The sequence below is a fragment of the Mixophyes fleayi genome, chromosome 3 (assembly GCF_038048845.1).
Source record: "Mixophyes fleayi isolate aMixFle1 chromosome 3, aMixFle1.hap1, whole genome shotgun sequence".
NCBI classification, from domain to species: Eukaryota; Metazoa; Chordata; class Amphibia; order Anura; family Limnodynastidae; genus Mixophyes; species Mixophyes fleayi.
Genome location: NC_134404.1, coordinates 343,150,624 through 343,211,064, shown reverse-complemented (window position 1 = coordinate 343,211,064; position 60,441 = coordinate 343,150,624). Strand labels below are relative to the sequence as shown.

Here is a 60,441-nt window from a genome sequence, read left to right as displayed (position 1 = left end):
AGAGACACTGAAGGAGGGGGACAGAGACGCTGAAGGAGGGGGACAGAGACACTGAAGGAGGAGGGCAGAGAGACGCTAAAGAAGGGGGACAGAGAGACACGGAATGGACAGAGAGAGGCTGAAGGGGGACAGAGAGAGGCTGAAGGGGGACAGAGACACTGAAGGGGACAGAGACGCTGAAGGGGGACACAGAGAGGCTGAAGGGGACAGAGAGACACTGAAGGGATACAGAGAGAGGCTGAAGGAGGAGGGCAGAGAGACACTGAAGGAGGGGGACAGAGAGACACTGAAGGAGGGGGACAGAGAGACACTGAAGGAGGGGGACAGAGAGACACTGAAGGAGGAGGGCAGAGAGAGACACTGAAGGAGGAGGGCAGAGAGAGACACTGAAGGAGGGGGACAGAGAGACGCTGAAGGAGGGGGACAGAGAGACGCTGAAGGAGGAGGGCAGAGAGACGCTAAAGAAGGGGGACAGAGAGACGCTGAAGGAGGGGGACAGAGAGACACTGAAGGAGGAGGGCAGAGAGAGACACTAAAGGAGGAGGGCAGAGAGACACTGAAGGAGGGGGACAGAGAGAGACTGAAGGAGTGGGACAGAGAGAGATGCTGATGAAGAGGGACACAGAGTGTGAGATGGCGAAGAGGGGGACACAGGGTGTGAGATGGCGAAGATGGGGACACAGGGTGTGAGATGGCGAAGAGGGGGACACAGGGTGTGAGATGGCGAAGAGGGGGACACAGGGTGTGAGATGGCGAAGAGGGGGACACAGGGTGTGAGATGGCGAAGAGGGGGACACAGGGTGTGAGATGGCAAAGAGGGGGACACAGGGTGTGAGACAGGGCCGGATTTACCGCTAGGCAACCTAGGCACCTGCCTAGGGCCTAGCGGCTCTCGGGGGGCACAGCTGGGGGGGGCAGGAGTAATTTTTAAAAAAATGAAGAAAAAAAATCGGCCCCTCCCCCGAGTCGCGGGGGGGGGGGGGGATGCCGCGAGTCGGGGGAAGGGGGGGTGCCGCGAATCGGGGGAGGGGGGGTCAGGTGCCGCGAATCGGGTCCCGGCAGCCTCTTCTCCTCTCAGTGTCTCAGTGATAGAGAGAGGAGCGATCACGTGACTCTTTCTTTTTTTTTCTTTTTTTTTTACATCTGGACTGACGGAGGAGGAGCAGCGCGCAATAGAAAGGTAAGTAAAACAAGGGACATAAGTGGTGATGGTGAAGGGGCACAGAAGTGGTGATGGTGAAGGGGCACAGAAGTGGTGATGGTGAAGGGGCACAGAAGTGGTGATGGTGATGGGCACAGAGGTGGTGAAGGGGCACAGAAGTGGTGATGGTGAAGGGGCACAGAAGTGGTGATGGTGAAGGGGCACAGAAGTGGTGATGGTGAAGGGGCACAGAAGTGGTGATGGTGAAGGGGCACAGAGGTGGTGAAGGGCACAGAGATGGTGATTGGCACAGAAGTGGTGATGGTGATTGGCACAGAAGTGGTGATGGTGAAGGGCACAGAGGTGGTGATGGTGAAGGGCACAGAGGTGGTGATGGTGAAGGGCACAGAGATGGTGATTGGCACAGAAGTGGTGATGGTGATTGGCACAGAAGTGGTGATGGTGATTGGCACAGAAGTGGTGATGAGCACAGAGGTGGTGATGGTGAAGGGCACAGAGGTGGTGATTGTGAAGAGGCACAGAGGTGGTGATGGGCACAGAGGTGGTGATGGTGATGGGCACAGAGGTGGTGATGGTGAAGGGCACAGAGGTGGTGATGGTGAAGAGGCACAGAGGTGGGGATGGTGATTGGCACAGAAGTGGTGATGGTGAAGGGCACAGAGGTGGTGATGGTGAAGAGGCACAGAGGTGGTGATGGTGATTGGCACAGAAGTGGTGATGGTGAAGGGCACAGAGGTGGTAATGGGCACAGAGATGGTGATTGGCACATTGGTGGTGATGGTGATTGGCACAGAGGTGGGGATGGTGATGGGCACAGAGGTGATGGGGAAAGGGCACATGTGATATTGTGAAGGGGCAAAAGTGACAATGAAGGGGCACAGTGTGATGATAGAGGGACAAAAGTGACAAGAGCACATACTTGGATTTATGCGTATTATTTTTGCAAACAACTTAAGTAAGTATTTCTGCCCTGACTTCAATATTTATTATGTTGTTTTGACCCAACTACTTAAAAAAACGGGACTGCTTGGTAATTATTTAGGAGTGCCTTTTTCTGCAGCAGGGTGGCCTTGCTCTTTTCACATGTTAGGTACGCCCCCAAAGATGCAAGCCACGCCCTCACCTCCTTTGGCGGCGGCACATGCTTTCATATCTACTTAACTATAGGGGTATATGGTAGGCATGCGGCGGCACATGCTTTCACTTCTACGTAACTATAGGGGTATATGGTAGGCTGCAAAAATATAGTGCTATGGATTGTTTCAGGGAGGGGGCCCAAAAACAGTATCCTGCCTAGGGCCCTATGAGGTCTAAATCCGGCTCTGGTGTGAGATGGCAAAGAGGGGGACACAGGATGTGAGATGGCGAAGAGGGGGACACGGTGTGAGATGGCGAAGGGGATACAGAGTGATATGATAAAGGGGCACAATGTGATGGTGAAGGGGTCTAAATACATCTTACGTCATTTTGACCCAAGTACTTAAAAAACGGGACTACCCAGTAATAATTTTTGCTTTGGGGTGCCTTGGAAAAATTATGGTGACCTAACGGTGCCTCGAGCTGAGAAAGTTTGGGAACCACTGGTCTAGTTAATCTAGAGACATGAACATTTTCTACTGGCTCCAAGAATTTTCTTACGGACCATATCCCCCTTATTTCACCAGATACTGTAATCTATTCCTCTGGATTCTAGAGTCCAGGATCTCTTCAACAATAAGTTCTTGTCCCCCCACAATGACTGATTGTGGTGGGGCCAAAATCCGACCAGGAAAGGGGTTGTGATGAAATGGTTTAAACAAGGAAACATGGAATACCGGATGTATTTTCATAGAGGCTGGAAGTTCTAAACAGAAAGCAACTTGGTTAATTTGGGATAGAATCTTAAATGGTCCAAAACATATCTTACCTAATTTCGGAGAACGTATCTGTTGTTGAGGTTTTTAATGGATAGCCAGACTTTGTCTCCAATCTTAAAATTGGCTACAGCACTATGGTGCCTGTCTGTGTCTGCAGCTTGTTTATAAAGTTATTGAGCTTCTCTCAAAGTCTTAGTAAGCCTCTTATGAGCTTCTTGTAGAATTGTGATTCTATCAGTCACAGTTGGAATTCGCGTGGAAACTGGGATATTCGAAATAAACGTTGGATGGAACCCACAATTCGCAAAGAAAGAACTTTGGGAAATTGAACTGTGTTCAGAGTTATTGTAAGAAAATTCAGCAGTGAGTAGAAAATCCATCCAATCATCTTGAAGATAACTAATAAAACATTTTAAATATTGTTCAACAGTCTGATTAGTCCTTTCAGTTTGTCCATTAGATTGTAGGAGGAAAAAAGAGGACAGATTAAAATTTTTACAAACTTAGAATCAAACTGAACACCTCAATCAGAAACTATATCATCGGGGAGGCTGTGAAGCCTGAATATTTCCTAAGTTTATAAGTTCTGCAGTTTGTTCAGCAGTGAGAAACCCTGTAGCAGGGATAAAATGAGCCATCTTAGTAAGACAATCCACTACCACTAGGATTGTTGTCATCCTTTTTGAAGGAGGTAGATCAATTATGAAATCTAGAGATAGATCTCCAAGGGAGGAGATTGAATAAGAAGAGGTTGGAGTAAATCCGGTAAGTTGTGTGGATGTTACACACTTACCTGTCCCCGTTCCAGCACCTTCGATCCTCTGCCTCTGGGTCTCTGCAGCGCTGACACATGACCCTGCAGGGCGGGGAATTCAAAGCTGCAACTACTAAAACTCTGTTCTGACGCCTGGGCAGCGTCAGAGCAACTTCTTCCTGTTCCTGACTTAGCGATTCTCTGTGATTTCCAGTGTACCAGACCCAGGCTTGTTGACCACGTTAATCTCTCTGCTCCCATGTACCAGACCCAGGCTTGCTGACCACGTATATATCTCCGCTCCAGTGTACCAGACCCAGGCTTGTTGTACCACGCATTTATCTGTATCCAGTGTACCAGACCTCAGCTATCCTGACCACGGAGTGGTTCGTATTTACCTTCCAGTTCCAGTGTGATCGTGAGCTATCTCCCGCATCCTTACCTCTAGAGGCAGTGGACCGCGACCTGCGTTCCTCCGCAGCGAAGCTCATCCCGCCTTGCGGAAGTTCTTGGTGAACACCAGGGGGTTCGTTAGACTCCGCACCACTGGCCGGCCAGCGCTGATCTAGAGTATGGCAAGTACTCCATATTTTATTACCTACATTACTGCACATTACACAACTGTTACAGTGGAGTCTTGTTGCGGGCATATGTCAGGCATGATGATCGCTTTAAAAATTTGGCCACCAGAAAGAACGTGCAACACTTCTTGAGTATATACTCCAAGATGTCCAGCAGGTTTGGAATCATGGACTAATTTTTATACTTGTACTCGTACTGACTCAGACACATAAAGGCGCTGAAGCTGGGTCCAGTAGCGATTATGGAATGTTAAATTAACATCTGTAGAAGGATTTCTCAGAAAAGGATCAGCATCATAACCATACTTCAAAAGAGAGAGTAAATCTCTATAAATCGTAGCATCTAAGAAGTTGTGTTTAGGTAGAATCATTTTCCAGTGTTTTCTTCTAGATGGGGCTCCGAAAACATTCTAGAGAGTTTATCTGCTTTGCCTATTCTGGATCCAGGTCGGTAAGAAATTATTATGAAGTTAAAAGGAGATAAGAATAAAGGTAACCTGGCCTGTCTAGGGGACAATTGTTTAGCAGTGCGTAACAATTACAGATTTCTGTGATCTGTGAGAACGGTCACAAGATGAACAGAACCCCCAAGAAGGTATCTCCATTCTGATAAAGAACACTTAATTGCGAGTAATTGCCTCTTTCCAATATCCTAATTCTGTCATTATGTCATCTGGTGAGAAAAATAGGAACAAAGAAGCTACAACATCTTCTCACCGATACGTTGAGAAAGAATTGCTCCCACTGTAATAAACTTCGACAACAAAGGGTAGTTCAGGATTTGGATGTATCAAAATTGGTGCTGAAGCGAAAATAGTCCTAAGTTGAGTAAAAGCTTCTTGTGCTTCAGGTTACCATTTAAAAGGAACACCTTTTTTGTAAGTTGTGTAATATCTATCAGTCCTCCTCCTAACTTCCTTGTCCTGGCTCTCTTCCCCAATTAGTACCACCCTATCAGTGTCTCCCCCTTCCTTTTAGGATGTAAGCTCTCATGAGCAGGGCCCTCTTTCCTTGTGTGCTCCTCCTACTGTTCCTTCACCCTCTGTACCTCTTGGCCTTTCCTTGTGTGCTCCTTCTACTGTTCCTTCACCCTCTGTACCTCTTGGCCTTTCCTTGTGTGCTCCTTCTACTGTTCCTTCACCCTCTGTACCTCTTGGCCTTTCCTTGTGTGCTCCTTCTACTGTTCCTTCACCCTCTGTACCTCTTGGCTGCTTCCCTAGCCCTGTTTTTCCTGTCTTCTTAAGCTTTGGCCTTCTTCTCGCTGATTTCTACCATCCCTTTCACTATCTGTCCCAGATATAATCTGATTTGCTTTACCCTGTCACCTGTGTTTGTATACATTTTTGTAACATGTTGTGTCTTGGTTATGTTTTCTGTATATGTAATGTACGGCACTGCGGACACTGTGGTGCCTTATAAGTCAAAGATAATAATAATAATAATAATATGAGAAAAATTCCAGAAAAGTTTCTTTTCTGTAGAAATTCTTAGTTACAGGCCAATTAACGACAGCATCGATCTTACTGGGATCCATGCTCAGACCATCAGGGGACATTATATATCCTAAGAATTGGATTTGAGCTTGTTCAAATTCACACTTTTCCAATTTAATATACAGTCGGTTCTTCCGAAGTCTTCCAAGTACAGTACAGACATGTTTGCAATGTTCCTCCAGATTAACAAAGAATATAAGAATGTCGTAGGCAAAAACAAAGTGATCTATTAGATCTCTTAAGATGTCATTGATGAAATGCTGGAAAGTTGTAGGGGCATTACATGGACCAAAAGGCATGGCCAGATACTCAAAATGTCCATATTTTGTTCTGAAAGCTGTTTTCCATTTATCTCCAGGTTGAATACGAATGAGATTGTAAGCCCCACGGAAATCAAGCTTTGTAAAGACCTTTGCCTACTGTAGCATCTCAAACAATTCATAAATTAAGGGGAGTGGATAACGGTTTTTGATCGTAATCTTATTCAGTGCCCTATAGTGAATACAGAGGAGTAGGGTGAAGTCTTTCTTTACAACAAAGAATAAAGCTGCAAGTAGAATGCCAAATGAAGCTTTTCTTTAAGTTTTCATCCAGAAATTCCCATAGGACTTTTAACTCTGGGTCGTACAGAGAATAAAGCCGCCCAAAAGGTATTCTTGATCCCAGTACCAGCTCAATGGGACAGTCATAAGGGCGATGGTAAGGTAATATATCTGCATTATTTTTTGTCACAGACATCCAAAACTCTGTATTACAGTGGCAATTTTTTCAAATCTTTAGAAGAAAGTTCAGTGACCTGCTGGACTTCAGATACCACAGAGAAGGATAAAATGTGAGTATCGTAGTTGATTGAAGGATTATGAGTAGACAGACAAGGGTTTCCCAAAATTATGGGAAATTTAGGCAAAGTAATCAGATGAAAGCTTATAGTTTCATGATGTCCTGATTCTATAGCCATTTAGAGCAGGATGGTTTCATGAGTTACTGGCCCAGAAGACAAAGGCCCATCTGCAGTCTCCAAGCTCACAGGCACTTGATTACTCCAGACTCAATATGGCTTTCCTGTGCAAAGGTGATATCCATGAGTGTTACCAGCACCAGAGTCAAGCATGGCCAGACTGGCAATTAGGAGAGAACTAGAAGAAAGCGTTATTGGGAGAACAAAATGGGATTATTGAGGCGGAAGGTTGTCTTTTCCGTGAGTCAGGGGATTTAGTATGTGTAAGATGGAATTTAATTCACTAGACGCCTTGGAATCCATTTGTTTAAAGTATGTCAAAGCAACTGTTTGACAAATCTTATTTGGGCAACTGAAGGCATAATGTCCTTGACCACCACAATATAAATAAAGATACTCATGGCAACGTCTCTGTTTATCATTAAAGTTGAGTGGTTCCCTAATGAAATCAATTTGCATTGGTTCAGCTGTGCAGGGACTGGTTGAGGATTTGGGGAGAGGGACATGCTGTCAGTTCAACCAGGTGTGTCCACCACCCATCTCAGATTTAATTTTTTTTTTTAGATAAGAGCATGTTCAATTAAGCAGACTGCAGAAGAATACATGGTAAAACAAACAATAAAACTTAAGGCACCCCATGGCATACCGGCAGAATCTGAAGTTTTTTCAGCAGTTTTACGAAGATGATGAACATTCTTGGATGTACCCTGGAAAGAAAGAGTTTGTTTCTGTAAAAGTTCCAGGAGGAAAAAGAATTCACAAACAGAAAAGAGGTACTGGTGAGTAGAGGATTCCTTCCACTGGGACAGGCTGAGGAACTTAGAGTGAGTAGTTTGGAAGAAATTTTTGGTGTGGTCCAGGGGTCGATGGATCACAGCAATACACATAGAAAATGGGTTACAAATCCAAAGAGCTTGTATTTTAAAAGATGTGAAGTGTTCCAACCTGGGTGTGGGTGAGATGGAGGACACCATGTGAAAGGGCTGCAGGTGAGGCAGTGTCTGATTGTGTGAGCCATGTTTCTGTTATTGCCAGAAGGTTGAGGTTGTTTGAGAGGAAGCGGTCGTGTATGAAGGTTTGTTACAGACAGACCGTGCATTCCATAGAGCACATTTAAAGGACTTTGGAAGAGACTGGAGACAAGTGATGTGTTTGAGGTTTGCTGGATTTCAGTAGTGTAAGGGGGATGGGGGGGGGGCACCTGGATTTGGTGATATATCACCAATATCTAGCTACATCTGTGCTAATTGGTCAGCTGATCAGAGGGTAAAACAACATCTATTGGTTATTAGCTTCTTGGGCTATATGAGGCCAGGCCACTGTCATAATTTATGCTTTACTGATCACCAGCCCAACACAGGTTAAAGCAATAAATACCAAATTCTTGTTACATACTTTTTAAAGAACACAGCTACACAGATGAGTAGTACAAATTAATGGCATGAGATTCTGAAAGATGGTTATTTTATTGTTAGACATATACAGTATGTATATCTGTTGCCTGTACAATTGACAAGAGTCTCTAGTGTAATCTTCCTGCAGCGATCATGTTGTAGGGAAGCTGGCAAGTAGCTATAAGACGACCCTCTGTCCGGACGCGGCGTCCCTGCTGGAGAGAGAATTACACAGACGCTATAGCAGCTGTAAACCTTGTTTGCATCGAGTGATTTAATCAAATACATGTTTCTAATTTGATGTTAATATTAAGCAATGCAGCAACTAAAGTGGGGAGGACGAGAAGCCACAACTTACACAATCAGATCAAGTACAAAAAGGTGAACTAGGGTCATTTCATGTCAAGAAATCCAATGCAAATTACCATGTTCTTTTCATTTATTCTCTGCACACATTAATTACCATAAGAAAGAGTCTCAAACATATATTTTACATTTTTATCTCGTGTAGTTTTTGATTTCTAAGGCTTTCAAAAAGTCAAAACTCTGCAAATTGTGGCACTTGTCAGTAAAAAACCCTTAATTTTCTCAGGCCATTATTCAGTTATTTGATTAAAACAAAACCATATCGTTCAGAAATTAATAGGCTTTAATTTGATATAACCCATGACTAAGTTTGAGGAAGTGAATAGACTCAAAAATTTGAAAATCGACTTCCAAAAAAAACCATGACTTATAGTGTTCACAAAAGCCATTTATTCCTTAATGTTTTAAGATTTCCAATGCCAAATCCCAAGTTGGGCTCTAAATGGGATCTTATATTTATAGTAAATTTTGTTTGTTTATTGCAATATTAGAAAATGTTCATATCTTTGTCTACAATGTACTGTGTTTTAGCGGATAGCAATGCTGATAATTACAGTATATAATACAACAATAATCAAGTTAATGTTGGTGACTGCCGTGTATTTACTGCGACTGCTTAGAGCGCGTCCTTACACAGTCCTCTTTATACAAAATAGGATAAATATTGATTTACCAAGTTGTAGGTGGAACAGGATAATGTTTTGCAGGCGTTTACATAGGTCCATACAATCTGCATAGAACAAGCAATATTCTACAAAGAAGGAACTATGAGGTTATAGATTCTACAAGTTTGTTGGCCAAAATGACCAATAATTTCCCCTCGGCTGCACAGAAAATGTAATTACGCATCGTAAGGTCTGTCAAGGTTTGGCAAATTTTACATATATATCTGTGAATGTATATAGCAGCTTATTTATATATGAGGACTTATATTTAAAGTTTAATTGCCCATCAATATGTCAACTTATTTAAATGTTTAGAAGCTTTTGTGGAATTTATTGGGATCCCCCCAGTACTTCAAACTCATGTGAGATCTCACTCACCTCACACTTCGTGTATGATCACAGCTGTTACAATGTTTCCCTGACCTAGCGAGGGCCACACGTACCTGCTCTATCTTTCAGTATTGAGGTCACTCAGTGGATTCCGAGGGGGTCCCCCTTTCATCTTTTTTCCTGGACGGGGTTCAGGGTCATCAATGTTCTCACTCCCTCTTTTAGGTGTTTTCCAGGAATGTTTGGATGCTGCTCTTATAGTGTTATCCCTAATGTTGAAAAGCACATCTGGAAATGTACAAATTTATTTTAAACTGACAGCAGAATTCATAAATGCAACATTCTTAATGACAATATATTAATAGTAGTATTAGATATTCAATGGAGATGGTCATAATAAAAAAAGCTTTCTAAGACTGTAGCAGATATTCAGGTTTTCTGCAAACTGCTTTATTCCATTGTCCACAGCTGGGAGAACTCAACATAACAATAATTAGTAAATAATTCCATTTGCATTAAAGGACCACTAACCCCCAAAACTGGAATGCCAAATATGAACCATGAAGGTAATACACAGTTCAGCGTTACCCTGGAGTTCTGTTATATGCATTATAGACAGTGTCCAGTGGGATCTGATAGAGGTCACAAAGCTGAGACCAAGGTGCCAGGACATCAAGTCTGTGATAATTCCTTGTGACACAATGAAGGAATGTATATTTCTTTGTCCGTACAAATCTGTGACCATGTGTCTGTATCAAATGTGGCCACAAGCTTGGTTTTGTTATGTGCCTATCACTGAAAGCTTAAGGGCTGACAGAATTCTCTGCTGCCTCCTGTATCATGAACCTACATCTCTTTGGCCACAGCTACTAGGATTATTGATTACATTTTCCTGAGCTGTGGTGATATCTAAATAACCCTGCACTGTATACAGTAGGTGATGACAGCAACTTCCCTTCTATTGGGGTACTTTTGTGGCCTGTTAACCCTTGAATCAGAGGGATCCAGAGACTTTGCTTGCGAGAGGTAGTGTCACAATCCACCAATCCACAATTTACATTTCTGAAAAGCAAGTCTACCAAGCTGTCAGTCAGACTGTGTCTACTCTTTTAGAGAAGCCCCTCCCTCTTAACACAGCAACTTGCTAGAGAGAAGTGAAAGGACCGATGACACTGGAGGTCAATCATGGCTCCCAGGGGACTGTAAGTAAAAAAAAACCACTGAAACAGCCACTACTGCGGGCCCAAATTTGTTAACTACCCCCAGCTCCCACAGTGAAGAGGGGGTCAGGAAGAGCCTTTAATATATATATAATGATGCAGGCCTGGAGAAATGTCTCAGAAAGCGAGACATCAGGGTAGAAGATCAGTCAATCTAAGTAAAATTTGTGGTCAACAATAAATAAGATTATGGGTATAATGTACAATATACAGACAAACAACAAAATAACTACCACGTTAGTCAAATAGAATAATGACTCCTCAGTATACCAGTGCCCCCACAATTTCTACCAGTACTCCAACAGTTTGCAAGCACCAGTAATTACCAAGCCGTGCCCATGCAGTACACTACCACCTACCATATCCATGACAGTGTCCTCCACCAGCAGCCATTAAGGTGCCAATCGGCATGGACTATAACTGCCCCCACCCCCAGCAATTCTAAGCACATGATAACCGCAATGTCTTATATATTATACCAGCAGCTATCCACATATCATTGGTCACAATAACCAGTAGGTTTCCCAGTAATGGCTCATACATTGTACAATCACAGATTATTTACCCAACGGAACCAATATAGTGTTGCCCATAATATTGTATACCCAGCAATGCCCAATTTATTACTGTATTTATCAAATAAGTAGTAAGCGTCATGTAGGCTAAAACGTACATTTTAAGAGCAATGCAGTGTAAAGTGAAGGTATGACTTACATAAACGTTCAGCTTTGGGGTTAGTCCCCTTTTACAAATATATATATATATTACCATGGCGTTATATATTACCTTGCGATCCATCGTTTTCGCCTATTGACTGCTCCTGGCTCCCATCACTGCTCTCTCTCCGCAACTTCACAGAGTAGGAACTTTGCACAATGATTTCTTAATCAATTGTCAGCAGTTGGGGAAAGAAAAAAACAATTGAGCGATATCGGCGTCTCCACGTTGTCATACCTATCAGCCAAACTAACCTTTCCCTGGTACAGAGCATCATTCTATGTATTACCAAATGTGTTTACAATGTATCAACAACATATTATGTAACCCTGCAAATTGGGGATCATGATACCGACAAACGATGCACAATGACATGAAATTAAAGCGATAGATGCCCCTGCCTATACTTGCTCGAGGATCTGTGGGATGTGCTGTGAAAACAACTCCCAGCCATGGAGGCCGCACCTCACAACTTACAGGACTTAAAGGATCTGCTGCTAATGTCTTGGTGTCAGATACCACAGGACACCTTCACAGGTCTTGTGCAGTATATGCATCAACGGGTCAGAGCGGTTTTAGCGACACGAGGGGGACCTACACAATATTAGGCAGATGGTTTTAATGCTCTAGCACACCAGTTATTTCCTGTATGTTACTCCATAATACACAACCTTAGATAAATTAATACCCAATAGTTGCTCTATTTGCTCTTTAAATAATGCATAATATTCACTAGATAACAACTCTACTTTTATAAATGGATCAAAGACTAAAGTTATTCAGCTTTGATATATAATAGCTCATGTTATTGTAGATCAAAGCTAAATAATTTACCTGAAATAAGTAAAGTGTTTATATTTAGAGAAATATCCCTCATGCATTCTTCACTCCTTTAAAGCAAGTTACCATGTACTTCTCTATCTTATAAACTAGCTGAGTGTGAGTGACAGGCTTCCAGATTTGTTCTGTAGACATGCACTGTGTGTATAGATGGATTCATTCACAGGGGCAGGTCCTGTGATGTCACAGCAGCTTAACTGACTGAAACTTCAGCTTTGTGATCTACACTGGACAAAATTAGTTTAATACTCTAAAGATTTGTGATGTAGCGTTAGCTTTCTGTAATGTAGAGTGGAAGTAACACATTGGTATGGACACAACGTCTTTGTGATCCCGTTATACATTACCTTGAGATCCATTGTTATTGTCTATGATCTGACTCCCATCACCGCGCTCTCTCCGCACCTCCATAGAACTTTGCACAATGATTTCTTCATCAGTTGTCAGTGGGAATTGAAAAGAACAAAACATTAATTTTCTGTATTATAACATGTCCGTTATTCCATAACTTGACACCAGCACTAATGACTGTTTACATACCATTGTGAAATAATATATACAGACTGAGCGATATCAGTACGTTGTCATACAGTGCCACCTATCAGCCAAACTAACCTTTACCAAATGTCTTTACAATGTATCAGCTGTAGACTTATTGTTATTCTTTATTTATAAAGTTACAACACCTTACACTGTGCTATAGCTTGAGGGCATCATGGTACCAATGAATGATGCACATTGACATGAGCCTAAAACTATTGATGTCCCTGCTCACACTTGGTACATAAGGTGGTAGAATAACATTGTAGCTGGTGGAAAGGACAGTGTAAAGCTCAGTTGGTGTAAGAACAGGGATTATAGAGAAGAGGGAGAGGGAAATACCTCTTTCAACCTCCCAAAAATACTCCTACCTCTCCTCACATTAAGGTGCACTTCTAGTGAGAGGTCGTGTACCCTGATGGGCGCTGGTCAGAGGCCTATCGGTGGCTGTGCGGTTCACATTGGGTGCGCTTTGTAAATGACCCCCACTGTATTTAGTATAAACCCCCAGTTATTTCCTGTATATTACACACATCCATAATGCACAACCTTAGATATATCAGTGTCTAATAGTGGCTCTATTTCCTCTTTAAATAATGTATAATATTCACAAAAAACAGCTGTATTTTATCAATGGATCCTAGATTAAGGTGAAGGTAAAACCTCTTTCTCACATCACCATCTATCAAAGCTGAATTATGTACCTAATATAAATGAAGTGTTTAAGTTTAATAAGGTAATAAGTTAATAAGTGGTGAATTAGGAATAACTGGGGCCCCACACTGTAGGACAACATGGGCCCCCAACACTCACACAATTCTCAACTACATGTCAAGTGTATATTATGTGTGTACAACATAATGTTTGACGTGTTGTGTAGACTTGCGAGCGCTGTTGTACCCCACTTTCTCCTTGTCCTGGACCACATGATATCTCGCACCACCTCAATCTATCACATTATACCCCCAATCCTCCCCCTTTTGTCACTTATACCCTCCCTCTATCACATAAGACCCCCACCTCCCCATGTTCCTCATATGTGATACTGGGAGGATGAGGGAGCATAAGGAGAAAGTGACATATGACCCCTCCCCCCCCCCACACACACACTCCCCTTGTCACATTTACCCCAAACCCCTCATCCTCCCCCACATCATAGGTTCCCACCTGCTGCAGTGTCCAGTAGAAGGGGGGGGCTCTCGTCTTGTTTACAGAACTCCCACCTCTGCTGCTCCACGTGGGAAGGAACTGTGCAGAGCGCTGGACACAAGCACGGAGGACATCAGCGGCACTCTGCAAGGACCACCGGCATCAAGTGCTGAACTCTGACCTCTCCTCTACTGAACAATGCGCAGAGTAAGAGGAATCAACTGGTGAGATGGGACCCGAGCGTGAGACTCCCTATTTCCATGAACCCACGTTCCCATCTGCCCCTAATAAAATCCTTCATTGCATATGCTTCAGATGTGCACTATATGGATAGATTCACACACAGGGCCAGGGCCTGTGATATCCCAGCAGCTTAACTGACTGACATCTAACCTGATCCCATTAGGATACTGCCCCAAAGATCTGGGATGTAGCTTCATCTTTCTATTAAATTATTGTAATAAAAAAGTATAATATAATGTATAAGTAAAAAATAATAAAAGTGGTCTCTGTGATCCCAACCTCCGATGCTGGAGTACGTCTGCGTTCACCTCGCAATGTATCGGCTTGAACTCATTTAACCATTAGTTTCATTCATGTCTCTGGTAAACGCAGTGTGTGTGCTGGCTGACACTTCGTAACACTGAGTGCACCATTCATATTTCATATTCTAGTTTAGGTGTAGCCAGAACTTGTAGCTGTATCAGGCTGTACTCACACTGTTTACTATAGAGGTCAATAATGCTTGATGGTTACATCCATCAAAGCAGCATTTACTGCATTACATTGAGACAAAAAGCAACCGGAGTGTAAGTGTCGTGTTTCCTAAAACATACATTTTTTTGTAATAGAGTAATCAGGCTAACACTGAGCAGTATATATTTTACCATCATGTTTCATATATAAATGTTTCAGTTTTGGGATTAGTCGCCCTTTAATATTCATTATACAGTTCAATGACACATTACCTTGAGATCCATTGTCATTGTCTATTGTCTGCTCTTGACCTCCATGTCTGGTCTTTGTCAGCACCTTCACAGAGCAGGAACTTATGGTTTCTTCATCAATTAACAGCGGAAAGTGAAAAGAAGAATATTTTGTATATTATGACATTATTCATCTTGCCAGCAGCATATTGTTATTTGTTTACATACCAACTATATATCAGCACCTCTATATCTTCATATAGCGCCACATTTAAACAAAATGTCTACTTCCCACTGGGCACCCTGAATCTCTGCGATACTGGCGACATAAGTTATATGCCCCTTTTTACCAATGTTATTAGATTGATTGATGCCGGTGTCATCTGTGCTGTTTTGGTTCTCGTTGCTTTCTTCCAATTGCTCAGAAAGATCCATGTCTGTAAAACATGATAAAACACACATCCATGATACGTTTACACGCATGATCACTCAGATACAATACAAAAACAATCGTAACATACTTGACTCCAGGCTGCTGGAGGCACTCTGCATCTCTTGAGTGTTGGACAAGGTCTGCTCTTCTGGAGAAAGAAAACAATGGACATTTGATGTTGTAGTTGGGTTGCAATGTATAGATTTTGCTCATTTTGGGCCTAGATGCAAGTATATGGCTGGAGCACAAAAATACGTATTTTAATATGGCATATGCGTATGAAAATGCTGTTGGACTTCTGGCCCCTTACCCACAGAGAAGTTAGTGGGTAGGCAAATGTAAGTTGAGTACAGCAAGTGCTTTTTCACGAATGTGTAGCACACCCCCTGTAGATGCGGTTTATTTTGACTTGCCCAGGAGGAGTATCTTGTGCAGATGCTAGGTGATACATGATACACCAGAAGCACAATCTAGTCGCTGCTTGCTCGTGTTTTTCCCTCCAGCCGATAGTACTTCAGCCATTAGCATCTCGGGTATATTATGGCAAGTTACTGCCATCTATTAGTATTTCCATTTTGTTATTTCCAGTTGGAAAACCGCAGGAAAGAAGATTCCCATTGGATATATAAAGTGGTAAATGCAGAGTATAGGGAATGTTTTTATTTACTTACATTTTATATTAAAAAAATATTTTCATATTTCTAAAATGATAAATACACTACTCTATTGTGTATCTCACACTTGATAGCATTACATTATATTGTGACTGATCTTTGTCATGTGACATTACACAAGTTATACATAATGTTAATGTAATGAAGTGTCAGGCACACAAGAAAGAACTCGGGGACAAACGCAGGATTTGTCGAGGGGGATTTCTACACCACGCCTCCAGTGGGCGTGACCAGCATGCATGGGGGCGTGGCTATAATATTAGACAGTGCTTGGCTGCTCTCCAACTCTTCCTATCCCCATAATATACATGGGCAATGCTGCGTGCACTACTGTTAGGTGCATGCAGCTCTCTCATGCAGAGCCGTGTGAAGCAGGGGCAGGGTCCAGTCACCTCAATTATACAGTGCCCCAGGCTTGGATGGGGGGTTTCCAGGCACTAGGAAACACCCCCCCCCCCCCCCCCGCTTCCTCAGTTTGCCTATAGAACTGTGTATTTACAGTGAGCGGTTCTAGTGTGAAACCTATACCTATACTCTATACACATCTGTCCACCTGACGTAACAATGATGCTGTATTTGTGTTGGACACATCTTGAGAAGTGAGAGCAATTTTGCAAATTTTTCTATGCATGTTTAAGTTACAGAAATACATTCAACTGTAAATCAGGACCATTGTTTTCACTAAGTTGCCTCTTCGTTCTAGTGATACAATATCACGTTGCAAAGTGTTAAAGTGATCTGTAGGATGGCAACTGGCTTCTAATACTGAATGAGTTCTGTATATTTTGAATTTAGTTTCATAAAGAGGTGAGTTAGACACATCGGTGTGACAGGAACCTCACATCACAACTCCGTGACGTTGTTACCCGTTAGATCCCAGGATGTGTTACATGTGGCCTAGCCTCTCCTACTGGAATCTTGCTTATACATGGCCATTCAATGCACCCCCTGCATGTCTGTGTGTAGCCAGTTAGGGGTGAATGAAATAGATGTTCTGACCAAAATCAAACTCACCTTAAATCAGGAAAGAAAATGCTTGTCTGTAATGAATACTGTCCTTCTTCATGGGGTGTGATACATATGTTCGACAGTTACATGATCAACATTTATATGATGAGCACCCTAATATAGACAGGGCTGGAAAGTTGATAACAGTGGGCCTGATTCATTAAGGATCTTAACTTGAGAAACTTCTTATTTCAGTCTCCTGGACAAAACCATGTTACCATGCAAGGGGTGCAAATTAGTATTCTGTTTTGCACATAAGTTAAATACTGACTGTTTTTTCATGTAGCACACAAGTACTTGATAGCTTATTTGTACACTGACATTTAAAGTTGATATTTGTGTGTTACATGAAAAAACAGTCAGTATTTAACTTATGTGCAAAACAGAAAACTAATTTGCACCCCTTGCATTGTAACATGGTTTTGTCCAGGAGACTGAAATAAGAAGTTTCTCAAGTTAACATCCTTAATGAATCAGGCCCTATAACATTGACAGTATTATTAGGTTGACAATAATATCCCTAAGCCTCTCCATATTTATAACCATATAATACTGTCTACATTTGAATTGTCAAACTAAAGTTGTCGACTTTCTCAATGTCGACCAAATGAATGTCTAGCTGTCGATCGCACACTCCTTCATTCGTCTAGCCACTTCCATGGCTCACCTACCTGAAGCTGCAATGAGTTATAAACCAGTTATTTATTTTGTATATTTACCTTCTGCTTCTGTATGATCCTTGTATGTTTCTGAGCAATCCATGCTCTCACCTGTGTAATACAGGGGATAGAAATCAGACACTGAGTGGTTGGTTTTTTTGCTTTGATAAAATACTATATATAAGATGTTTACATACAGGACTCCAGGCTGCTCATTTCTGGGAAGTTGTGTCTTCTGGGAGGTCTCTAGATAAAGATGGAACACAGACACGATGTCAGTGCGGAGACGGTGAAGGTATAATGTGACAACTACAGGGGTATTCTAACACAGTATGTGCTATATGTTATAGTGTAAGTATACCCAGGATGTCGGTCATCACAACAATCACCGGCTCTGAACACAGCGCCCTGAGACTCAGCGGGGGGCCGCCAGACACGGCTCAGCAGCCTAGTAGGAACACAGCGCCCTGAGACTCAGCGAGGGGCCGTCAGACACGGCTCAGCAGCCTAGTAGGAACACAGCGCCCTGAGACTCAGCGGGGGGCCGCCAGACACGGCTCAGCAGCCTAGTAGGAACACAGCGCCCTGAGACTCAGCGGGGGGCCGTCAGACACGGCTCAGCAGCCTAGTAGGAACACAGCGCCCTGAGACTCAGCGGGGGGCCGCCAGACACGGCTCAGCAGCCTAGTAGGAACACAGCGCCCTGAGACTCAGCGGGGGGCCGCCAGACACGGCTCAGCAGCCTAGTAGGAACACCAGTATGTGCTATATGTTATAGTGTAAATATACCCAGGAGGTCGGTCATCACAACAATCACCGGCTCTGAACACAGCGCCCTGAGACTCAGCGGGGGGCCGCCAGACACGGCTCAGCAGCCTAGTAGGAACACAGCGCCCTGAGACTCAGCAGGGGGCCGCCAGACACGGCTCAGCAGCCTAGTAGGAACACAGCGCCCTGAGACTCAGCAGGGGGCCGCCAGACACGACTCAGCAGCCTAGTAGGAACACTTTAAAGGAAAAATAATGCAGGTGGCCCAGTGACCCAGCCCAAGGTAGCCCATTATGGGACCGGCCCGAGGAACAGATGACCCCCAGCCCCTGCTGAGACTAGAGAAATGGTACCTACATTCTACATGTGATTCTCAGTATTTGTTCTTATTTTGTATATCAGGACAGACTACCACTGCTCTTGGCCTCTATACCAGCTGTAATTCTCAGTGTCTGTTCTTATGCTGCATGTATCGACATCTGCACAGTATTACTTTTATTGTTCAGTATGCTGAATGTCAGTGTTCTGTATGCTGGGAGTCAGCCTTCTGTATGCTGGGTGTCAGTGTTCTGTATGCTGGGTGTCAGTGTTCTGTATGCTGGGTGTCAGTGTTCTATATGCTGGGTGTCAGCGTTCTGTATGCTGGAAGTCAGTGTTCTGTATGCTGGGTGTCAGTGTTCTGTATGCTGGGTGTCAGCGTTCTGTATGCTGGGTGTCAGTGTTCTGTATGCTGGGTGTCAGTGTTCTGTATACTGGGTGTCAGCGTTCTGTATGCTGGGTGTCAGCATTCTGTATGCTGGAAGTCAGCGTTCTGTATGCTGGGTGTCAGCATTCTGTATGCTGGGTGTCAGCATTCTGTATGCTGGGTGTCAGCGTTCTGTATGCTGGGTGTCAGCATTCTGTATGCTGGAAGTCAGCGTTCTGTATGCTGGGTGTCAGCATTCTGTATACATTTCTTGCCCACGTGTCTACTGATGCTGCCTGTTTCATCTTTATATTAAAAACCGAAAAACTCAGTGCAGCCAGTTACAGAACAGAAGGTGGGTTGGGGAGGCAGGAATGACAGTAAGTAAAGATTTATACTACAATCATAGAGGGTTTGTTTTGTTGTTGTTGTTTTTATTTAATTAATTTGTAAATACTTTTATAAATGTAAAGTACACGGTCTGTGTGTGTGTTACTGTGTCGCCCATATAAATACATATACAATTTCTTTCTTGGAATTCCAACTATTATTTATATATCAGGAGACGGACTTTGATAATATGTATCCACACTTTGTCCTATTATTGAGTCCCCAGCTGTCATATGTGGCTCAGTCCTTCACTGTCCTATTAATAACATTGTTATTCCACCAACTCAACACACTAACCCCTCCCACTCACCACACTAACCCCTCCCACTCACCACCTCCAGCTCCTCCCACTCACCACCCCCAGTTATTCTACACCAAGCAAATGAATTGGCGCCATTTTAAAATGTATCAGTTCAGTCACTTGTAAGAAACACTGTATCACTGTATCAGAGCAATACAAAATATTTACACATCCAGTCCTCTACTACTAAGTACTCTGTGAATTGTGATCAATCAATATTCCAGTTTGCTACACACTTAGCTTCTGTATCAGAGGAGGGGGAGGTGGAAGTGTGGAGAATGATCCTGGATCTGGACACTAATAACCAGAACTATGTGATATATCTGCATTGTTATTCTAATATTCCGTTCCCTTCCCAACAGCTTCCAGAATGACGTCTGTATATCTATACATAACAGTACAGAATCTTACAGCCACACTCACTGTTCCCTCTAAGCTGAGCGATCTGGAAATGATAGTGTTAAAAAGCAAACTTCTAGGAAGAATCCCGCAGAGCGGACTTTGTGTATAAATGTGTAATTCCTAGTTAAATCCTGTTTAGCTGAGAATAATTAAATCACAAACCTCCTTCTCTCTCTTCTTTGTTACATTTAACTATCTGAGATAGTTTCACTTTGAGAGACTGCAATCCCTCCTACTGTGCTCATAGGGGGTTGTTCCAGCAACAGTTTAACCATTTCCTAATATATTTTTTATTCTCCTTACAATAACACAGCGTTAGGCAGACTGCTTTCTTATGCTGTATGACTGACAATGCACTCAGTGCAGTAAAGAGAATTCCCTGCTACCCTGCATGGATGGGCTACGTGCCCATCACATTGCAGTCATTGGTTTCTGGATTAAAATTTGGAAAAGATATCTGTGTATAATTGGTGCAAAAAACAGATCTTCCCATTTTTTGTAGTATGACAATGCTGGTGGATACTAGGTATGGAGAACTTCACGTTTCTACAGATATTACCCATTTTCTGACTGCGGAATTTAGAGATCATATATACCCAACTCATTGATTTATCATTTAGTTTCTCCTGGAGAGTTGAGCTCATGGCTGGAAGCTGTGATTGACGCATTACCTGTGCCTGATGCAAATCATCACCTGTAATAAAACATGCACCGGTACTCATGCGCTATAATGTACGTGCGCCATTCCCTTGATTGGAGTATGGTAACAATTATTTCTGATGGGCAGCACGGTAGCTCAGTGGTTAGCACTTCTGCCTTACAGCACTGGGGTCATGAGTTCAATTACCGACCATGGCCTTATGTGTGTGGAGTTTGTATGTTCTCCCCGTGTTTGCGTGGGTTTCCTCTGGGTGCTCTGGTTTCCTTCCACACTCCAAAAACATACTGGTAGGTTAATTGACTGCTAACAAATTGACCCTAGTCTGTGTGTCGGTCTATCTGTGTGTTAGGGAATTTAGACTGTAAGCTCCAACAGGGCAGGGACTGATGTGAGTGAGTTCTCTGTACAGCGCTGCAGAATTAGTGGCGCTATATAAATAAATGATGATGATGATGATTGGGGCAGCAGTATTGGGAGATGGGAATCAAGTCCCTTTATATCCTATGTAAGGAGGAAATTGTTAGAAGCACAAAAAGTAAATAGGAAGAGGTGATGGAGAGGGGTGAGAGACAGAAAACAAAAATAATAAAAATGTTGTGGGTATACTGTTACGTGTTTGTAGTGTACACGGCCTTGATGAGGTTTTAAGAGGGAAGTAAAGAAGGGAACAAGAAGGATACGAAGGTGCATGGGTGACTACATGATGGGACTGAGGGGCTGTGGTTTAACGTAGGAGACGCAGGAAAGGGAGAACAAGGTGTGGGGGTTGAAAAATGTTTAAATTAGTTGGCAACATGGGCAGCACCATTGGATATTTGCCGCTATGTTCTGTTTATTTGTGTTTCAGATCCAGTTTAATGGCTGCTGTGTATTTTGTGTGATACATCGTGCAGCGGTCGGACCGGATGAGAGGCAGCTGAGATTGGCCAGAGATGAGGTGGTAGTTAGATGGCTAGGTACACAGGGCATGAATTGGGATGGTAGTAAGTATATGCTGGTAATCCATGCCAGGGGAAGTGGTTTGGGAGTGGTGCATATAAGGTAGTTGATAAGCAAAATGATGGAGGATTTGTATAGATTATGGGTGCGCTCTAGCGTTGTAGTCGGAGATGCCGGCAGTATGTCAGATTTCAGAGAAGTGTGGATCAGGCCAGGATGAAACTGGGGAAATTTGTGACTTGTAATGGGAGCGGGATTTTCAGGCACATTCATCTAGAAGGTGAAGATGCATATGGACAAGATTGGCCAAAATATATGAGGCCTGATGTATGTCCAGAGATGACTGCTGCCCAGAGTCTGAGATGTTCTCTAAATCCAGGGTGTTAAAGACAATGACCCTGACCTCTGGCGGGAGGACAGAACCCTCTGCCCTGTGGGTGAGTTCTGTGAAACCTGCTGCACTGAGCTTCCAGCCACTTTCTTGCCCGATATTCCTGCTGTTGAATACTCCAAAGATCAGCAGATTTTTTGGGATGGAGAAATTACATAAGATATGTGGGAATATTCTTATAGAGACCCTATTCTGAACGTTACCCCTTGTAATGATGCAGTAATCAGGAGGATTTGCCCATCACCAGTCCTCATATTTATTGATGCCACTGCCAAGCTTACGTCCATTTCAAGTCTTAAGGTTCAGCCAAAGAAGTTGATTCCCATTGATATGACGATGTCTGGAAACCACTCCTGAATGGGGGGCTACGTTAGGACTGTGTCCTGGACATGTTTGTGCAGCAGTTCCTCTATTCCAACAGGTGCTGACATTTTACCTGCGAGGGGTTAATCTCCTCTTTGACCTTATATTCCTGCCCCTTGCTCAGCCCATTGGTGGTCATTACATTTTTGCTCCTATGTGTTAGGCTAAGGGCTGTTAGATGAGCTTTTAGAACCAAGGTACCAGAGGTCTTCACCTTCAGCAGCCGCCTTCCCGTAGAACTGGACTTGTTCAGAGGTTCTCGGATGCTCCTAGGACTTAACTCGAAGGTGGTAAAAGCTTATCAGAGTAACATAGCGCAGGAAGTAGGATAACCAAAGTACAGAACGCAGACAGCAGAGATGGGCCAAAGGTCAGGGCAGGTTGCAGACAGGGGGTAACCAGAAGACAGGCCAAAGGTCAGGGTAGGTTGCAGACAGGGGGTAACCAAAAGACAGGCCAAAGGTCGGGGCAGGTTGCAGACAGCGGGTAACCAGAAGACAGGCCAAAGGTCGGGGCAGGTTGCAGATGGGGGTAACCAGAAGACAGACCAAAGGTCAGGGCAGGTTGCAGACGGAGGTAATCAGAAGACAGGACAAAGGTCAGGGCAGGTTGCAAACGGGGTAACCAGAAGACAGGCCAAAGGTCGGGGCAGGTTGCAGACGAGGGTAACCAAAAGACAGGACAAAGGTCGGGGCTGGTTGCAGACGGGGGTAACCAGAAGACAGGCCAAAGGTCGGGGCATGTTGCAAACGGAGGTAACCAGAAGACAGGCCAAAGGTCGGGGCAGGTTGCAAAAGGGATATCCAATAAACAGGCAGAGGTCAGGGCAAACAGCATTCAAGCAGGGTCGAGGTCAAAGCCAAAGGTCACAACAGGAATCAGGTCAGTAGCAGAGTATCCACTGGATAGCAGAGAACAGGGCTGGTCTGCAGTAGTGCAGTACGAGGATGCTATAACCAGCAGGGAGGCTAATCCATCCCTGCCTTAAATATGTCACGGGCACTAGGAGTCTTGCCCAGGATTTCACCAGTTGACTATGCTTACCAGAGAGGCGGAGTTTGCACAGTGGTCCTCTGGCAGCAGGGTGAATAGTGGAACTTATATAATAGCAGATGGAGAGAGGATGCCAATGGAATTGATGATAGTCAGTGACTTGCAGCTATACTGGTAAATGAGTCAGCGACTTGCAGCTATATTGGTAGATGAGTCAGCGACTTGCATCTATAGTGAAAAGGCAGTTTTGAACCACGGAGACCAGGGTGGACGTGAGCAGGTGCAGGAAGGTAACAGGGAAGTCAGTGGTCTGCGTACAGCAAGTTGTACCACTGCTATGGTGAGAAGACTTGTCCAGGTGTAGGTAGGTAGCTGGGAAGTCAGTGGTCTGCATACAGCAAGTTGTACCACTGCTATAGTGAGAAGACTTGTCCAGGTGCAGGTAGGTAGCGGGGAAGTCAGTGGTCTGCGTACAGCAAGTTGTACCACTGCTATGTTGAGAAGACTTGTCCAGGTGCAGGTAGGTAGCGGGGAAGTCAGTGGTCTGCGTACAGCAAGTTGTACCACTGCTAGTAATTGAGGAGTAGTTCAGGTGCGGATGAGTGGAGGAATGCAAAGAGTCAATAACGGTATGAAGACACTGAGAGCACAGAGGAACTTGTTCCAAACTGATATGCAGCGATTACAGCTAATAGTCTATAACGGTGTGTATACCGCTGCTGAGTAGAGAGGCTTGCACAGAGTGGATATGTGGGATAATAACAGATAGTCAATCACAAGTATGCATATCACTGCTGAGTAGAGAAGCTTGTTCCAAACAGATATGCAGCGTAACAACAAATAGTCTATAGCGGGTATGGATACCGCTGCTGAGTAGAGAAGTTTGTCCTAGGCGGATATGCAAGGTAACAGTTGATAGTCAATAACAGGTAAGCATACCGCTGATGAGTAGAGAAGTTTGTCCACAAGGATGTGCAGGCACAGCAGGGACGCTGAACGGCTGTAGCGGGTATGGGAACCGCAGGTGAGCAGGGCAGGTAATCAGAAGCCAGCTGAGGACACGAGCAGGATACAGGAGTCTGTAGCGGGTATGAGAACCGCTGATGAGCAGAGCAGGTAATCCAGAAGCCAGCTGAGGACACGAGTAGGATACAGGAATCAGTAGCGGGTATGGAAACCACCGATGAGTAGCACAGGTAATCAGCAGGAAGCTGAAGACACTAGTAGGACACAGAAGATACCTTCAGAGACTCACAGGGAATGAGACTCAAGATCAGGCAACGAGGTAATGAGCACAGGTGCCTTAAATAGGGAGAGGTGCCTGATCCACCAATGAGATTAAAAGCAAAGGTCATAAGTTCTTGGATGCTGCGCATGCGCAGTACATCAAGATGGCGGACGGCCGCGGCTCAGGACAGGCGCCGGCAGGAAGGCTAGGGAACCACGCACCAGCGCAGAGTCACTCACGGTCCGGTGAGTGACAAAATACCTCAAATGACCAATCAGGAGCCAGGCTCCAATAACCTCCTAATGGGCCCCCAGGTGTTGCTTAATGAAAACTCCTACATGTGCACACGCCCGGCTGACATACTTGGGGCAGCTAGAAAAATGTGTGGACCAATTTACACCCATAGAGCAAAGATACGTTTCTAACGCGTAATAATGTTGTAATGTTAAAATGTATTTTATTTTACTTTATTTTGATTTTTTCCCAGGTGCTGAAGATATCCCCACCCCTACATGTTTTTTTTGTCCAAAATACAAAAATGAGACCAAATCACAAATATTTAGAACTAATTTTATTTACATGTTTGAAATATTTATTTTGGTTTGATAGTTTATTATTGATAAAATGTTATTTAAAAAAAAAACCTTTGTGTATGTGTTTCTTCGTAAATGTGTAATAATGAGACATATTTGTTAGTAAAATGTGTTATAAAGGGGTTTTTGTTAGCATGGAATAGTGCAGTGTGATTAGGTAATGCAGTGAAAGGGTTAATATGCAGTAATTGTCATTAAACGTGAGTGTGTAGTGTGCCAGGTGCCTGGAGTGTATAAATGGATGTTTGAATAAAACTGACACCAGCGCCCCTACACAATGTATATATATATATATATATATATATATATATATACATAAAATATGCAGTTTTACACTCCCAGATGCTCAGTGCATGGGATTAACCCATTGAAGGCTGTAGTGCCGGGTATTATTACGCTCCTGGCGCCGCGGTACACGCTTAAAATATATTTCTTTTCATTATATAGACTTTTAAATAACTAATTGGCACACTTGGTGACTAGCACCAGTAAATTAACTCCTCCACCGCCAGAGCACATGGAAAGATGACAAGAACACTGGGCCCGGACACGGATACATCTAAGGAAGGTGATATAGTTTGTTTTAAGACGAAGTTCACGAACAATTTGAGGCTGCTAAAAAAAAGTCTTAGTTTATAAACTATAGAAAATTTTTCAGATTTTACCAACAACTGAAAGTCCCAATGAGCAGCTGATTCCTGTGTACACGCTGTACACGTCTGACATGATTTACCTTCACATCTGTGCTCATCTGTCATAACCATCAGCTGAAGAGATCCTGACTCTGCACACTCCATAGAGATCTATGGACACTGCCGGTCCTGAGTGCAGACACGCTGCAGAATCGGAACGACAACGTTCCATCGTTGAACGAGATTTTTAGCCCAGTTTAACAATCAAATGAAACGATTACCCAGCCTTAGGAAGATCTGGTGGATTCTATTAAAGCTAAGGCTCTGAAAGAGCATCTTCCTGATAAGTCCAGAATTCACCAACAATCAACATTAAGAGGTAAATTAATAAGGGGCAAATCCTTATTTTTGGTGCTTTGCACAATGTCAGCAGCTTTCAGCCCCAAACCGCAGTATTTACTATCCTGTGGTTGGGAGAGTGAAAACTTAAACCTCTGGTGATATGGGGTGGGGTGAAATCCGCTAAATAACCTTTGGTTCAGTCCAATGCTCTATAGCACTGGTACCTGTGGCCTAAAAAAGTTACGATATAGTGCCCACTTTTGTGACACGACAAATGCCAGCAAGCCTTTGGGTACCAGTGCATACTTGTACTTGTAGTGCCACAAGAGCAGACACTATAATTATTGCCCCCTTGTTAAATAAATATTTTCCCCAGTAAATACAGAAATAATATCTAGTGCCCCATTGTATAAATAACAAATGGTGCCCAAATAATTATATAATTAATAAATAAATATGGGCAGCACGGTGGCCTAGTGGTTAGCACTTCTGCCTCACAGCACTGGGGTCATGAGTTCAATTCCCGACCATGGCCTTATCTGTGTGGAGTTTGTATGTTCTCCCCGTGTTTGTGTGGGTTTCCTCCCACACTCCAAAAACATACTAGTAGGTTAATTGGCTGCTAACAAATTGACCCTAGTCTGTGTGTGTGTCTGTCTGTGTGTATGTTAAGGAATTTAGACTGTAAGCCCCAATGGGGCAGGGACTGATGTGAGTGAGTTCTCTGTACAGCGCTGCGGAATTAGTGGCGCTATATAAATAAATGGTGATGATGATGATGATGAATAGTGCCCCTATGTATAAATAATTACTTATTGCTGCCTGGAAGTCTTTACCACTAATTAAGGACCCACATTACACAGGGAAGGATGGGCAGCACGATGGCTTAGTGGTTAGCCCTTCTGCCTCACAGCGCTGGGGTCATGAGTTAAATTCCCAACCATGGCCTTATCCGTGTGGAGTTTGTATGTTCTTCCCGTGTTTGCGTGGGTTTCCTCTGGGTGTCAGGTTTCCTCCCACACTCCAAAAACATACTGGTAGGTTAATTGGCTGCTATCAAAATTGACCCTAGTCTGTCTCTCTCTCTTTGTGTGTGTATGTTAGGGAATTTAGACTGTAAGCTCCAATGGGGCAGGGACTGATGTGAGTGAGTTCTCTGTACAGCGCTGCGGAATCTGTGGCGCTATATAAATAAATGATGATGATGATGAAGAATGTGTCTACAAGGATAGTAACCATTTGGTTCTTTCTCTATTTATACTGCTTTATCATTCTTATGTTGAAAAGAATTAAATGTATACAATATTGTTTCACTATATATATATATATATATACACACCACATTGATAATTTAATATCTGCTGCTTTAATTTTATCCCTACTAAAACAGTGACAGGCCGTGATGATGTTATCATCACGGCCCGACAGTGTCTGTCAGTGGAGGGGAGAAGACAGAGCAGAGAGGAGCAGCTTCATGCAGGTAAGTTAAAGAAATACATGGGGAGGGGAGGGGTGGGGAGGGGAGCTGAGGGGAGGGGTGGGGAGGGGAGCTGAGGGGAGGGAAGCGCAGCGGCGATTTTTAAAGGGGGGGGGCGGCGATTTTTAAAGGGGGGGGCGGCGATTTTCACACTGTGCCTAGGGCGCCAAGGACCCTAGCACCGGCGCTGACTGTATTCTATATTAGCCGTTTCTTTTTTTCTATCAGCCTGTTTTTGTTTTGCTTTTTGCATCAATTTAATTTATTTATTTTCCCCTGTACATTTGTTTCAGATTTTCTTGAGCCTGTCAGTCTTCCTTTGACAACTTATTGTGCCTTTTTATCGTTTTCTTTTTTGTACCCCAAACACCGCCTGATCCGTGGCTAAATTTACAATTATTGTTGAGTATTTGCTTCAGTTGTGAAACTTTGTCACCCCACTTCCTCCCCCGGCTTCCCCCACATACATTTCTCTGGTATTTTAGTCCCAGTCCGTTCCTTTTCCTTGTAGTCTGATTGCATAGTTTTCCTAACCTTAATGTGCCATTGTCTTGTTGGAATTGTAGTTAGATGAGCCTGTATTGTAAGACCTCTGAGCAACATACTGGTCCAACTAGGATATTTAAATATTAACAGAGGAAGACCAAGATGCTCTAAGGCACCAATTTAATAATTCAAAGGAAAGATAAAGAATTTTTAAATGATGCACCCTTAGACCACAAAAACAAAATATCGCTACTTTTATTCATACTTGCCAACTCTCCCGGAATGTCCGTGAGACTCCCGCATTTAGCATGAGTCTCACAGACTCCTGGGAGAGTATCTCCCGGATCTGGCCGGGCAGATTTAGATCCAAAATGCTGCGATTCACCGGGAATCGCGGCGTTTGGCCCCGTCCCCGCTGTCAAATAACGCCCCCTGCACGCCCACCTTCCCTGGCAGGCTCTGGGACCATACAAGTATGCTTTTATTGGATTTATTTAGTCGGTCTTTTTAATTCTAGAAAGTAAATTCATTAAAATATCCAAAGTATAAATATTAGTGGATTTGTACAACACTCAGGTATAGGTAGCAATTGTTTAGAAAAAAATGTCTGAGTTAGGACACATATAAGTTAATGTTTTTATAACAAAATAATATTATTCAAGATAGGACAATGCAGAGGCACAATTTGCTTAATTCAATTATGTCATTTGCACTTTGTTTTATAGGAGACAATGTCTGATTATACAAACAATTAGCCCCCCCTCTCCAGACAGTCTTTTGTTTGACATGATTAGTCTAGGAGACCCCCTGTCTCCAACCTATGAGGCTGGATGATGATTGGGCTGATCACCAGGAGGGACAAACCTGATACCCAGGCTGTGGTTACAAATACAATAAGGAACCAAAATGTTTGTGGATTATATATATTTATTTCTTAGTAGTAACATTTATACTCATTCAGAATGTATCCATGATGTAGCTGCTTTACCTTTATCTATCCTACTGCTTACTGTCCTGTGCTGATAGAGTCTTAGAGATATACTAGCTTACATTACTACTTGTCTGAGACACACACATATTATATATATTTGGCAGCACGGTGGCTCAGTGGTTAGCACTTCTGCCTCACAGCCTTGGGGTCATGAGTTCAATTCCCAACCATGGCCTTATCTGTGAGGAGTTTGTATGTTCTCCTCGTGTTTGCGTGGGTTTCCTCCCATACTCCAAAAACATACTGGTAGGTTAATTGGCTGCTATAAAAATTGTCCCTAGTCTCTCTCTCTCTCTCTCAGGGAATTTAGACTGTAAACCCCAATGGGGGCAGGAACTGATGTGAATGAGTTCTCTGTACAGCGCTGCGGAATCAGTGGTGCTATATAAATGATGATATATACACACACACACACACACACACACATACATATATATATATTACTACAGACGGCACACCGATAATCATTTACAGGGCTGCATACATAGATCATTTATTATTACACTGTGATGTTATTAAATGTATTCAGAGTTCCTCAACCGAATGCATTTTGATTTTCATTACAAGGTGAATGTTAAATATATTTTTGCTGCACAGGTTAATGCATCACGTGGGTAGATCCTCTAAATTATATCATTAGCAGCATTGACGTCATCAGTTATAAGCTGGACTGAGTTTGAGTAACTAAAGAGCAGGTAACTCAGCGAAGATTGTAAATGATTTAATCTGGTGACATACTGTAGTAGCGTAATAACGTATGTATTATACATGCCTTATATTGCTCTGATTTTACAAACGATTAAACCAATTTCATCCTAGCTGCCAAGGGTCCGCAAGATATCGGAAATATTGATCATCATGGGTATAAATAGGTTGGCTAGCACAGACTTAATAGGTGGTTGTCACATCACTCCGATAAGTTAAATCTCAGCTGGCTATATGTTTGTCTAGTTCCCTGGGAGGTGTGGCCATACAAGTACAGGGGGACAAGGTCATATTACCCGGGAGGGGTCTTATTACATCTTATTATAAGTGCTATTATTCCTGATTAAACACAGCCTCCTCTAACAGACTGCATATCATATGTGATCGGTGACCTTGTCCAAGTATCATTAAAGTTGTCTGATAACTGCACCTATTACAGTATATCTGTCAGGTCCGGCTGATTGGAGGGTTTATCCCGCTAAATAAAATGGAGACATTGTTGCAGTGTGTTATAGCTATTGTCTGAATTTCCTTTCCTCCTATAAATCTGTCTAGTCCTCCTTCTCCTATAGACTTATCAGCTTTTATTGTTATATGTAACACATTTCTGATTGACTAATAATATTATACTTGGAATAGAATCATATAACAAAAACATTTTAACTCACCAAATATAGAGATTAGGGTGATATGGGGACATTTTATTATATATGGTTTAATACATGTTGTTATAATGATTTATGGTAACAATCTAGTGCTCCCTATTACATTCTAATCACATCTTAGCAACACCATTTTCTTAAGGGAGCTGTTTCTCTATATCTAATTTGCAATAGGCAGTTTTTTGTTCTAATTCCCAATTGTGTTTGTTATAGATATCAGCATTGGAAGCTGCCGTTATTACATATAATATTTACAGCATTCGTATTGGTTTGTATTATAAAGCGTCAGCACAAAGTATCCTTATTCTGAGATTCAGGGTGATATATAGATGTTATAGAGTTACTCTATTATTAGGTACTGAAGTTTTATACACATGTCACAGGCAGCAATAGTCATCACTTATAAACTGGACTCATTTTTACATAGGTCACCTGATAAGATTAAGGAGATTCACACCTACAATATCCAGAGCTTCGCACATTTGTGCCCTTGTGTGATCTTTATGCTCCATAGTTAAATTTAGCCCGAGGTACATTCCCCATTATTCTAGCCACCAAAAGTCACGCTGGGTCATTTATTTTGACTTGGTTGGTATAACTCTCTGGTAAGGGGTACACAAATCTGTACCATACAGCTAGAACCTCATCTCTGACCCACCCAACACTCGTACCAAGATCTGGGCCTCACCGTATTAAGCAACGGCAGCAGAATCAGGCTGCTCCGGGTACAATTTTGGGTAGATGAGAAGGTGACGGTCACACGATCTATGTTAGCATGGATGGCCAAGATAGATCAGCGTTCAGATTTCTGACAATACACCCAGAGAGATTTAAGTTTATGGGTCAAAAGTTGGACAATAGTTATTTTGTGGATAGATATTTGCCTATAAGTTATGCTGTTACTTTGATAAGCTCAGTACATTTGTACATCAGTATATTGAGACAGGGGGAGGCTGTTAGAACAGTGTATCAGACTATCCCCTAGCTTGTACAGCTTCAAACGGTTCTTGAAATCCCACCAGTTTATAAAAGTCCTCTGCTTATCCATCTCACCATGTAGTATAACTCACCCGCTTAACCTCCATCTCTCCCCCTCTTACCCTCAGATCCCCTGACATCGACTCACCCCATGTGTCAACCGTTTGTCTGCGCCTTTCCCTTTAGAGTGTAAGCTCTAGTGAGCAGGGCCCTCTTCCCTCCTATTCTCATTACCTATAACCTTTGCTCACCAGCTACACTGCGCACCTCCTCCTGGGCTCTGCCCATTGACTGCGCCCCCATTGTCTTCAGTGGCTTTAAACCTGTTATTTTCGCCCACGCTAATGGGCACAGGTTTCAGCCTGCGCTGAATATACCCCGTACACCCCCGTAGCGTTGCTGAGAGTTGTAGTGTTATTTGTTTACTGTATTGTACTGTTACACCATGTACTGTCTTGTTGTTCTCCATCTGTACGGCGCTGTGGACCTCATGTGGTGCAATATAAATATCAAGTAATAATAATCATCATCAGTGGCACACTATTGGGATGATTGCTGCAGGGACCGTGAAGGTGTTTCAGAATTTTGGAGTACCAGTGGAAAAGGAAAAAACAAAGGCCAATTATGAAATTGTCATATCTAGAAATATATTTGGCACATTGGCAAGGTCATGAAGGTCACAGCGAGATGTTAATGGTGGCGGCTGTGGTGCAAGCTGGGGGGTCCTAGCGTTGGCAGAGAAGCACTGCTGTCAGCGGTCATGGGGATACCCCACCTTGAACTGCCCAATACCACCATTATGGGGGTCTTGTAAAAGGGGGATGGGATCTCCAAGGCCTGGAGGCTCCAGGGATGATATGAGGGAGATTTTCTCCTACACAGCAGCTTCCAGTCAGTAAGGAAATTGCAACTACCCACATTTAGTAGAAAATGGTTGAAAAAAGAGATAAATGCCTTAAATATCATTTCAAATATATCAGGTATGATCACTTTTACTTAACAATGATTATGTCTGTATTTAATGTGTAGGAAAATTAAGAATTACTAAAAAGATGCAGAGACGTCATCGTAGTGACTGCTATATAACACAGAGACCAGGAGAGGAACACAGCGCGCCGGTTAATGCTGCGCCACGGTCCGTGGTCTCCCATTGCCTGGTACGATCTGTACGACGACCAGAGTGTGCCAATTGGCTGTGTCTTCTGCACTTGGGCTACTAGGTGCTCAATGGATGAAGGAATGTCCCACTAAACTAAACTATAGGGGAGTCTACCTGTACACATCTGTAAAACAATGCAGAAAGCATGCCAGTGACCACTGTACAATCCCTACCAGTCACTAGTGTTGGGGCACCCCTATTCTCACTCTCTTTGGTGGTGCAGTCCAGCCCCCACCCACCTTCAGCTGTGATCAGATCTCCCGTCACTGTGATTACTAGGAGCCAATCAGTGTCTGTGTGAGGCTGTTCTGTGTTCCCATTGGCTATCTTGTGGGTGCCTGGGTGGAACCTGTCTATCATCCTGCACCTAATCTATGAACCAGCTCCTGTCCTGTCTCCCTGGCCCAACACAGCAGAAATGTTAGTTTGCACCACTGACATTTACCACTCATTTCAGAATTTTGCATTGAATATAGACCGAGAAAGAGAGTGGAAATAATGGTAAGATATTATAGCTTTGTGTTATCAGAAGCAATAGCTCATCAAGAATGATACAGGACATTGATTTCATAGTCTATACAGTATAATGCTATTACAGAGCTTGTGGACCCCTGTATGCTAACTGGCCAGTGTGCGTCCTTCCTAGTGTGTAATGTGTGTAACGAGGAGTGAACGTGTGTCCTTTATAATGTGCGTTTGTGTATAACGAGGAGTGAATGTGTATCTGCGATAGCGTGTCTAATTGTATAACAAGGAGTGACTGTGAACCCTTGTCAGAGTGTGTGTGTGTGTGTGTGTGTGAATAACAAGTAGTGCCCAGTGGGCTGCAGCAATTTGTAGCTATGCCCCATTCTCGATCCCGATGGGATGTGTCACTGATGTGCAGGCTTGTGGGGCTTCGTATACGCAACGTGCTCGGTGTGTAATCCCTGATGGAGGCCTCTCTGTGTGACTGAAATTACTGTATACATGTACTTTACATATTATAAAAGCTGTCATGCCCTTACCACAGCTATTACCCACCGGCTTACGTATTACCATGATTATTAGCGTTACTCACAATAAATAGAATGTACATAGCGAACATTTACAATACAAACCACCAGGTATGAAGGCGATAACTGGCCCTTTAAGTCATGAATGGGTTGTCTAGGAGAATCTTTCATTAGTAATATTCACACATATACGGAGATGATTCACTGGAGTCGGAGGTTACGGTCTAGTCAGCGACAGAGAGCGGAGCTTCTGTACTGACTATTATCTCTGCCATGACCTTATCTGTGTGGAGTTTGTATGTTCTCCCCGTGTTTGCGTGGGTTTCCTCCGGGTGCTCCGGTTTCCTCCCACACGCCCAAAAAATACTGGTAGGTTAATTGTCTGCTATCAAATTGACGTGTGTGTGTTAGGGAATTTAGACTGTAAGCTCTATTGGGGCAGGGCCTGATGTCAGTTCTCTCTACAGCGCTGTGGAATTAGCGGCACTATATAAATGAATGATGCTGGGTGAACACCCCGCAACGCGAGTATCCCACAGGTATAATGATCTGCTCTGTATAGCGGCCCTGTATACAGTGATGGGTGGTGAGACACTTACGACACCTAGTGGCTGCAGTGAGAGTAAGAGGAGTCTAAGGAATTATATCGCATTGCTAAAACATATCTAGCTGTGGGTATTTTGTATATAAATGTACAAATCGCTATATACCAAACCTGTTGTGTATTGTGAGGTGTTACACGTAATGACACATTCCCACAGCTGTACGTACCCCATGTATGAGGGGACTACATGAAACGCCCACTCATCACACTGAAAATAACACACGAAAAATATTATTCAGAACTGCATTTTAATTTAAAGAAATGTTCATAAAATGTTTGCATGATAAAATATAACTTCTGTAAACCACTTCTTATGTTACAAGGCACTTGTGTAGAGAATTATACTTCGCAAACTGAATTTTGCATTGATTATAGAGTAATAAAGACAATTTAAAAACCGGTGGGATACATCGCTTGGTCTCATCATAGGGAAAAGCTTATTAAGAATAATCTACAATATTTCTCCCCTAGTCTATTCAGCAGTCAGCGAACCCCTTTATTCTAGGGGCAATGTACAAAGAACGGATGAGGGGCCAGCGTGCTCCAGGTCAGACCCCTTAACATTTTATTTAAATAAAAAGCCACAGGGGTCGGCCCGCTAGAATGAGACCATGCGATTCCCTCCTATCAAGATTACCACAAATAATTATTTATGTACAATGATATCAAATAACGAAGCATTTACAACTCAAAACAACATTCATTCACTTTATACATCGGCAGCTTCCTAAGTTATAAAGTGGGAAGATATCGCACATTATACAATACAGCGGGGGCAGGTAACGCCGGACAAAGTATGCTGGGACTTGTAGTTCCACAGCCGCCGGTGCGCCAAAGATTGCCTGAACCTGCGTTACATTAACAGATACAGGAGGATGCAAAAAGTCTTCAGCGCATCAGCGATCTCTGAGCTCACAACGTATTTATAGTAAAGAAGATTTGACAGAGGTTGGACCGTGAGGCTCAGTGGGATCATATACAGGGTATAAGCAGGTTTGTGGTCACACAACCCAACAACAGGAATAATTATTATTATTATAACATGGAACAAACTTGCTGCATGACAATAATCAGCACCAGTCAGCAGATTATATTATCTATATGTAAAGTCTCACATGGACTTTTACCTGGAGATATTAAGAGAATTGCCCCACAGAAAGTTCCTTCAGTTAATTGATAATCATGAAGTTTAGAGTCATAAATCATTCTATCACCGTTGACAGTTGAAAGACAGAGTTTTACTTTCCTTGGCGTCAGATAATTCATCACGAGGGGGAATTCTAGAAAACTGGAGGTAATCTTAAAATAGTAGCCAGTTAATCCCATATTCTTAAAAACAAAAACAAAAAAACACCAATTAAATGATCCCCAAAAAGTGATGTCTGTTTTGTTTTGGTAATAAAATATGGATTTAAATTATTAAAGGGCGTTTACCTCTAATTTTCTCCCCCTGACCCCCTCCTATACATTGAACAGTGGTCTTATCTTATCAGGTAACGGACAATACAACCAGTATACAAATATAGACATAAATATATTGGGGCAGTCAGCCCCTCGTCAAAGCTCTTTTTACAAGATTCCACTTGTAGTCGCAGTAATCCCGTGTAAACACTAAACACCAAAGCAGAATGTAATAATACATCCTAACACAACCTATAACACACAAACCAGCCAGTGGCTCGATAGCTACACTGTGTCTTGTACTCTGCCACTCTTCATGCGGGTGCCATTGACAATCGCGGACCACACTGCAGCTTGGGGACGATTGTGCCACTATAAAGCAGGTCATACTGGGCATTGGACACCCATATTAAAATCACATCCAGAAAGTGGATATCACAATAAACAGACAGATACATTTACCCAATCATTGTGTGTAACAATAGGACACAATGGGCATTTAAATTGGTCTGAAAAGATGCAGTAACACAAGTGTCACAAATCTGTCTCGTGGGGGAGAAATGCTCCTTGGGGCCTATGCAGCAGTGACCTGAGGTTTGTTTTCTGAGCATGGAGATCCCTATGCTGCTAACACTGATGACTTCAGCACATTACAGCAGCTCTGGGCTGATTATCGGTTCTACAAAACAAGAGGCGGCAGGAAACAGAGGAGATAACATGGGCCGGAGTGCCCCAGATACCAGCCTGACGCCTGCAAAAAATAGTTACTCTCCTAAGTACACGTGTTCAGTGTGAAGCGAAACCATGGAGGGTGGAACTTCTGCCAGATTATATTTTCTATTCCAAAAACCAGGAACCAAATAAAATCTCCTCTATATCTGCACTAAGCGACACTCACTGACCCCCCAAAGCCTCCCATTCCCCCCAAGTCCCTGGCGCCTGTCACATGTAATACAGGAAATAATAGAAGAGAACTGAAAGTGCAGCAAAGAACAACAGGAAAAGGTTTCAGCAGGAAATCGGCTGCTAATTGAATATCACGTTTCACTGCTGGTTTCTTGCTCTTAAACAGGTCGGGTGGGTTTTAGCTGCATAATAGGTGACTGAAGGCCATCAATAGGGTGATCACCCTGTAAACACATACACTGACTTCAAGCTCCTGCTATCTACCTGCAAGGCTCCAGCTGGCGTGCTAACTACAAGTCCCAGCATTCCCTGCCAGGCATCAGCTGTGTTATATAACACTTCTCTGTAACTGTTATTGTGTGCTGAGATCTCTAGTTCAGGCATGGTATGCTAGGACTATGTGTTCCACCTTTGCTCTCTACCTGCCATGGTGTGCTGGGATTTGTAGTTCCACCTTTTCTCTCTAGCTGACAGCGCATGCTGGCACTTGTAATACCTAAACCACCTGGAGAGCTGCAGGTTCTCTTATACTTTGGTCTTAAATTACATTTAATAAACGTGCGCTGAGCATCTTGGTGGCATCTGCAGGAGCCGAAATGTAGCCAAATACATAGCGCAGAAATGTCACAACTACAGATATCAAATCTACGTTATATCCCCAGACAGGGGAGCTGAAAGGCCCAGAACGCTGGTTAGCAGTGCCGAGATCACCAAAACACTGACCCAAAAGTGTATAACCCAATAATAGCGCCAATTGGTGACTTTGGAGCGCGACCAGTATATACGTTACAGATTCCACATAACATTAATACTCGTTGCTCTGTACAACAACTGCTTTGTAGCCATTACCCATTAACACAGACATCAGTCTTCAAGACATCTGTTTGACTACATATATTTAAAGAATGTTTTAAACATAAGGGTGTATACAAGGAAATTGGATAATTGGGATGTGAAGCTGTGAGAGAACACTCGCATTAACAGATTATAGTTTGCAGTAGGTGATAAATATTTGGTCACAGACGACAGATTTTAATATTAAGCAATTTTCCGAGTAAGGAAATCACAGAACCAAAAACCAAAATAACGACCAACTAGTAATTCACTAACCCCCAAAGTGCAATGTGGTTAAAGGCCAGACAACATATAAAATAAAACTTAGAAACCTATAAAGGCGTAGCTGGGCATGATAATCCTAATAACATTTACACAATGAATGAAACAGCAGACACACGATAGAAGACATGGGGGGAGGGGGGGGGGGGGGTAGAGGACACGTCAGTACTTAAATAAACTTCAATTATTATGTCAGTATATTCACTGAAACTGACAATTTTTGTGACATCTTAATTGCATAAACACAACAAGTATGATATCAGCGCAGAGGCTTGGTGAAAGGAATGGATACATTGTATAACCAAATGCACTGCGGCCCCGTATTGTGCACATATGGTCGGGTGCAAAAGCCTAAGGCACTGAAGTGGCTTATAGAGCTGTAGGAATCTTTGGTTTGCCTATCATGTCATTTGGCCGTCAGCCAGAAGCGGTTACATAGAAGAGCAGGTATTATATTGTCAATAGCTAACACAAGTCACACATTAAGAGACTTTGAACGCAACGACCTACTTCCCCTGTTGCAATTGGAAAAGCAGAGTACAACTGGTAAAGCATGTTGTGCTTCTTACTACTGGCTGAGAGGAAGGAAATTATATCCAAAAGGCACCAAGACGAAGGCACGGTCTGCTTGACGCTCGTCAGATGGCACTTGTGCAATAAAAAAAAAGCAGCGATTCCAGGAAATGTCAGTTTCGATCTCTTGCATAGCTTGTAATACAATTATAAAATTCCTGAGTAAACAAATTTGGTCACAGTTCAGATTTTGGTCACCAGAAAGGGAGAATAAGTACACATCCATACTTTACAGCCTGGCATAAGACTGGCAAAGAGCGTGGTCTCTGATATCCCCCCAGCCACCATTCTTCATGGGTGGCGGATTCCGCACTTCTTGTTGCCTGGCGGCTACTATGAGGGTTTTTGGGAACAGTCGCCCGCTCAGTTCTCTCACCTTCCCACGTAAAGCTTGTGAAGCGGCATCAATGTTGGAGCAGGGTCCGGTGCGCCCACACATTCCTCCTTCCTGCTCCTTTGCTGGAAGAGTAAGGACCCGAGGCAGGTGGGCAGACAGAACCTTTAGTGGGTGAGCCAGACAAGTGGCAAAAACGTGCTGCAGGCTCCAATCCCAATTGTAATCATCGTAGGTGCAGAATTCTGCCATGCAGCCCATCAGCTGGTAGTAATGCTGTTTTGACATCGCTAATGCAGATCGATGCCTAGGTGCCACGAATCCACTCACTGCCACATGCTGAGGGTCTGATGAGGGCTCAGGCTCAGAAATACCACCAAGGCTGATCAGTTGGCAATCTTCCTCTTGGCACTGTTTTTGCATGAGCCTTAGCATGTGAAGCCAGTCTGGGAGCAAGTAGCTGCCCTCCTCCAGGAAGATGATATGGCCGCTGTGCCCAGTAATCTCACGCAGTCGCTCCCACGTGAAGTGCAGTTTCCACCACCAGTGGTGCTTGTCTTGGGTAAAGTACGCCTCTCGGTAATGTCCATGGATGTCAGGGTACTCCGCATTGGTGCAGCCTTTCAGAATAGCATATTCCTTCGCCAGGTCCCGTGGACAGTCTGCAGGGTCACTACCAGGAAATTCATCCGGATAAAAGCTCCGACTGTATGGGAAGTAGATTGGCAAAACCCGGCAAAAGTCTATAGATCGCATGGCTTCAGTGGTCTCCGCACACGGCCGCTCCATGCTCAGTACCAGCAAGAGACGCCCAGTGGCACCTGGTCCAGCAGTCAGCAGAGACTCCGCAAGCAGCTGCAGTCTAGAGCCGCTTCCCGGCCCCCCGCGCATCTGTACCACCACCAACAACTCCGGGGGAGTGGGAAACCGCTCAGCATTGAAGACCGGCTGCCGGAGGTTGTTGCGGTAAGCTGCCAGTCTCATCTGTAGAGGGGAACCCCGGGGCAGCTGGAAGCCAGAGGGATCCTTAATCTCATTGGGTGGCGATGTCACAGGTGGTGACCCATCCTGGCTGGAGGAGGTGAGCAGCAGCCAGGCACAGAAACTCATGCCAAGGAACAGCAATAAGCTGGCGATCTTCTTCTTGTGCAATGTCAGCCGCATGGCGGGTCCTGGGGGTAATGGAGCTTAACGCCCTCTGCCAATGTGTGTTATACCTGAAACGCCCCCGCCCCTTCCTCTCTCTATCCCTTATTGCCCCCTATATTCTCTTCTATCTACCTCCACAGCTCAGTCCCTTTATACCCCTCAAACACAAAATAACCTGATATAGCCTCCTATATCACCCCTGTCACACCTACAGGTCCTCTATATACCCCCTGGCACAGGCACAAGTCCCCTAATACCCCCTGGCACAGGCACAAGTCCCCTAATACCCCCTGGCACAGGCACAAGTCCCCTAATACAGGCACAAGTCTACTAATACCCCCCTGACACAGGTATAAAGTACACTAATACCCCCTGACACAGGTATAAAGTACACTAATACCCCCTGACACAGGTATAAAGTACACTAATACCCCCTGACACAGGTATAAAGTACACTAATACCCCCTGACACAGGTATAAAGTACACTAATACCCCCTGACACAGGTATAAAGTACACTAATACCCCCTGACACTGGCACAAGTCCCCTAGTTTCTCTATATATCTTCTCAAACCTCCTGATATAGACCCCTATATAGTCTTATACCCCCTGTCACTCATACATGTCCTCTATATGCCCCCTGACACAGGTATAAAGTACACTAATACCCCCTGACACCGGTGCAGCTCCTCTATATACCCCCTTACCCCCTTACCCCCAGCACCACAGCCCCCGCTCCCCGGCCGCTCAGGCTCTCACACACCGGCAGATGCTCGCGAACTCACTGACCAGACTTCACCCAGCCATAGTGTGCGTGACGTCAAGGTCCGCCAGCCAATAGGAGAACGCTGACGACGATAACCACAGGCAACCGCGCCCCATGGGGCGTGTCCGTCAGTAACTTCTGACCAATGGCAGCAGGAGGCCGCCGCGGCCATCTTTGTTGCAGGCAGGTCTGCCAGGTCCGGTCTGTACAGGTGCATCCTGTACCTGCCTCACTCTTGTAGGTGATTTACTGCTCCATCTCCATAGCAGACCAATGTTACTGCCAGGAAACACTCATGTGGAGGCTTTCATGTCTCCTGGTTATATCCAGGGTGTTTTATGTAACTTTCACATTTCTTCATAGCAGCTTGGAGGTAATATTTTTAATTTATGTGCATTATATAGGAAAATATACACTTTACACGCTTCTGCCTATAGTTACTTTTGCTAAATTAATGCAAAGCTAAAAATATTCTTCAAAGTATGCTCCACTACTTCTTTCTTTATAGCAATTGCCAGAATTGCAGTATATCACAGTAGGGCAGTAATTGATTTACACATTTACACTTATGTCTGTCAGAGACAAATCCCCATAAAGCAAAACTAAAACTTAACAACATAGAGGTAAGATGCTATTATCATTTTACTGGGAGCCAGTGGATTGTGTATCCAAACAGTTCAGGCAGGAAAAATGTAATTATGCTCTATAAATAGTAATTATATGCATCTAACCAAGGTCTGAGGCACAGGGCTGCCAAGAGGAATTCAGGGCCCCGGTACAACAACTTCATGTGTCCCCCTTATAGTTGAGCATGTAAAAAGAGTGTGTGTTCATACAATTGGGGCGTGATTAGCAGGTGAAAAGCAATAGACCACCCTCCTACAGAAAATAAACCTGCATTGCTGTGTACACAATTGACACAAGGGTGCAGTGCCCGCTCGCCGGAGCGTGACATATGGCCCAGGACTCCTGACCTTCAGGGCATCTAGCACCATAGTGTAGTATATAAAGAATGCAGTGTGTATATAAAGAGTTAACAATCTTGGCCTGCACCTTTCATTTGGCAGAACACTCACCAAAAATTGGGATTGTCCCACTAGAATCACAACATTTCACTCTTTCACCACCTGTGGCTGCTGGTGTCTTTAGTTGCGGCTTGTCTGGATCCTGGAATGTTGGGGGCCCTATTTGGGGGGGAAAAATGGATACATTTAGAAAATTCTAACCAGTTTCGGCGTTAAACCAATAGCACCCACGATTAATAATTAGGTCTTCCTCCAACCTTAAAATAATAGTATTCCCATTTAATATATAAATCTATTTCCCTCCCTACAAACAGCCCCAGCAATAAATTAATAGTATTTACAGTTCAGAAATATACCTATTTCCCGCAACCATCACTGCCATTAAATAATTCATAGTCACATTTAATAAAGAGACCTCGTTCTCCCCAAACTCACCTCCACATTTAATAGCCCCCAAATCACCCCATCTTAAATTAATAGTACCCACTATTAAATTGCCTCACCATCACCCTACAAACAAAATAGCACCCATTAATTAGCCACCACCTACCTTCCACACACATTACCACGAGCCCCCTGTGCCATCACACATACATTACTGTGCCCCTTCATCACCATGCTGTGCCCCCTTATGATCACACTGTGCCATCCTGCCTCCCCTCTCTCCTACATCACTGTGCCATTCTGCCCCCCCCCCCCGCTCCCCCTGTTTCCTTCATCACTCTGTGCCTCTGTTTACTTTCCCTTATCTCTGTTCCTTTACTTACCTTTGTATTGGCTTCTTTCATCTCTTCTCGTCTTCTGGGTCCTCACTGTGCCACTCCGCACTGAATGTCGGGCGTGACGTCACGTCCGACATTCATTACGTCACGCCCGACATTCAGTGCAAGCGGAGCAGAGAGAAAGGAGGAGGGACGCTGGCGCCGCGATCATGTGATGTGAGTATTTTTTTTTTAGTTTCCAGCTCCCCCACCAACAAAGGTGGTGAAGAAAATAGTGTTTAATTGAAAGCTCTTTGTCATTGATGAAAGCTGTATTGGGGCTGAATCAGCTACTTGCTTTCTGCCCCTTTTTATAAGCCATTTGGGGAATTATTGACTCCAGCAATCGGGTCATTATAGATGTCGCGTTGCAATAACTGTTTAAACTAATATATTAAATGAAGCGACTATTAGATGTTAATGGGACAAATGCTATTTGTGTATTCAAATAATGCTAATTTACCTAACAAAAAGGTCACATGGCTGAATTATTATTGTGTGTTTTGGTTGAACATTAGTGTCAGTAAGCTGGTAGAAATAAACCAGTCGAATGCTGTGCATGATATATAATTTTGCATGATTAAATATAGGTTATTTCCTGTAGCAGAGCCCGGTATGTACCCAGGAGGCCTCGTGTCCTCTTCAGCAGCTGGGGAGGTACTGTAGATATGGTGCTTAATCTGTATCACTAGTTAGAAGAATTCAATACACAAGATAAGAGAGTCACATCCCTGAATACTTTGTAAAAAACATGGGGGAAGGGGGGGCAGCCCTGGGACCGGGATGTGCTGAGTTGCATGTAGTAGATGTTTGGGAGGATGAGACTTACTGATTAGGGAGGGACAAGCCAGAATACAATGTGTGCAGTACAGCACATAATTATAACTCGCTGTTAATGTTGTCTCTCTTGGAGTATTAAAGTATTTTCAGTTTAAAACATGAATTTATAGATAGATCCCAACTGTCCTGATGTTGGTGGGACAGTCCCAAGTTGAGCGGACTGTCTCCCTGTCCCACCAGACAGGTCTTTTGTCCTGACCTCAGGGAATGTTGGACGGTATTTCTGGAAAAAATGCAAAATATATTCAGAAGGCCGAGAGAGTCTCTCCCGTCCCGGTTTCACTCTCTTATTTCCTCCTATTTGTCTTCAGAATATATCAAAGCAGACACTCCGAGAAGACAGTGCTATCAGGACTCATTACTCCTCAGTCCTCTTTGTGGCTTCATACACCAGTGGTCTCACAGTTCCACATCAGCAGATGGCCGGGGGTCTAAGCGCACCTTAGACCTCACTCACACAACTTTCTGGTGGTCTCTTATCTTACAGCCCACAGGCCACCAGAAAATATTTGTCTATTCCTTCATTTTGGTCGGGACTCTATAGCAGTCTGTGTGTGTCTGTGGGGACGGGGGATCTACTCCCCACTTATTAGATTTCTGTGTCAGTAAAACGAAAGGTTTCTTCATGGTGACTAATAAGAACCACCATGGTAAGTGTGGCCAGTAACAATGATTATCTTTCATTTATGAGACGTTATGCAGTGCCGTACATAGGAGGTTAGAACATACAAGAAAATGACAAATAGCATAAGTGCAAAAATAAATAAATGCAAACAACAAATTTACATACTTACATTTAAACCCACAAATTGACATAATTACATAAGGAAGTCACTAGGAGATTGAGCGAGAAACTGACTATTTAAACTATGTACTTTATGAAGAGGGTGGAGTTGTTCTGAGGTGGAGAAGCTCTTTAAGTGAGAAATATGATCATACCTATATCCAGTTTCATGTTGCTGGTTTCACAGAAACTATACAAGATATTGCTGGTAGCCCCTGATCCACACAAACCACTTTTATATTTACAGGGCCACAATCCAGATTCGTAGCCCCATATATCCATAGATTTCATACTCCACAATTCTGGCCTATGCCATGAAAATAGGGACTCTAGGGAGTAATGCCAGAGCAATTATTTTTCATCTTTCCAGCGATTTTTAAAACAAGAGAGAACATCAATTCAGAACATCAGAGGGACATTCTTTGTTCTCAGTAAGCAACGTACACTATCCCTCCGCTCGCAGAGACGTCAGAGATTGGAAGTCAATGTGTATTCCCCATGTATCATATTAAAGCCTGGTGTGTTCATAGACATGTTTTATATGTTCTGTGTAATCCACAGCGGGCCTGAACCATTACTGAAGGCAAAAGGGGTATGTGCTCAACAAGGAGCTGATGTGAAGAGACTTCTGGTGATGAATACGGGTCTAGGTCTATTTTAAACTAATTTCACATTGCTCCCTGTGTCCTCCAGAATCAAATTCAAATTACTCATCCTTACCTACAAAGCCCTCAACAACACTATACACCCCTTCATACATCCCAAATCTCATATCCAAACACTCTCCCTCCCACCCTCTTAGATCTACCTCTGACCTGCGTCTTGTCTCATCTCTGATAACCACCTCACTCCCGCCTACAAGACTTCTCCCGTGCTGCTCCCCACTTATGGAATTCCCTAATACGCTCAATCAGACTTTCCCGCAGCCTTCAAATCTTTAGACGCTCTTTAAAAGCCCATCTCTTTTTTAGAGGTGACCTTATCCCCGATAACACTACTCACACTAATGCACAGTCACAACTGTCCCAATCTCCACTCTGAGCCACTCTGTGAGTACTCCTCTTGTTTCAGCTGTGCCCTCTTCCCCTTAGAATGTAAGCTCTGTAATGAGCAGGGTCCTCCATACCCTTTGTTTTAATGTCTGCGTATATTTTGTCTGCCTTGTATGTCCCTGTTTTATGTATGTCCCTGGTTTCCCTACAGATCAGCTCTGCGGAGCACTGTAGCACATTACAAATGTATGATGATAGTAATAACTGTTGGGAAACAGATTTTCAGTTAGGAATCCTCGTCCTCTTCCCATAAAACTATTTCTGACACACAGCATTATCTTTGGCGCATCACACGGGCTGGGCTGTATTTCCACCCCAATAAAAGGAGGACGCCTCCTGACACTTCACAGGATCCATTACTGCACATGAGTAGAATAGCTGCACACTTTGTGTATTATTACACAGTTATTACTGGTGATCTCATTTATAAAAGGTTTTATAGTCGGGACACTTAGAGTCACTCCCTGGCTGTCTGCAATCACTAATGACACTGACTCCCTCTCTGTTCAGCTCTGCAGGTCTCCCATTACTGCGTTAGATTATAGGATATTAAGGATAGAAATCACTCGTCATTGTATTCTTGATACTTTGGAGTTGTTATAATCTCTACTTTTAGTAAAGTTCTTATATTTCTATACACTTTGTAAGTAAGTAAATCCAAGTTCAGCGTCCTCTACACAAGTTAGTGTTTTTGTAACAAATATCGGATCAGCAATTACAATTACATAAAAAAAACAATGTTTTATATGATGATGATGATGTTTTATCCTCTATAAGAAGAATTATACAGACAAATGTATCTATTTAATCCACTTATTTGTGAATTCAAACTAGTCCCAGCCAGACCAACAGACTGCAGCTTCATTGCACCGAGCTGACTCCTATCTAACCTCTGCTTATCTTACTTGGCTAATAAATGTCCTTTCTGCTCAAATATCCCCCTGACCTTTATTGATGGGAATCAGTAGTGGGTTGTTTTCTGTTGGGTGGAGGGGAGGCGTGGGGGAGGAAGGGAGGGTGTTGATTTGAGCTCCAGACTGATAACATGGAAATGATACAAAAGATTTTGTACAAAATGTACATTTTACAGAAAATCATAAGAATATCTGAAATATGTTGCTTATTAATAGAGATGAGCAAAAATTTAAAGATTGTTGCGCAATATATTCTCTAGCGGAATTTGGCTCTCAGTCCAACTCCAGCCCAAACCCCACCACCCAGCAAAATACGTTTACTTTCTGTTTATAGGCTATACATTGTGTGAAATGTGGATACACAAATACATTGCAGAATGGCATAAACTGTAACTGTCCATAAATCTGAGGTTGCAGTAGGTACATTAGTGTTGTACTGACCTCCGCTCATACTACTGTCCCATAAACAATACTGACTATATGTGCGGAAAAAGGAGGAATAAGTGAATAAAAGTGTGTTCTCTGATAAGTAAGGCTGCGTACACGATACAGAAATATTTCCCGATGCGATATCCTTAACGATTTTACCAACAGCTGAAAGTCCTGATCAGCAGCCGATCCATGTGTACACACTGTCACGAATTAGTCCTGTTTACACCACTCAGCGGTACCATCTCACTGTACATCTTCCTTTTGGTCGTATGCAGCATTCTATCCTAGGATAAGTGTGACTTCTGTCTGCTGCCATCTTGGGACATTTGCTAAACATCCTGCTAAGTTTGAACACCTGGGGGTAAATGTATTAACCTCCGGTTTCTTCAACTTCCGCAAGTTCGAAGTCTCCCTTTACAAGGCAGCGCCGCTTTAAATTTAAGCGCCGAAGATGCCGAACTCGCGGGAGTTGAAGAAACCGGATGTTAATACATTTACCCCCTAATCTCATCCACCAATTGGCTTCCTTTGCAGACTATTAGAGTCCTCTCCTACACTCAGCAAATTGCCAGTGCAACACGTTCCTTGTTCCTTCCTGGTTCCAGATTACCACAGGTGTTGTTTCAATCTGCCTGCTGTATACAGATTTCTACCATCAACCCTTCATGGGAATTCAGCTTTACCCTGTTTGCTGTTATATGGATTTCTACCATTAACCCCTTGTTTGACTTCAGCTTCATTCTGCCTGCTGAAATAAAGACTTTGCTTATTTATTCTTCGTGTGGATTTACCTTCATTCTATCTGCTTGTGTACAGATTCCAGCTGTTACCTTCTGTGTGGATCCTGCTCTCATCAATCTATTCCTGTCTCTCCTACTGGCTAACGGGGTAGTAGGTTGTTATTCTGAGTCATCCACCTTCTGGAGCCATTTCTGTGTCTCAGGCTACTGACTTCCAATTCCAGGTTCTGAGTTGTCCGGGGCCAGTTCCAGGCTTATTCTGTTCAGGAGGTTGCCACCCCCTGTATATCCTCTGCCCGAGTTCTGAGCCGGAAACACTCTAATCACATCTATTAATATGAGTGGAGGTGGCTGAGGTAGAAAGAGAAACTCTACCAAATATATATATATATATTAGATATTGATTGTAGAAACATGGAAGTTAATTTGTTGTATTCAACGTAAGAGCTTCTCACTTCCTGAGCGTTCTGTACTGACTTCAATCCCACAATGCAACATTCATTAGTCTAAGCGGCACTAGCCTGACCCAACCAGACATCTACCCCTATATCAACTTTATCTTCTCTGCATAAAGAGGGTCACCTATATCTCCTCTGCATAAAGAGGGTCACCTATATCTTCTGTACATAAAGAGGGTCACCTATATCTTCTGTACATAGAGGGTCACCTATATCCTTTGCATAAAGAGGGTCAAATATATCTTCTGTACATAAAGAGGGTTGCCTATATCTTCTGTACAGAGGGTCACCTATATCTGCTGTGCATAAAGAGGGTCACCTATCTCTCCTCTGCATAAAGAGGGTCACCTATATCTTCTCTGCATAAAGAGGGTCACCTATATGTTCTGTACATAAAGAGGGTCACCTATATCTTCTGTACATAGAGGGTCACCTATATCTTCTGTACATAGAGGGTCACCTGTATCCTTTGCATAAAGAGGGTCACCTATATCTTCTGTACATAAAGAGGGTCACCTATATCTTCTGTACATAGAGGGTCACCTATCTCTCCTCTGCATAAAAAGGGTCACCTATATCTTCAGTACATAAAGAGGGTCACCTATATCTTCTGTACATAAAGAGGGTCACCTATATCTTCTGTGCATAAAGAGGGTCACCTATCTCTCCTCTGCATAAAGAGGGTCACCTATATCTTCTGTGCATAAAGAGGGTCACCTATCTCTCCTCTGCATAAAGAGGGTCACCTATATCTTCAGTACATAAAGAGGGTCACCTATATCTCCTCTGCATAGAGGGTCACCTATATCTTCTCTGCATAAAGAGGGTCACCTATATCCTCTGTACATAAAGAGGGTCACCTATATCATCTGTACATAAAGAGGGTCACCTATATCTTCTGTATATAAAGAGGGTCATCTATATCTTCTGTATATAAAGAGGATGTAATGTTGCGTATTCTCACAAGGAAATTATGCCCAATTTACGCTCCGATATGAATCCATAGTGTCAGCAGTAATCAGTCAGTGTATCGCCCACAAATATACGCAAAAACCCTTTTACCTGTTATATCTGATAGATTATTACTAGTATAACTTCTGTCCGATCAAATCACTGTTTTTCTAAATGAGGAAATTGACTTTCATAATAAAAATGTTGCAATAATAAGCAGATGATGTGAAATAATGCCCAGTGTGTTATACCACAATGTGATTTAGAGGAGTCTCATACATACTGCTATAATACTGGCCCCATCACTAAATCTCAACACTTAAATTGCTTCGATCAGCTGATCAGCCCATACGTGTCTGTTTTCAGTATGAGCCGAACTGTATCTTATATCATACTTGCCAACTTTTCCTCGTTGGCTTCAGGGAGATCACCCCTATTTCAGGGAGTCTCCCGGACATTCAGGGACAGTTGGCAAGTATGACTTATATAACTGTATCACATATAGCTATATCTTAGGCTGGGTACACACAACAGTGTTTTCAGCAGATTATCGGGCCAATCACATGATAAACGACTGTTCGGCCCGATATCGTATTAGTGTGTACTCTCCAACAATGGACGATTATCGTTCCAAAGCTCATCGTATCGTTTCATTTTATAAACGGACTAAAAATCTCGTTCAACGATGAAACGTTGTCGTTCCAATCCTACAGTGGGTCTGCACTCAGGACCGGCAGTGTCCATAGATCTCTATGCAGTGTCTGCACTCAGGACCGGCAGTGTCCACAGATCTCTATGCAGTGTGTATGTACTCAGGACCGGCAGTGTACATAGATCTCTATGCAGTGTGTCTGCACTCAGGACCGGCAGTGTCCACAGATCTCTATGCAGTGTCTGCACTCAGGGCCGGCAGTGTCCATAGATCTCTATGCAGTGTCTGCACTCAGGACCGGCAGTGTCCACAGATCTCTATGCAGTGTCTGCACTCAGGACCGGCAGTGTCCATAGATCTCTATGCAGTGTCTGCACTCAGGACCGGCAGTGTCCACAGATCTCTATGCAGTGTGTATGCACTCAGGACCGGCAGTGTACATAGATCTCTATGCAGTGTCTGCACTCAGGACCAGCAGTGTCCACAGATCTCTATGCAGTGTCTGCACTCAGGACCGGCAGTGTCCATAGATCTCTATGCAGTGTGTCTGCACTCAGGACCGGCAGTGTCCATAGATCTCTATGCAGTGTCTGCACTCAGGACCGGCAGTGTCCATAGATCTCTATGCAGTGTCTGCACTCAGGACCGGCAGTGTCCACAGATCTCTATGCAGTGTCTGCACTCAGGACCGGCAGTGTCCATAGATCTCTATGCAGTGTCTGCACTCAGGACCGGCAGTGTCCATAGATCTCTATGCAGTGTCTGCACTCAGGACCGGCAGTGTCCACAGATCTCTATGCAGTGTGTATGCACTCAGGACCGGCAGTGTCCACAGATCTCTATGCAGTGTGTATGCACTCAGGACCGGCAGTGTCCACAGATCTCTATGCAGTGTGTCTGCACTCAGGACCGGCAGTGTCCATAGATCTCTATGCAGTGTCTGCACTCAGGACCGGCAGTGTCCACAGATCTCTATGCAGTGTCTGCACTCAGGACCGACAGTGTCCATAGATCTCTATGCAGTGTGCAGAGTCACCATCTATTCAGCTGATGGCTATGACAGATGAAGAGCACATATCTGACGGTACAATTTGTAAAACATGTATCGTGTGTTCACATGAATCGGCTGCTGATCGGGACTTTTCGGGTCATTGGTAAATTCGTTAAGGTAGTGTGTACCCAGCCTTACATATGGCTATATCTTGTATAACTATATCAGATAACCATATTTATCTTCTAGATAATTATATCTTTGAGACACTCTAGGGACAGAAACAATTGTACTTTTTTACAAACATCACAGTAAATACACAGTCAAATATTTAATTGTAAGAACTACAAACAATAAACCTTTGTCTATTATCTCCAGAATCTTCTCCTGTCTCTACCTGGACAATGTAACCTCCTAAGTGTGGATGTCTCTGCTTAATCTACTTCTCTATCTTATTCCCTTGTGACATAGGGCCTCATTCATTAGGAAAGTTAAGCAAACAATTGAGTAAATTTTCTTACTCAAGTTTTCTGGACAAAACCATGTTACAATACAAGGGGTGCAAATTAGTTTATTATTTTGCACATAAGTTAAATACTGGCTGTTTTTTCATGTAGCACACAAATACTTTACAGCTTATTTGTACACTGAAATTTAAAGTTGATCTAGGACATGCCCTACCCCAACTATAAATCTGACATCACATTTAACATTTACCTCCCTCTCCAATGCAACATGGTTTTTCCTTATTTATTTACTTTTGCTTAACTTTCCTTAATGAATGAGGCCCATAATCACTAACCCCAATCACAGCTCACAATGTTTCCTAATCTGTTCTATTTACTTTACTTCAATGGTGTTACTGTTCAAACTACACTAATCCTTCACACCCCTCAGAGCAGGATTAAGGCTTCGGACGCACTTGAGACAGAGCGGCCCCTATGGTCTACAATTAAGAGCACCCCGCCATCATTCAGGGAGAGATATTTATTTACTAACCCAGTTTTAAGCCACACTGAATATACTAAACTATTAGACCCCTCGATGATCTAAATGAATTATAGTGCCAGGGCCTGATTAAAATATATGAGAATATTTAGTAAAGGCTGAAGACAATGAGTCATCCTGGGGCGGGTGCTTGAGGATCAACCAGTAGGAGAGACAGGCACAGGTGATTCTGATTATAATTAAAAAGAAATGAGTGACAGACTTTGCTGGGACCGTTTTAATAAGCCAAGTGTATAAGCTTAGTTTCAAAAACATAAAGATTGGGGAAGGCCAATTGGGGAAGGAATCCGGATTTTAAATGAAGGATAAAATGGTTTTTACCTAACGCATAATTGCCTGGTGTGGAAGGTGAGGGGGCTCTCTATAAGCATATTAGCCTAGGGTGGTCAGAACCCTTAATCTACCCCTGGTCTGGGGGGCCACATAAGAGAGGGGGCTCTGACACCCCTTTATCTATATTGCCCCCCAATCCAGCTCTCGCCCCCATCTCTCATTAATATAATTCTATTCAATACATTATATGCACCGTCCAGTAACCCACTGCGCTTATTGTCTCATTTCCCCCTCCCTTTAGAGTGTAAGCTCCTATGGGCAGGGTCCTCTACCCTGTCTCCTGTCTGTCCACTCTCCGTCTTCCTCGCTTCTCCGTCATGGTGGTGGCTGTATTGCTTCTGTATGCTGTCTTGTATCCATACATTTATTTCTCTGCCTCTCTGTGCCTATGTGCGCTTCCTGTTCTTGGGAATTTTTTCTTTTGCACGATTTGTTATGCAAATTGTTCATTTATTGCTGCTTGTCTAACTAGGTATAATATATTCATTGTTTCATGTGTAAATGTGTACTCTCTTCATCCTCCTATGTACAGCGTTGAAGAAACTTTGTGGTGGTTTAGAAATAGAAAGATAATAATTGCTGCTTAAGAGTAGTATCATAGCTATATATGTATTTTCCTAGGTTCCTAGTGAATGGATAGGCTGCATTCTTAGTGATGTCACTGGTTCCTAGTGACTGGATAGGCTGCACTCTCAGTGATGGATTACCCTATTGCCATCCTCTACACAGCTAACACAAGACAACAACCTTCTGACCAACATTGCAACACACACAACCCACTCAGTACTTTTACCTTTGCAGTCTGGCTGGTCCATTGTGTAATATGATGTAGCACATGCCCTTGTGTTTCTAACTCCCATTGTCCTATAGATTGTAAGCTTTCGAGCAGGGTTCTCTTACCTCTCTGTCTGTATGTGTTATCCAGTATTGTATTATTAATGTTTGTTCCCAATTGTAAAGCGCTACGGAATTTGCTGGCGCTATATAAATAAATGTTGATGATGATGTCACTGGTTCCTAGTGACTGGATAGGCTGCACTCTCAGTGATGTCACTGGTTCCTACAGACTGGATAGGCTGCATGCTCAGTGATGTCACTGGTTCCTAGTGACTGGATAGGCTGCATTCTCAGTGATGTCACTGGTTCCTAGTGACTGGATAGGCTGCATTCTCAGTGATGTCACTGGTTCCTAGTGACTTGATAGGCTGCACTCTCAGTGATGTCACTGGTTCCTAGTGACTGGATAGGCTGCATTCTCAGTGATGTCACTGGTTCCTAGTGACTGGATAGGCTGCATTCTCAGTGATGTCACTGGTTCCTAGTGACTGGATAGGCTGCATTCTCAGTGATGTCACTGGTTCCTAGTGACTGGATAGGCTGCATTCTCAGTGATGTCACTGGCTCCTAGTGACTGGATAGGCTGCATTCTCAGTGATGTCGCTGGACACCGCTGCATCAGATATTTGGCACAGCCTCATCCGATTAAGTATTTTTATTTTCTGGGCCCTGGCCGGGCCGCAAAAACTGTGCATTTGAGCTTCATGAGGCTCGCGGGCTACGAGTTTGATATCCCTAGTCTACATGTTCAGAAGGTCGACATGTAAAATCAGTGAACCCCATGTTTTTGATCCTCCAATTTATCTAGTGCCAGCCTAGCCTGGCAGTACACTAGTGTTGGTTAAACTGCTTGGGGGATGGGAGGACACGTCCTTTTTTAACGTATTGCCGTTTTAAATTTCCTTTATGTCGACATTTTGACTGTTCACTTTACAACCCTGTGTTCATTTTACATGTCGACATTTTAACTGTGTCGATCTTCTGAACATGTAGACATTTTGGTGCAGACATTTTCACAGTAGAAATTTTCAACTGACTTTTCATACCCAACTCATTCTCCACCATAGCAAAAGTCATTTTCTCTGTCCAAGAATTCAAAGAAGGCAACACAAAGATAAGGTTCAAGAAAGGACCAATATAAAAAAACAAATCAATCTAACCATTTAAACTATAGATGTTTTTTAAAATGTACCAGTCCCCACAATGGTAGAAATATTGTGGGTGGAACTAACATTCATGACACATCCTCTCCTCGCTAGAAGCTGGAACATCACTGAGGCACAAAGTACTTTTTATGTACGGCGCTGTACTCTGACCAGCGCAGTCTAGATCAACACATCTCAACCACACACAGAAGCGCATCACACATATCTTTAGCGCCACAAAATGCCAAATAGCTTCCTTCTGAAAAACCCAGAACCTCCCTCACTTCTGTCCATTATTAATCGCGGATGGCTGCTCTATCAAATGGAATTTATCTCGAGGATCCTGCACCTCACACCCAAGAAATCTGCCAGCGTTTGGAGTCCTTCGATTGAGCACTACGGGACCCCTCCTCCCTTTAGTGACTTGATGTCTCATCTTCTCTCGTTCTTTTCTTGGAGTAGTGATTCCCCTCCCCCAATCTCTCATCAAAAGTCATCTTCAGACTTTAGTTATTTCTCTCCTTTTACCATGTGTAAAATTCTGTTGAGCGATCCGATTGGTTTATGCACTGTTCTTGTGATATAAGTCCTCACTTACATTTCCGGTTTACCCCTCTTTTTTTGAGTCTGTACCCTCCCCATTTTTGATACGTTTACTTTACGGTGCGGTTGTGGGACTTTTGCGTTTAAACCCATCTCTCTTCCCATCTGCCTATTACAAAGTTTTATCTTCTCGCTGTCTTACAGGTTTTATCATTCGTTACTGTTGCGCATCATGTTTAGCCAACAATGTCATTGTTCCACTATTAACAAGGATTAGACTCATGGGCACCGTCTCCACAGGGAATCACCAGTTCCCAGAGGAGGACATCTAGAGAATAGGTCTTATCACCTGTCATAGTCTGACCACCTTTAGCCCCACCACCTTTGGAATATAACCTGTGATTTGGCAGTGTCCCTGGCTTGGTGACTAGAAACTGCGCTTCCATCCTAGGTACAGTCTGTGACCGTGATTCGATAGGACTCAGGGCTTTGAGACTTTGCGTATCTGACAAAATTGGAAAAGCTTTGCACTGGCCCCACCTTGCGGTAGAGGGGCAACTATGAGGCAGAATGTCGGAGATCCTTGGGATAGTCATCAGAAGACCCTGTGAGTGTGCGCTTTCCCCCTGGTGAACTGTATATGTACATTAACGGCACGGTCGTGACCGAAGTTGTGGTTTTGGTTGCAGCTCCCCACCTCGGTGATTTCCGTGAAGCCAATACAGTCCTCACAACTACAAAAGTGAAAGGGCCATCATGATATACAGACAGTGTTGCATACTAAGGACTCAATCTGTTAATTCATGGTAAGACACTGCAATCCACTCCTAAATATGGATTTATGGATATCTGAAGGAGCGCCCTGTGCTATCCAGCTGCCGTCTCATATGATGCAGCGTACCATCAATATCTCGCTGCGTCAGTGACAGCTACGCTATGAGTGGAAGTCTGTTGTCCTCAGGGGACCTTTGTACGGACAGAGATGGCGTCCCGTGCAGAACTCGAGAGCTGCAGGAAAACATCTTGCCGATATATAACAGATGGAGAATAAAAGGGGATGTTGAGAGCCGTACTGAGATTAACAGTTGTCAGGTTAATAATAAAAAATAGTTAAAGACACATAATAAAAGCACCCATAGGAGACAAAGTTTACAAAACAGCAAAATAATTATGTTTTTATGAACAAAAACACATTATTCAGTTAATTTATGAGCAATTTATATTGACAGAAAAAAACATCTAACAAAACAAAGCTAAATACAAATAATATTAGATTTGACTCCCAAAACCTTAATTGAAGTCTACGGTCCATTACTGTACAGGACGTGATAGAAAATAAATATTGGCCACAACACAAATGCCCCTCTGCACACAGCAGAAATAACGCCAAGTCTTTTGGGTTCAGAGAAGATCCGCCAGATTTTATTAGTCCGGTGAAGTACTTTGACCTCTTCCGTTCCTTAGGAAGAATTAAGTCTGTTGTGCTGGGGCGAAGAGATTAACTACATGATAAAAAAAATGTCATCATCGTCGTCCTCGGAGTCCAAATCCAGTTGATCCTCGCTAGAAGAGATCTCGTCGATCTCTGTGTCGCTGTCCAGCGTGTCGCTGCTGGAGAGGAGAGATATGTCGGAGAGGAAGGAGCTGCTGTCACTGTCCGTAGGGATGGGGGTTACTTCCACCGCCAGATCTAATGGGAAGAACGAAACAATGCTACTTACACCACAATGGGCAAAATAGGTCAATGGCCACCAAGCGAGTGCCAGGTAAGCCAAGAACTACTCAAATGTTACAACTTAGCACATATGACTGCACTCATATAACCCAACGGTAAATAACCCTCCCAAATGAACCACACACACACACGACTCCCCCAGACGGTCATGTTTACTGAAACCGGAGTTTAATTATAGATCGTGTAAGTGTTAGATGCATCTCTCGGCTTCACGATGAAGCACCAAAGACGTCAAGCATCTCTGCACCATCTCTGCTCACAATCTGGGTCTCCCATGTACCCCAGTATTGTAAGGTCACTTAAGTACAGGGAAGAAATAGTGTGTCAAAACAATGTCACCGGCTTAGTAACCTCAATAAGCGCCACAGAGCGAGCGCCGAGCTTTGCGTTTCACTGATTGTGTACCTGGGGAGCATAATACCGGCACCAGACAAGGACGGCTTGCTTCCCGTCTGCCACTGGAGAAAAGCGCCAGCCTACTGCGTCAACAGGAAACGGAAGCCATCTCAAGGACTGGCTCTTATACAAGATCTACTAGTGACTCCCACAATGCAACATACAAAGGTTTACTATGAAATTAACCATTTTTCTGAATAAGTAGTAAATATTCATTTAAATTTTTTATCTTCTGAAATGTGCTTTAATTTCAAACTGATTTGCCATCTTCACCAAATATTAAAAATCTCAGAAATATACCCTGGATGTTCTCTCTCAGGAGTGTACCCCATTGAGGAAGCCACGCTAAGTGGTGGAACGTGTTTAGAACACACTTCAAAGAGAATCTCAACCAAATATAGACACCTCAGCTATGGAAAACTACCACCGAGCAAGACCGCACCCCCTGATCCACCAGATACGAACCACAGCCTTAGGACACCATCAACATGTTAACAACCCACAAGCAGTGCCCCAGGCTATGGAGAGTTAACCATAATTCTAGACTTTCTAGGTAGAGGAACCCATGTTTACAACACACGCACCTTCTCATTGCAGCCTAGCGCAATACTAATTATACTGCAGGGGGAAACTGGCTGGGGGGAGAAAAGAGGGGGGGGGTGGGGCAAAAAAAATGTAATATCCATTTAGTAGGAAATTATATTTAGCCAATAAAAATGGATGTTCAATACATAAGTGTGTTCCAGTATTTTGCCCAACCGATGGCCCTATTCTCATTGGTTGGCCAAAGACCGGAGTAAATATTTTTGACTAAATGGATATTTATCACAACTGCATACATGTCTGAATATGGTTACAGTAGGGCCTGCAGAGTGCGACCTGTCTGACCGATGGCACCACGTGAAGGAGGGGGGGGGGGGGGTGTGGGCTGATGAGAGGAGGCGAGTGGGGAGCAGCTGAATATGGTTACAGTAGGGCCTGCAGAGTGCGACCTGTCTGACCGATGGCACCACGTGAAGGAGGGGGGGGGGAGGGGGGGCTGGTGAGAGGAGGCGAGTGGGGAGCAGCTGAATATGGTTACAGTAGGGCCTGCAGAGTGCGACCTGTCTGACCGATGGCACCACGTGAAGGAGGGGGGGGGGGGGGGGGTGGGCTGGTGAGAGGAGGCCATGTGGGGAGCAGCTGAATATGCAGTATGATGCCAATGAGGCATACACCAGAAAACATCATAAATCACTTTATTAACAAAATAGGCAAATTAAAGCCGTTTCAATTAATATGACCACAGAATTCTCAAGTTTAATTTCTATGTCTCAAAGCCAAATATTTTTTTTTTTTAAGAATGGTTTGAGCCCCGAAACACTATAGATTGAGGCCACAGTTACAGAGGACCCGACACTCAGCCCCCACTGCTCCACTATACACAGAACAAAGACTCACTCATGCCAACTCCTCGACCCCTTATATATAGACTGAGCACATTGTGTCCTGGGTGGTAACGAATTGGAGTCTCTGGAAGTGGTCACCCACCTCTCACCTTTACGCTCTAGTATCAGAGCCGTCCTCCGATCCTTCATATCCGGACTCAGCTTGTCCACCATGCGGTTAATGCAGTTGTCCAGGACGAGGGAACGAGTCTGAGACTTTATCTCCTGCCGGCAGATGGGACACTCGTCCTTTCTCTTCCGCCACGACTGGATGCAGTAGGAGCAGAAGCTGTGAGCGCAGTTCAGGGTGACGGCCTGGGAAGGGGTGACAGAGAAACACAATAAAAAAATGAAAACTTCAACAACGTTCTAAAGTATAAATCCACCTGACTAAAGTCATTAACAGGTTACAATTCTTCCCATCCGTTTTAGCGGGCTCAGGTTCCTCACCTCTATGAAATGTTCAGAGCAGATGATGCACTGCAGCTCGTTATCTAGGACGTCGTTCATATGATCGAGAACCTCCTGTTTCTGGGCCTCCACTCTCCTCTCCTGTAAAGAGACGTCCGTGAGACAATGTCACACAACATACAGGTCACATATTTCTGTCTCCTTCACCAAAAGCTTCAACAAGAAATAACTCTAGATAGAGATTTTCTGTTGATAGGAAAAAATACAATCACTGATGTTGTTAACAGCAGCACCAAGTGTTTCAGGAGATGGGTGTGCTGGTCTCGTGAGAGGTAGGGACAGTCACTTGTGCGATTTAAGTTAGTGAGGACAAGGACAATGTCATGATGTGATGAGGGGAATAAAGGCTGCTTTAAAGCAGGAAGACTTTGAAACTGGAAGGTGCAGGGTCCTCTAACAGCACAGTGATATAAGAGTGACACACAGAGATTGTGCTATTAGACACAGCTCTGTATGGAGCAAGGTCATGATAGGCCTATGCTCAATGACAGGTTAGATGTGTGGCGTTTAACTCCTTTCCAGCATAACTGCTACCATGCAAATGATCTGGCCAACTTGCATTGGAGTCTCCACTTTTAGCCACAGTCACGTGACCACAGGAGGAAGATTATGACGTCATGAAGTGGGTGTGTCCTTCAAAACGTAACGCCAGGGAACAGACTAATGACAATGTTCCACAGGTAGGCGCAGACTAGTGTAAAGCCATATACTTAGCATATATTTTTATTTATCTCAACATTTTAAAATATCGATGACATTTAATATTCAGCTCCGTCAGTGACTTGATGTCTTATGACCCGATCTATGCACCGACGCCTTGTACATAAAATCCCTGCATCCTCATTTTCCAAATGGAATTAGTCTGACGTTATGTTCCTGTATGGTGAAGCATGCAGGGAGGTGTCTAGCCTCCTAGGGTATGTACCCCCCAAACCAGCCATAAGCTGCTTCATGATGAACGGATACGGCCAGATGAGCAGACAAACAACATCCAAATAATCACACACCTGCTTTACACCCATATACACCAGTGCAGGCGTTACCCGCTAGCTGGTAACTATATAACAATTGTTATAACGGTTCTTTGTGCTGCTCTTTTCACAACTCATTTATCTTACATTTCCGTGTGTGTATAAATATATAATACACAATTAGAAGCCGGATATATCCTTGGTTCTCAGTATAAAGACCTGAGATTTGCAGACACCGTACAGCAGGTGTTGTGGAACGACGAGCTGAGGGGCCTTGTCTGATCTTTCTATATTACTATGTGGAGAAACAGGGATATGCTGAGAGCGAACGTGCAGAATACAGTTATGTATACAGTGTGTGTACACAGATATAACAGCACCTGGGTTTCCTGGAACTTTGCTTCAATAATCTGTTCCAGATCTGTGAGAGTCATCTGATCCGTGAGCAGAGAGTGCTAAGAAAACAGAGAGTTATGGTTATAGCGCTTATACCTCAACACAGTGACACAGAGTCCCCGCTCCCACCCCCCAAATACCTGTGTCCTCTATATACAGAGACTGGAGAGCCGCCCCCCCCCCCCCCAATACCTCAGTGTCCTCTATATACAGAGACTGGAGAGCCGCCCCCACCCCCAAATACCTCAGTGTCCTCTATATACAGAGACTGGAGAGCCGCCCCCACCCCCAAATACCTCAGTGTCCTCTATATACAGAGACTGGAGAGCCGCCCCCCCCCCCCCTCCCAAATACCTCAGTGTCCTCTATATACAGAGACTGGAGAGCCGCCCCCCCCCCCCCCCAATGCCTCAGTGTCCTCTATATACAGAGACTGGAGAGCCGCCCCCCCCCCCCCCCAATGCCTCAGTGTCCTCTATATACAGAGACTGGAGAGCCGCCCCCCCCCCCCCCCCCCCCCCAAATACCTCAGTGTCCTCTATATACAGAGACTGGAGAGCCGCCCCCCCTCGCCCCAAATACCTCAGTGTCCTCTATTTACAGAGACTGGAGAGCCCTCTAAATACCTCAGTGTCCTCTATATACAGAGACTGGAGAGCCCTCTCTCTCCTAAATACCTCAGTGTCCTCTATATACAGAGACTGGAGAACCCTCTCTCCCCTAAATATCAGTGTCCTCTATATACAGACTGCAGAGCTGCCTACACACACACTACATTGCCAAAAGTATGTCTCCCCCCCCCCCCCCCCATAAGTCATGTCCGAGTAACTTCAACGGCTGGGGCAACAACAGCCCACAGAGAGG

The 60,441-nt window shown here is 43.7% G+C and overlaps 3 protein-coding genes across 6 annotated transcripts in view; all 3 read right to left on the bottom strand.

The window, feature by feature from the left end:
- Positions 1 to 8,251: 8,251 nt before the first annotated feature.
- Positions 8,252 to 42,338, bottom strand: LOC142145009 (uncharacterized). 3 transcript variants are annotated; one of them, XM_075204440.1, is made up of 11 exons: positions 42,291 to 42,338; positions 41,792 to 41,899; positions 17,923 to 17,971; positions 17,786 to 17,836; positions 15,473 to 15,532; positions 15,302 to 15,388; positions 14,994 to 15,083; positions 12,684 to 12,767; positions 11,566 to 11,661; positions 9,673 to 9,847; positions 8,252 to 8,413 (listed from the first exon to the last, which is right to left on the bottom strand). In XM_075204440.1, exons 3-10 carry the CDS (start codon positions 17,939 to 17,941, stop codon positions 9,678 to 9,680), a joined length of 657 nt encoding a protein of 218 aa, XP_075060541.1. In that variant the 5' UTR covers positions 17,942 to 17,971; positions 41,792 to 41,899; positions 42,291 to 42,338; the 3' UTR covers positions 8,252 to 8,413; positions 9,673 to 9,677. The 3 variants fall into 3 exon arrangements, with proteins under 3 accessions (XP_075060541.1, XP_075060542.1, XP_075060540.1); XM_075204441.1 differs by lacking the exons at positions 41,792 to 41,899; positions 42,291 to 42,338 and adding an exon at positions 20,434 to 20,486 and having other exon boundaries at positions 8,252 to 8,410; XM_075204439.1 differs by lacking the exons at positions 41,792 to 41,899; positions 42,291 to 42,338 and adding an exon at positions 20,434 to 20,485.
- On the bottom strand, positions 37,853 to 40,656 carry LOC142145008 (alpha-1,6-mannosyl-glycoprotein 2-beta-N-acetylglucosaminyltransferase-like). The gene is made up of 2 exons (XM_075204438.1): positions 40,610 to 40,656; positions 37,853 to 40,578 (listed from the first exon to the last, which is right to left on the bottom strand). Exon 2 carries the CDS (start codon positions 39,962 to 39,964, stop codon positions 38,696 to 38,698), a length of 1,269 nt encoding a protein of 422 aa, XP_075060539.1. The 5' UTR covers positions 39,965 to 40,578; positions 40,610 to 40,656; the 3' UTR covers positions 37,853 to 38,695.
- A 13,044-nt stretch (positions 42,339 to 55,382) lies between the features above and the next one.
- Positions 55,383 to 60,441, bottom strand: part of RNF8 (ring finger protein 8) — a 15,760-nt gene continuing 10,701 nt past the window's right edge. The window contains exons 5-8 of one of the 2 annotated variants that reach the window (XM_075204436.1): positions 59,562 to 59,636; positions 58,190 to 58,291; positions 57,850 to 58,054; positions 55,383 to 55,871 (exon numbers count right to left, since the gene is read on the bottom strand). In XM_075204436.1, the coding sequence (XP_075060537.1) occupies positions 55,684 to 55,871; positions 57,850 to 58,054; positions 58,190 to 58,291; positions 59,562 to 59,636 (570 nt within the window). In that variant the 3' untranslated portion in view covers positions 55,383 to 55,683. Of the gene's footprint in view, positions 55,872 to 57,842; positions 58,055 to 58,189; positions 58,292 to 59,561; positions 59,637 to 60,441 lie in introns of both variants that reach the window. The other variant, XM_075204437.1, reaches the window with a different exon arrangement.

Coding starts and splice junctions, on each gene's coding strand:
- LOC142145009 (XM_075204440.1), bottom strand. Junction 12,768..14,993: donor CAATGACAATGGATCTCAAG/GTAATGTGTCAT, acceptor CAACTGATGAAG/AAATCATTGTGCAAAGTTCT. Junction 11,662..12,683: donor CAATAACAATGGATCTCAAG/GTAATGTATAAC, acceptor CAATTGATTAAG/AAATCATTGTGCAAAGTTCC.
- LOC142145008 (XM_075204438.1), bottom strand. CDS start 39,964: ATGCGGCTGACATTGCACAAGAAGAAGATCGCCAGCTTATTGCTGTTC.